The following is a 58525-nucleotide window of genomic DNA, read 5'->3' as shown; positions in this document are numbered from 1 at the left end:
TTTTTTTTTAACCCAGGACACTTCAGTAGAGAAAAGTGGCTTCCTTCTCTGTTTTCTTCTTTCTTCCTTGAATCAAGGAAACAACTTAAAATTATTAGAAAATGTTACAGTGACAGTTTTTATTTGTTTTCTTTCCACTAAGACTCCGATGGCAGATTGCACTGCCACGTGTCCTTCAGTGTGACGGACAGTTAGACATGCACTAGTCTCTGTGGACTAAAATTAAAGTGCCAGTGTTCACACAACAGCCAACAGGGCAACCTTGAACCAGTGAGACAGACCTTCTTCTGCCCAGTGCCATGGTCATAAAACATTTTGTAACTGGGCAGAACGCACAAACAAAGACAACATGAAGCATGTCCGAAGAATCACAATCTGCATGGAGCAATCAGTCAATCATCCCGCTTCCTTTATCCAATCAAAGAGAACAGTGTTCAATGGAAACATGCCAGGATGCCAAATGGACTCGGACAGGAAGCCATGAAGCCATGACAGCTTGATTGAGTGAAGGTAGTGTGAGAGAGAAGTAGGGACTTATCATGGGAGTGTTTCAGGTCACCTATAAGGCAGAGACACACCCTGAGAAAAACCCTACATGTAGTTCATCTTCACCCTTCATTTTCATTTCACCAAATGGCACTGAAGCATCTCATTTATCACTTCCATTGCTGCTCTAATCCAGAGAATAACTGTAAAAGCACAGTCTTTACATTCTAAAAAGACACTCCGTAAGGAAGCGTTTAATAAATCTGTCTGAAGTATAGGTGACCTGCAACCTGCCCAGTGCAAACGGAGCATGTGCAGACTTCTGTTGTGTTGAACATGTTGGCAGTGATGAGACCCAGTGTTTTCCTCCTTTTCCACTTTTACATGAATTCATTTGATGTAATTAAAATTCATCAAGACTACCTGTGTGCGCTCTTGGTTTGTGTGTGCATGTGTATATATAGTCGGGGTACTCTGTTATGAGAGTGTAGTCTAATACAACAGCGCTGCAGTGCGAATCGTGTTGGAGTTCTATTTGAGCTACTGTTTGTGGTCCTTTCCTTTTTCAAAGGTGAAACACAGCAACTCAAATGTAGTTCTTGCAGTACTTGGTTGTTTATCTTACTGCTGAATTACTCTTGATTTCTGAGTTATTACATTTAAGCAGAATTGGTGTGTGAGTAACTTTACACAGTCAGATTTAAATACCCCAAATATGTATAAAATAGCCAGTGCAATAGCTGGTGTAGTGTAATGTTAATTTGTAACTTTAGTAGATACGCATAGTTAAAAGTTAATGCAGTCTAGTACTGAAGTGCTGCAATAAATTTTACCATCATGATGTAGGCATGAAGGGAATAATTATATAACAGACTTTGTTATAAAATATCCATTAATGGATAAAATGACGAGAAAGGAAGGGCTGCCTTTGTATAGAGGAGAGATATTAACGTCTTCACATTCAGCCAACTTCAAACCATCAAGTCAGCGATGGAATCGAACCTCATCCAGGCTCACTGATGGGAGAAGGATGACCAGGAGTCAGAGGTATGGTTCTTAAAGGCAAGTTGCGTATTTTCTGCTGCAAGCAGCAGTTAAAATGTTCTGCAGCGTGCTTGCAAATGATCCCTTCTTACTTATACTGATCATTAAAAAAAAGCCTCTAATTTCCTCTGAAAATAGAACATTGTGTTTGTCTCCCAGGGCCCATTTAACTTTAAAATATGCATGAAGACTGGACTTTGTTCCCTAATAGGCACATGGGAGGCGATGTAGGCTGAATAAAGGGATGGATGGTACAGAAATGGATGAACCAATATATTCTGTGTAATTTCATGTTACCTTTAACTACCAATAGACCTTAGAGTGGGTTGGGTAATGAACACATTTTAACCAATGTAAGTAACTTGCTTTAATCTCATTGCAGGCACAGTTTTCTCCAGTTATATATTAACATTGTTTATATTGCAAAAACTTTTACATTAACAGTAAAGCTTTGAATAAAAAAAAACACACTTTTTTTTAATGTATGTTTATTAACTGTATGGTCATGCAAAAATCCAGCATCCAATTGAAACTGACATATGTTTCCCCCCCTTTTTTTTTTCTCTTTTTTTTTTTTTATTGTAAGGTTACAATGCAATAAATTCACTTTCAAGGGGCACATAAAAGCTAAGGCTTTTGCTAATCTTTTAAGCATTTTAAAGCGATTTAACATCACTTGATTTTAACATCTCAGCCTTTTCATAACCTTGAGGATGCAAATAACATAGGTTTCCATTTCTTTATCAAGTAAACAGTGAAAAATTACCAGAAAGTAGACATGCATATTTCTTTCATTTGTAAAACTGCATATATAGTGTTGCTGTTAAAGATTGTGGTTTTTAAATTATCCTCTTTAAACATCTGTTTTAAGCCTTTCACAAATCTTTTCAGCTCCTCGGTTCACTCGGGTACACTCTTAACACATTTCACACATTTGCCAAAGTATTTGGAGAACCTGACTGCTGAACACAATAGGACTTTTAAAAGAATTCAAATGCAGGAAAGCTACTTAAAGTATAGGGAATCATTATTCTCTTATATGCATTTGGTGCTTTTTCCAAAGTTAATCTGTGCCCTAAAGTGATCAAACAGCTGATTTATCCAACAGCTGACATCAGCCAAGGAGAAATACAGATTATATGTGGTGTGACAGAAACTGGAAAACTGAGAAACCAAAACTAGATCTTCCGGTCTTTATTATTCTAGGTAAGGGTTCAAAAATTGAACAACTCACAGGTAAGTTTATACTTAACGTCGAGAAAAATATTCTTTGAAACTGCATTAATTATAAAATTTGGACCATGTTAATTAAAGTTGCTTTGTGAAAGTGGATATTTCTAAAATCATCTTACGCACTGTTTAGATCCATCGTAACTTGCTACTAGCAGTCCCTGTCTTGGCTTGTTGTTGCCATCTGCAATTAAGCAAAACATGAGAAATATCTAATTTTTAAGGTTAATTATGAGCAAAGAAAGTGGAGATGAAATTTAAAGTGTATATTTTTTCCATAATATTTTTTACTAAACACACCCAATTCAAAGTAACCAGGTAAGCATATGCACAACCCAAAATCTCATGCTCTTAGCTCTGGTTCATGTAAGTTAATATTTTATGCACAAAACTCTGGATGAGCATAGAAGCTCTAGCCATTTCCTGTTCAAACCTTCTGTTTGTGAGGGGCAGCCAATCAGGAAAAAAAGCTACCCCCTAAGACCCGAACTCTTCCACGACATGCATTTTTAATTTCTCTTTGATATTTGGGCATATTGGGGCCCGATGAATGTAAAAACAAAGAATTACCAGATTTTGTTTTTTTTTAACCTTATTTTTGTTTTTAAGAAAAGAGCAATTTTGATAGAACAGTAGCAGTATGTCCTCATAAGTGGATATCAGGCCCTTGTAGAGCAAAATTGAGTATTTTAGTCTAAATAACCCAAAATGTGTTGTCCACATATGTGGAAGCCAGGTCCTAGGAGGTTAAAGGAGGGGGACCGGACAGAATTGTTTTAAGTTGAATAATAAAGTCAGTAAAAGTCCAAGAATAAAAAAAATATGGACTTGCAACAGGATACAGATGGATCTGCACACCACCTGTGTGACTAAAGTCGTGAGCAGACTCACTGTAAGGTCACAAACGTTGACGAATCACTGTTAACGTTTAACTGAAAACTTATTTGTTAAGCCTGTGCAGCTCACATATTAACATCAATGATGGCTCACTTGCAGCCTAACAAAAGCAGACCAGAGGTGAGTGCAAGGGCCCTAAAATAGTCAAAACTTAAAGGAATTCAGCCTTTAATATTTTTGGTTTTGCCTGAGCTTTCTCGGCTACAGCATATCAAAATATTTTAGTCTAGTTTGGTTTTGTCATAATTGACCAAAAAAAAAGCTTGATGTCAACTGTCCAAATACTCTGGCAAACTCTGATAAATTCTCCTCCTTCTAAGATCGTCGTTAAAGCCTAACTGTATTTTCCCCATTCCATTTAAACATTCTCATAAGCGTGGAAACGAGTGCACACACATACATACACGCGCACACACACACAGACACACACAATGAAAGAAAAGCATCTCATCAACAAACAACTGAGCACAAATGGAACTACTGAACCATACAAAACATCACATAGTTTCAGTACTGGTTTTACAACGCTTCATTGTGGTGCAAAAAGTGGGAGGAGACACAGTTTTCATGGCATGTCAGATATGTCCACAGCACAGGCGCTTGATACAGTAGGCTGGGGCTCACATTTGATTTAAATGTATTTACTTTTTCTTTTTTCTACAGTCTGTTTACCGTGTTAGCGCACAGATATGCGATGGTCCGAAGCTTCGATGTGGTTTCTGCTCTTAGGTGACCACCAGCAACAGGACGGGTGGTGCATGAGTTACTATTAAGCGGCGCCGCACGGGACAGGACAGATAGCAAGCCTCACCCCTCCACTGGTACAAAGTCACACACTCACAAAGTTTCTACGACACAGTGCTGCAAAGTTTAACCACTGAAACACAGATATGGTTTTTTTTTTTTTTGTCCTCCTAAAAGGCAGAATCTTTGATCTCATGTGCTTTCATGATGTGAGTTCCAAAAATATTTAACAAGAAGAAATCTTTATCCCAACATTTCAGCATTCGGTGTGTGCAGTGATCTGTGTGTGAGGGGATGAATCTCCATTCAATTCAAACCCTTAATATTTTTAACCTCTGCATAAAACAAATGGAAAATATCAAAGATTAGATCAAAACACTAACAGCTACAACATTTACAACAGAATCTGACAAAAAAACAAAACTAAATGGGGCCAAATTCACTGACTGCAGTTGATCAGCGAAGGTCCCAGAGCCCTCTAGCCAGTGTAGCCCTCTTCCCATCGTGCCTTTTTTAAAATTTCCTCCTGTCCATTCCCTCGGCTGCATTCCTTTTTAAACATGCTTTTTTTTTTTTTTATTAAATAATGCCAGGACTTCACACAGAAGTACAGCAAGCCAAGACTGACAATATACAAATTATTTCAAGAACACAATCAGAACAAGAGACAGGCATAAGGGTGACATCATCATCATCACACGTCGTGGTGCTACTAAGATGGTAGTACGAACTGGTTAGCGAAGGTCACGACAAATGTGGAGATTGTAAAAGGGAAGGAATGATGAAAGTAGAGTGGCAGAGGTAGGGTGAGGGGGAAGGATTTTGGCAAGCATAACCTGAAGTTGCAGAAAGGTTCACTCCCTCAGAAGAGCGACCACAACAGCATCGAGTCTTAAGTGTCTGTGCAAAAACAGTACAGGCCATCAGAGAGTTAAGATAAATCATGCTTCACATCAAATACACACACACACACATACACACAGACACAAACAAAACGAAACTAAAGAGTTAGATTGAGAGCATCCATGCTTTCAGACCAGGTAGTTTAGAGACGTGAGGAGCTTTAGACTTTGACCAATGGCGCTGCCTAGTGTTCCAATGCACACAGTGCAGGGCAGACAGATGGAGGCCTTCTGCAACTTCAGGATGAGCTGGCCTGCATGCCGTGTCTAAAGCTCAGGAGAGGCTCCACCTCAAAGGCTGGAGCACAGGGACTTTGTGTGTGTGTGTGTGTGTGCATGCATGTTGCATGTGAATATGTTTGTATTTACAACACGGGACCAAATAAAACGAGAAAAAAAAAGCCGAAAACACCATCACACTCATCTTCAGCTCCCCTACCTACACCTCAGAAGTAAATCATGCCTCCCTCCACCCCCTTTTGTCCTATATAAATATCCATTTATACACAATTCTGTTAAATAAAACCCCTCTTGATTAAAAATGATTATTTTTTCCAACACAAAATACTTTAAAACAGTATCCCTCATTCAGGAGATGAAACGTTTTTCAGAATACATATTACAAAAAGACAAAATAAAAATAAAGGTCCCTTCAGTAACACCTGAACCCCCTTAAAACATCGTGTGCAGATACTCAAATCTGACGCTTAAATCTGGTGTTAAATTCTAATATTAGTTGCTCCCGTTCCCATAAACCCCACCCACAAATACCTTACAACTCTAAAACGACTGGATTCAAACAGACGCTCTGAACAGAAATCACTTTTTCCCCAGACATCCTTGCTGCCCCGGTCTCTGTGCGAAGTGTACTTATTTTTCATTTGTTATACATAATTTTGAACATGTTAATACTTTTCCACGTGGCAGACGAACAAAGAGTGGGGAAATGAAGGCCATGGGAGAAAAGGATCGGGACAGCATCACCCCTGTGTTGCCACCAGAAGCATGCACCATCTGCAAAAAGGGGCTGACATCAGCTGGGCCCCAACATCATCTAGCTAGGGTTGGACTGGATTGGTGTTGGTCGGTGTGGTCGGTCATTCAGTCGAGCTTTTAAGATATGCTTTTTTTTTTTCTTTTAATTTTTATTGTTTTTTGGTTTGTGGCTTTTTTCTTTTTCTTTTTAAATTGTAAGGTATGTTTCCCACATTGGTGTTTTCCAAGCAGCCTCTTCCTGGGCAGGATCCAGACACCGCTCCGACCACGGAGAATAAATGCTCCCAATAGCTTTAGACTTCAGGCAAAGCTGGAAAAAGGAGAGCACTGCGGTTAGTGAGTAAGTTGTCTCAGGGTTGAGGATGAGAACTAAAGGACACAGAGCTTATGCTTTCCCACTGAGCCTGAGATCTGTGGACTCTTTTAAAAAGCAGATTAAAAACTAATCTTTTTAAACTATATTTTCTATCTCCTTGTCTTTGTTTTTAGCTATTTTCTGTGATAGTTATCTTGAAAAGCGCCACATAAATACACTAAGAATATTTTACTGTGTTATGGATTCTTCTCAGTTTCCACAGCTGGTGGACTGAATGCAGTGGGGAACACAGGGCATCCCTGTAAAAAGCCCCTTAATTTTTCTATTAAACTGACTTGTTTTCACTATTGTCTAAATACAGTAAAAGGAATATCACTCTTCTTTTACTTATACATATTACAGGGATAACTCAGTAGGTAGAGTGGTCGGCTTCCAATCCACTGACTGGCTACCCTGAGGTACCCCCGAGCAAGGTACACTGGCTGCCACTGCTTCACTGAGTGAATGGGTTAAATGCAGAGAGGAATTTCCCCACAGGGATCAATAAAGTATTATCATTATTATTATATTGATGGACAACATGCTTCATATTGTATGCGACTCAGCTCTTTGCCTAATAACACTGAGTTTACTCAACAACTCTTAATATCTCTGATTACAATGAGTACCTTTAAACTCTGATGGATATCATTAAACTGTCGCACAGGCCTGCTTCTCTAATGTGCCACTAGAGTTTTAGGTGATCTAGCTTTAGCCGATGCTGTTGAAATTTTATACACAAAAACCAAAATAATGGAGTATCAGTTGTAGAAGTTGCCTAGTGACAGAAATAAAGTAGTTTGAATTAAAGTTGAATGCTAAAGTGTTTGATAATGTAGATGGGAGATGGACAAAAAGATTTCAGTGCTCTAAGTATTAAAAATTGCAATTTAGATTGATGCTGCACACCAAAAATCATTAAAGAACCCAATAACCTGTGCGAAGACATTTTGCAGTCCACATTAATGCTTTTATGCGGCATTGAACTGTTATTGCACCTTTCAGGCTGTCGTATTGAGGTGGTGGCATCACCTTACCTGGGCCTGAGTTCTCAGTTCACTGCAGGGGTGCCGCTGGCGCCCCTGAGCAGTGGAAGTGCACATTGAGCCATTTGGCGTCACGGCGATGCCACACACGAGTCTCCTCAGACTGGCAGGAACGCGGCCGTCCCTGACCGTCGATGTACTGCGTCAGACGAATGTAGGCGATGCAGGCGGCATCCTCGCCGATCAGATGGACGTGGGGGTTGAGGATGGTGGTGTGCACCGGTTTGCTGTTTTTACTCAGAACTATGATGGAAAAATGCAAAATGCATTAACTTAATTTGTAAAGGTAGAATTGACACATTGTAGTGTTTATGGCTTTAATGTCCCAGCTGCATTTATTCCATATATTTTTATTAATTTAATATTTTCTTTAATTCATTGGATTCACCACTTCAAAACACTGATGATCTGCTAGATTTTAGATTGTAAATTGGACAAATGTTGTTAATTAAAAGAAAAGAGAAAAAGAGGAAGCAAAGCTTGCAGATTCTGCAACTTTAAACATTTATTGCAGTCTTAAATTAGAGGGTAGAGAGATCCAACATGTTTGGTTACATTTGACCATTAAATGAAAACTTTAGTAAATGAACATATCACTGTAGGCTAAACTCTTGTTAGCAAATGCCAACTATATTGCCCCTGTGGATTCAAAGGGCTCAAGAACTGAAGGAAAAATCCACTAAATCAAGTAACTTACGATTCTCAAAGTAGAACTTGTGAAAGTCCATTCCCTCGACCAAGTTTCCGAGGGCCTCCGGTTCAAAAGAAGTAAGTCCTGGATCACAGATTCTCCTGTGAGGAAAAATCAATCAAGAGAATCCTCACGTGAACAATGACAAAGAGTAAAATCTGCAAATGTGACCAAAAAATAAAAGGAGAAATTCATAGTAATCTACAGCACTGTGGAAAAAGTCCTGAGCTGTCTTTAATTTCTTGCTAGGAAAATGGGCTCAATCTTTTACATGTTTAAACATGTACAAAAATGCAGCGTATAAGGCAGAAACAGAGTTTGTATAAGCTTGAACAACCTAAAGTCAATATTTGGTATGACCACCTTTACTCTTTAACATAGCCTGAACCTTAATGCAAGCTTTCTTGCAATTTCTCCTGGAATAGTTCTCCAGGCATCTTGAAGGAAACTTAAGGCTCTTCTTTGGATGTTGGCTGCCTTTTGTACCTTTCTCTGACAAGGTGATCCCAAACTGCTTCAGTGATGTTGAGGTCCAGGCTCTGGGGAGGCCAATCCATGGCTGAAAGTGCTCCATAATGTGTTTTCTATTCAGGTATGCTTTTACTGCACTGACAGTGCAAATGAAGCTGTTGCCAATCAGATACTTTCCCGATGGAAATACATGGTAGATCAGACTCTGATGGCCTCACTATTGAACCTCTTTCCTAACCTCCTCCATTCATTCTGATGACAAGTTGAACCAAAAATGTCAAATTTGGATTCATAGTAAAGATGAGGCATCTCTCAGGTTCTGTGTCAGGTCTATCAAATACTGTTCATCTCTTGTAGATACATTTTTAAGTTTGCCACTTCTTGTTTTTGTCCAACACTTATCAATCTTTTATGGACACACTGCACACCCTTCTGAGATGCAACACATTTGCAGCTAATAGCTCTTTGTGCTTATAACTATGTTATTGATGGTATTTTCCTTAAATTCAACACAAGAAATGGGAACAAGCTGTATTTTTGTCACCTGCTGCTAGAAACAAAGTGCCTAAAGATAAAATTTTCAGTTGGTTCTCTGCTAAGTTGTCTGTGTAGACACTTCATATGTGAATGATTCACAAGTGAGTGTTAAGTGGCTTAATACAGCAAGGAAACCTCCCCCCCCCAAAAAAACAAACAAACAAACATCCCTTTCAAAACGGTCGCATACTGGACTGAAAAAAGCATCTAAGCTTTGAAAGACCTCGAGACAGCCTGGAGAACTATTGCTCAATTAGTGGTACTAGCTCAAAACTTTAGCACAGAGCTGTAAGAGCACTTGAACACTGATGACACACAAAATACTATTGATTTATATATAAAAACTTACGTGTAAGCCTCAAAATCGCCATTGTTGATGGCTTCAATCAGTTGTTCAGTCATCTTTATTATCTCCTGTTTACGAGCTGCAAGCAGAGAGTGGAGGAGGTGGTGGGAAGAGGAGGGCGGGCACACAAGAGGTCACAGATTGTCAGGGATCATTTGGAGGCTGAACATGCACATCCACGTCGCATGCTTTCCCTCAACTTACTGCCTGACATTTGAAATAAGCTCTACACACGGGAACACCGCCTCTGGTATAAATGACAGTGACATTTAAGGTCACCCAAACACATCACATACTTCAATACTGAACACAGAATCAAGAGTATTTGAAGCTGTATGCAATGTTCAACAGGCCACTGAACCCTGAAATCTCTAAAATAAACAACTAAGCTAACTTCTCTCGACTGAAGGAATTCCAAAAATATTTCACAAACAAAACTGATCATTTACTACAGTTTTTGAATTTGAGAGCACCAAAAAATACTGCAGGAGGTTAATCATCATCAAAAACACCAGTTATTAAACTGAATCTGTAGCAGAGATGATCACAAAGCCACTAACTCCATGTACGCACTCACAGCGTAATCAGCAGAGATTTTCACACACCAGACTTTATGGATTCTCATGTTGTAAATGACATCAGCTAACATGCAGCAGCTAAGCCAGAACGTCCAGCAAAACTCAGACCTGCATGTCCATAAAGTCTTCTGTCAACAAATGACGCACAGTTTGAACAAAAGGCTTTCGGAGCCTTTGCACAAACACACCAAAACCTGCCTGTCACTTACTCTGCTGCAGGTTGCTGCTGCCTGTGGGGGGTGAAAGAGTGAACTCTGGTGCAGGACACGAGCTCTGAGCTGGGCTGCGCTGAGCTACAGGAACACTGGGGCTGCTAACAGCCTCCTGCAGGGGACCAGCTGCAGGTAGATACAGTCATCCCGGTAAAATAAGGTTATATACATGACTTTGCAATATATGAAATAGTGGGTTGAAGAAGTTGGATACAGATATAGTACAGAAGGGAAGCAGTAAACTGTAGTTATATTAGAGCGCCAGTAGATGGCAGCACAGTAGGGCTGGAAATGGTGCAAGCGCCGGTGATGGCTCGAAGAGCTAATATTCCTATTCATGTGTCGCTGTTTTACCGCCATAATGTCTTGTGTTGCTTGTTTTATTTTGGTCTTGAAATATTGTTGTCTGGTGCGACAGGAAAAGGCCAGAAAGGTCAGAGCTGAGAGGCGAATCAGGTGAACTGCAGCTGACTTACAGGTGAGCGGTGGGCACTGAGGAGACGGGGTCTGCGCCTGCTCCTCAATAGTGCTGGACTGTGTTAACCCTGCACTGTCTGTACTGGTAGAGTCACTGGTGGCCGCTGCTCTCATCACAGGACACACATACAAACAAACATACAGAAACATGCTGATTGGCAGGCCACAGGGTGTTCCTAAAATCTGAGAGGAACTCATCATTTGTCCATCCATTAATCCACCTTAAACTCACTGGCTGCCAGTGTCAATCACATCTTTGAAAGGTATGCAATTTTAAGCCTCACGTAAACCAAAGGAAATCAGCAAATCATCAAGTTTATTGAATGCTATACTGCAAAATGACTTCTCTATTAGCTGGCTAAATGTTTTGGCACTACAAGCTATTGCTGCGCGTATTATCACACAACGCAAGATAAAAAGAGTGACACAAAGAGCTGATCTGCAACATAGAAACCAGCTGCACAAACCAGAAACTACAAAGAAACACAAGCTGGACATGACAAACGCGCTACACTTGTGCTCTGAAGTGAGCGCGCTTTCAGCATTAAGACACAGCAGCCTGATGTCTAATTTCAGAGATTAATTTTGAAATGAGAAAGATCACACACAACACAACCTTCAACAACGGAATTTATTACTGGCCTCAAATGTGCAGCAAATACCAGGACAAAATGGCATACGATTCTGCAGCAACGGTTTAATTACAGTTGGTTTTAGGAGACTGCAGCACAACTAAGTTTAAAGTGAAGAGTTTTAGTTCATCGTGTTGCAGAAGATTGGAAATCTGAACACAATCTGCTTGATATATCTTATTTGTTCTTTATCTTTAAGGCCTTTCCTGTTTTCTTCTTGTGTTTTGTGTTAGACACAAGCTCTTCTTACTGTTCACTTGAAGCACTTAAAACCACAAGTCAATTTTACCATAGTCACACATCACTTTATTCTACGTATTTACGCATTTCTATCTATACTCTATTCACAACTGCAGCCAATTTAATATGCATGTCTTTGTCCGGATTACCAGATGGAAACACAGCAAGAGCCCGGAGATTCAACCCCAGAATGTTCTTGCTGTGAAGGGATGGTGCAAACCACTGCGCACAACCTGAAGATTTAACATCCAGCCTTGTAGACAAAAGAGCTAACACTAATCAAGCAGATTCTTTCATCCAACAAATTATAAAAGCATTCAAACTCAGAGATAGACAATAGAGACACGATAAACAAAGGCATTTTGATTGCATGTTAGTGATGCTTTTTAAGATCAAGTGGTAGTAAATCCATGAACATCGCCTTAAGTAACAGGATTAACTCCTTTCTGGTAAGCTGCAGGTAGCTCTGTGCTACTTCTTTCAACTGAGAAACCTTAAAAGGTCATCCCTGAGGCTGAAGATAGCTTAATTAAAGGCTTAAGTGGTGTTTGATGGCAGCATACACACACTTACGCAAACAACAATCGAAATGAGGCAAAGATACCGTCACGTGGAACACACAACAGTGAGCTTTGGAGGTGTCATTACCAAGGGATCCTTTGTTTGGACTTATTCAGATGATGATGTAATTACTGTAAGAGCAGAATACTCCCGTTCTCTACACACAGCAGTGTTTACTCTCAGTCATTCTTTCTAATCCCTGCCGCAGATCCATGAGGTACTGCTCACCAAAGCCATGGCTTTCACTTTCTAATACAACTGTGATTAAAAGTCACAACGGGCAGAACTTTAAAGTGATTACAGCATCTTTCAAAACATTTGCAGATAATCCTCCAGAAAAGACAAAAAAATTACTTTGAAGTAATTAACGTTTGTTTCATTTGTTGTTTGTAGAACAATCTATCCCAAATAAATGGTAGGACTGCAAACCTTCATCCTGCTTTGATATTTAACTTTCTTATAGCTCAGTCACTTAAGTAAAAATACGAACCTTGCAACTAAGAAGAAGAAAAAAAAAGATGGTTCATTGCACTGAATTTTATGATTACCCGTATGATTGCACAGGTCACCTGGTGGGATGCTTCTGACTCAGACCGACTGCAATCCTTCTCAGGACAGATTAGTAAATGTTTGTATATAATTTCCATCTGATTCACAAACAAACATTGTCATCAATCTGAGTCAGTCAGCATCAATGACCACAACTCATCTGCGGCATGGCTTTTTACAGCAAGGACCCAAATCAACTGGTTGCCAAATGGTTGTATTCTGGTTATAATGCTTTATAAAAGCAAGGTTGCAGTTAAATATCTGTCCTGGAGCAATACATCTCTCTTTATGGAGAAATCTTCTGAGTATAAGTAGTTAATGTGAATTTCTGTGTGTAGGAAGCAGCAGATTCGTGCCGACTTGTCACCGTTAACTCCCATACCATCACAAGCAGACTGCATTTAATTGCCAACCTGACATTATTCAATCAGGACTGACTCCTTTGTCATTTCATTGCCGTTCTGATGCACCAAAGTTTCTTTGACGACTGCAACTGACTAGTCACACACCTGGACCCCGTCTTATAGCATCTATTTCAACACCAACAAGCTCACAAGTTCACATGCTTGCAATATTTTTGGTTATTTTCCTTAGCGTGAGTGCAGCATTGAGGACAAGGCTCGCCCATTAGGCCCTCCTACAGGAATTAGTCGAGACAACAGAAAAAGCATATTATCTGGCATAGCAGTACTGTTTAAGTCAGTCAACATGCACAGCACAGCGTTCAGACGTAGCGTTTCTTTCCTGCAATGCTCCTCCAACTCCAAAACGTACTGACTATCCCAGCCTGAAGTGCTCTGACGGAAGCTTTTTGTAGTGGAAAAGCAGAGTTGGCAGATTCCTGAAAGCTCTACCTAGAGGACATGCATCACCTTAACATAAAGCGAGGAAATAAATATTTTGTCTTTTTTTTTTTTTTTAATCTATCTGATCTGGATTGGATGCAAAGTGAACCAATGCATGCAGAGTAGGTGAAAGTTGGACAAGTACCTTTCCTACCTTTCATCTCCTCCTCTTCAATGTTATTACAGCTCTCAGTGGAGCCCTGTCAAACACAAAGGGGTGAGACAAAAAGAGAGGTGGATGGAGAGAGGAGGAGTGGGTGGAAGAGGAAAAAGTTGGATAAGGGAGAGGTGGACAATCATCTTTTAATTTGTAGCTGAGACAGGTTTGGGATGCTTTAGACGCCTATAAAAACACAGAGACAACCTGATGGACAGATGGACGGGTACATGACTCCCTCCCAGGAGCACAAACCAGCCAGAACAGCAGCGAAGAGAAGCGCAGAGAGCCACACATTACGGCAACGTGTGGGAGCAGTTTAAAATGAATTTTTAACAGGAAGGCGTGTGTAAGAGAAGATTAGTGCAGAACCGCTTCTCGAGAGGAAACATGCCCATGTGGCAATGTGAGAAAAGTTTCAGTGTACAGGAAATAGTGCAACACCATCAGCATTTGAATATGTAGTGACACTGGTATTTAACAAACGTGTGTGCACCAACACAACAGTGAAAGCTGTGCGGCACTTGGTTCCTGTTTTAGTAAAGAGTCTGTTTGTGCGTGTAGGATTTTCTCTTTCACATAAGGAGTAGTAGTAGGGTACCATGAGTATTTGCAAGTTTGGAAAAGGCAATGGAAAGTTTGTAGTCTGTCAATATCAGGTGCTCTGAGGGGAAAAAAACTGAGGATCAACTAAACCATCTCAAAGGGAAGCAGATTGAAAATAATAATAAAAAAACCCCCTGAAAATATCAAAGGTTGTATTCCTGTGTTCTTACATAAGCAGATTATCACCTTAAACATGAAGTGTATAATTATTTTAATGGTGGTGTATGCAGAAATATTAGAGAAAATCCTCCACGAGTGTTAGTAGTAGTGGCTGGTGGCTTGAGGCTGGAGTAGAAGCAGCTTACCTTGGTGCCGTCTGCTGGGTTGTGTACAACAGTTGTCTGGGCTTCCTGGGGGGAGGTAGGAGACACTTTACCATGCAGGGAGTGTATGATAGGGAGGGGGTGGGCACCAGCAAAAGATGCCAGGGAATATCATGACGACAGACGCATGAGGGCACACCAAAACAAAGCACAGTGCAGAGGCTGTGGAACATTTATGGTAATAAAAATCCATGATTGTTGATGTCAAGGCGCTCAGTATCAGTCTGTTTCCCCATTCACCAGCACTGTGGCCTACAGGACTGTTTTAGAACCTCCGAAATGGATGAAAACAGCCATGAACACAGCTATACACATATCCACCACCAGCCAAGGCCATGACTGAGGAGGAGGGGTTTGCAATTTGTAAACCATATTACAAAAACCTACACATAGCTATAGTGACTTTAAAGCTAAGCTAGTAAATGGATAAATACTAGATAATATTTCACATCTCAACCCTCCATCCCATGTGGGCTGAAGACTGGTTTAATGGTGAATTGTGTTTGTGCAACAACTCCTCATCCCCAGCCTTGACCCTGTGACATAAACATTTAGCACAAAGCAATTCAAGAGCTCAAGTACTGGACAGTGTGGAAAACAAACCCACGGTATCCTGGTTTAGTCAGTCAGGAGCACTTGCATGATCTCCACCAACCCTGGACCCAACTTTTAGAAGATGCAGCCCCTTCAGTGACGTATGGGATTATGCAGAATTTAAAGTATTACAAGTAATGGCAGCGAGACGACAGTCCCAGGTTGTAAACTCTTATGGGGACTGGTTGCTGGGAAGGCAGTCTGTGCTCTATAAGAATCAAATATTATTTATATACTTATATATATATAAATAAATACAAATGCATTCTTGCAGATTAAAATAAAAATACTGATGCTGTTATGTTTGTGTGGTAAATGTCGTATACTGTACATAAATGATGGAAGCCTTTTATAAAGCTTTAAACTGAGGATTTTGACTGTTGAGATCTGCTGTTTTGAAACTGGAGAGTGTGGGCTGGCTCTGACAAGAAAAGGCAAGCTAAGGTAAGATAAGTTTACCTTCTTTTTAACATTATTTGGGACTAAATTTAGCAAAAAAGGTCTTATTTGTTTTAATGTAATCTTTATTTTTACAAGTAATCCCACTGACATTCAGACAAGCATGACAAAATTACAACAATTAAATACCAAATCTTTTTTTTACTATGTTATATTCAATAAGACTAAAAGCTACCAATAAAGACTGGAAATATCTTGTTAAAGAAAACAAACTGTATGAAATGACATTTTGAATTTATAGAGAAAGTTAATTACTGGAAACATTCTTAAGTCTTCAAAACGCCTATTTGTGCTAGATTTTGTTACTTAGATGTTTTGGTTTAGTCTTATGCTAGGCTTAAGACATGATAGGCATGATATTTATTTATTTCCCACTAATGCAATGGACCATTTCTGATCATTTTTAAGTTTTTGTATTAATTAGAAATGAAGTACACATTCAGTGCACATTTCCTTGTCGTGTGTTATGTTGCCATCGTTTCCATTTAACCAACCTGAGACAAACATCGTACAAACTTTTGTATGTTGTGTAAATGACTCGATCCCAAAAACACAGGGGCTGCATCCTCTTGCAAAAATATGGCTTGTTTTTCATTTGTCAACTCAGGCTGCTGTTTTACCCAGAAGCCCCCATCATTTACCATTCAGAAATTGAAGAGCAATTTGTGAAAGGTCATCTTTTGATGTAGAGGCAATAACCTCCACTTCAGAGGCAAAGCATCAACAAAGCTCTGGTGACATAGTTGAACACACAAAGGAGTCACGAGGATGTGGTTGAGCAGAACTTGATTGAAGTGTCTGCTGTTGTACTGGAAAATGAAAGTCATTTGTCTACCTGTCAGGCACCGGGTAAATATATGAAGGTGTGTCCACGGAGGTATGGGTAAAACACAAGCCAGGAGAGACAAACTCAAAGGGGCAAGCCAGTCATTTAATTTTAAAGTCATCAAATTCACCGCCAAGATCACAGTTTGTGTTCGAAACGGAAGCAGAGACGCAGACAATGATCGATGAGACAGAGGACAAGGAAAAGGTTTTACTTAATATGGGAAGCGACAAAAAGATTATGAGGGGATAGAACTAAACGATAAGAAGATGGGAAACAATGAAATGATGCTATTAAAAGCAAAGAAACCAAATAGAGATGAGGTACCATTGGTGCTGAAGATGACATGCTGCTGTCTTTGGTGCTGCTGCTGCTTACTACACTGTTTTTACTGTTGTTTCCCTGCGACTGGGGCAAAGAAACACAACACAGAGTGACTCCCACTCCTCCCACTAAACCATGAACCAAGCTATGGGAATCATAGGTGGAATAAAGGAGCCATTACACGGACTATACGCTGCACAGTCAGGGCAAGAGCTGTATGTGCAGATGTTAAACTTACTTTATTTATCTGCACCTTCCTATCTTTGCATTTTAAAGGGCAGGTGCAATCATCAGTATTTCTGCTCTGCATGTAGTTTTAACGTTTCTTTTCATGATCATAGAACTCATAGATACAAAGTAACCAAAACAAAATATTTTTATGCCTTTAATAAAATTGTGAATTGTTAACAGAAAAGTGCATTTTAACAATAAGCATATATTAAGGGCGAATGACTTATTTTCTTCCCCAGCACTTAAAAAAATGTGAATCATTTGCTGAGATAGAAAGAGAAATCAGTCTGTATCTAAAGCGAGCTCAGCAGTCCAGGTCTGTGCATGCAGTGAAAGGCCTTGGGTAGCAGGTTTTTCTCTATTGTGTGAACACATGCAACAGATATGTGGCTTAAGCCGTTTTTCCCCTTCATTAGCTCACGCAAAGATAACACTAAAGCCTATTTTACACACAAAACTACTTAAAGGATCATCTTGAACAGATCCTATTTATGGCTTTGAGTTTTAAAAAGTGAAATCTGTCTAAACCTTTTTCAAATGTTGGCTGCTAATTTAAAAAACACTCACAGCAACATTTACATTTTAATTTTAAAGAAAACAAAATACAGCGGCCAACGATACCCCCTCAGCCTCCTAGTGGATACACGTGTTGTATCAATTTGAAAATCATACATTGCCTTGTTCTCAAGTTATTACATGGCATTAAGGTCGAGGTCACAACTTTTTTTAGTAAATACACCTACGGTGGAATTTAAGCTCCTGTGTTTTTTCATTCTGGAGTTATTGCATTCAGGAACTTTGGTCCTGCCCGCACGGCAGGATGACGATAATACAACATCAGCCTTTTACAGCTGAAGTAAGGTTTAATTTTAAAAAATATGTTCTGAATTCATATTTCTGTTTAGCTATGATATAGGTAGTACAAAATGTAATTAAAATGACATTGGCTGCACTCTTGGAGAATCTACTAATATAATTAAAGTCATGAAGTGCAATCCAAGGTAGAAGACACATTTACAATGCGTTTCTTACTTCACTGTGGTGATTTGTGCAAGCCATAAAGAAACGTTCTGCAAAACTCGCCAAAAACTAGCTTTTGTAAGCAAAAACAAAACAAAAAACAAAACAACCAGGTACAGTAAAAAATTATTCAGCAGGCAGAGAGGGTATGACAAAAAGATGGTGTTGATTGCATTATGGAAAATGTAGGATCTGTGTTTAGAGAGCTTAAAAACCATAAGGACTACACGTTTGGATATTTCTGTCCTTTTAAGCATATTTCTGTCTTGCTTATGAGTTAACATAATTTTTCACTCGCTTGCTCCTAAAAGCTGTAGTAATGTTTCCGCTGGATGACTAAGATATAGGTTATGTTACAGCTGCAGACTGAGGCTGGAATGTATGATGTGAACAAGAGAACACTGTTTCAGCTGGACTCTCCTTTTGGCCTCGAGCTAACTGGAAGGAAAGGGGAATACAAATATTCCCACAGGAAAGTTGAGAGGTGTGGACGAATGGATTACGTCAGTGAAAGATTAAGGCCAAAGTCCTGGGAGTTTTTAGCTGTTTTTCTGCAACTCTCAGAAGAGCAAATTACCCCAGTGTGACTTTAAACAGTATTTTGGCAGTCTCTGAGGCCTACTAGGAACAACTTCTAACAGAATAACTAATGTGCAATGCTGACACCATCAACAAGGCAGATTACAGATTTGACATCTTTTACTGCATTTCAGGGCTGGAGGAGAAACATTTCTCATGAATAAGAAACATTTAACTTTCAAGAAGTTCAAATATAAAAAATATACCTGCAATCATGACAGCATTGTGGAGCCACTTTGTTTGGACCTAACTGATCAAGGTCATGAGCCGACATGTAGCCTTGTTCCTCTTTCTTAAAAAACCCCATATCTGTTAACTTGGTGAATCTGAGCACTTCAGTGCTATTAAAACAACTTGCAGCAGAATTTGGAATAGAAAAGCACAGAAACACAAACATGAGGTCCTTTTAAGATTATTCCCCCCCAAGCCTCCTCAAAAAGGCTGTTTACCAGAATCAAAATATTCAGAACAGCATGTTATTAATGTCTGAAAATGCTAATTAGGCCTCAAACCGAGATATTTCTTAGTACAACCTGCAATCTTGAACCTCAGTTTCCATCTACAAAAATAAACAAAACTGTGTAGTACTTTTCTTTTAATAAAGTTTTATGTTCTTTTGAAAGGGTAACGTCTTTTGGGAGAGATGAGGATAAACTGGACTTTGTATTTAAAGCAGCTAAAGCAATTATTTTGTTATGTTTTCCACAGATATGCAAACCTACCACTAATAAATGTACACTATTAACTAGTTTTGTATCACTTTTACTTTGGAAAATAATGTAGTGAGGGGAAAATGTAGCCATCCAAACAGATCAACAGACCTGAAAAATAAGAAAACAATCTTTTTACTTGATTATTTTATATTCAGAATTTAGAAGCTCACACTTTCTCTAGCTCATATCGGAGAATTTATCTGCAGGTGACAAAGACAGCTGTTTTATTTACGGTAAAAAGGGGAAAGAAGAATTCACTTAAATGAAACATAATGAGGGTACGATAAACATGCAACAACTGAAAAAAAGAAAAATGGTGGTATCTTGAGATTAGCAGGGATTCAGTTGTCCCACGGTGATGGTCAGGTATGAAGCGAAAATGCAGATCCATGGGTCAATGAGTCGCACATCAGAAGGGGGTAACTGGATAGTGAAGAGCGTGTGTGTGTGTGTATTATTCTTTAAATGGTTTTGGTGGCGCTTCCAGAGGAAGGGAATGCAGGGATGTTGTATGAATTTGGAAAAATCCAACAAAAATTGCCATAAACGACCCCTAAAGCATCTCTGCACAAAAGGAAAAAAAATGAAACAGAGAGGGTAAAGGGAGAGCTGGACGGGCAAAGACTCGCAAAGAAGACGGACAAAAAAAAGTTTAAAAAAAAAAATGAACAAAAACGACAGAGCCGATCTCACCATCAAACAAACACTTGAGCTGGACTTCCTTTTCTGACAGACAGCAATGGAAAAGAGGAGGGAAAAAAATAAGGATTCATCGGGAACTAATCAAAAAAGACAAAAAGGTGAAGCTGCCAGATTGATCCCAGAAAGATAGTAAAAAACAAAACAGCTGCACAAGCTTACACAGGAATAAAGATGAGATAAAGGGATTCAGAAAAATCTGAATCAGCTGCAAATAAAAAGGGGGGTTAAAAAATAGAAAAAATATTGGAAATTATTTTATTGGTGTTCAATAACTGGTTGTGCATTTTCTAATGTTTAAGGGTTTAGTTACTGTTTAAGTTACTGTATGTAATGGGAGTTTTGTTTTGCCCTTGGTGAGTACGGCAGTTCATTGCATGCACTGACGCTGACTGTTGATCAAAACAAAAATCGCTGTGAGTCAAAGAAAAGCGGCTGGTTAAAAACACCATTTTAAAAGCTTTTTAATCTTTAGGTAAGCTCGTTAGATCTACTTTAATCTCAATGTGAGTTAACTGAGTTCTTATGAACATAATCAAGTACCTAGTTCATTTCTAAAATAAATCCTATCCCCCTAAGTCACAAAAATCTTTAAAATATATTAAACAGACTTTAGAAAAAAGACCATGTTGCACCAGAGCACAGAGGTGATCTAATTGATCTTGTTCCATCATATCACAGTTAAAAATGGTCTCAGACAGTAATTAGGGGGACAGACCAAAAAGGAGATAAAGATAAGGAGAGTAAGTTAAGTACATAAGTCACATCAAGAAAACCCTCATGGGTCAGAGAGCTTACCTTCACACCGTCCGACTTTTTGTTTAGTAAGGTTTTACACGCTGAAAGAAAGTGAGAAAAGATGATGAGGACGCAGTTTAAGGGGGACAGCTGTCCAATCAACAGAAGAGCTGAAATCACTCAGTCAGCACGACAAAAGACGGCCTAAGACTTTATCAGGTTTCACAAAACTGACTTCACATTGATATTTCTAACAGCAGAGCTGTTGTATGATGGACGATCCCATCAAAAAGTTTACTTTATGAACCACTGTGGATAAACAGGGAATTAAAGAGACTTCAGTAGTGATGATACAGACAAAGCAAAATGATAACGTGAAAATCAAAAACATAACTTGTTGGCAAAATTGAAATCACTGTATAAAAACAGACACATCGACGTAGCCCCATTCATAATTATTTTCCATTATAATGTACACTACACTGACTATGCAGATTGTTTTGCCCAGTAACGTGGAAGTTCCGCATTTTATTTCCACTGCATTGTTACAGTTTTTACACCAAGACTGTAAAAATTATTTAGTTAAAAAATTAAATGTCAGTAATTCACAACTATTGCATGGAGAATCCAAATTCTAAAACAGTAAAATCATTAAAAAATTAATACAGGGAAACAATTAAAAAATTCAAAAAGGTGATTCTGATTGTGAGAGCAGGTCAGCATTACGAGTTCCTAGTAAAACCACATGTTAATTTTCTGAGCTTTAAAGCTCATTTTAAAGTTGGTTTCATTTGTTTATGGTACTGTGTGGATTTCTGGCTCAACCATAATTTTGGGTCCAATAATCCTCTAAACTGTCAAAATGTTAAACAAACACTTTTTGTTCACTTTCCATAATGATAACATCAGTTTCAGCTCAGTTCATAACACTTCTAATATTTCATATATCCTGCTCTAGTGTTTGATTTTATTTGTCTGCTTTCAGGGGGCAAATGAGAATTAATACATGACTAAGCTTATGAATGAGTAAAAGAGCTTTTTTTTTTTTAAAATCTTAACTTGTTTTTTGTTAAAACAAGGAAAATATACTTTTATGTTTAATGTCAATTACAGAACTGTTGATAATTTATTTAATAAGATCGCTTTGGCCACGTCAAACGCCACCTTCATCCCTATAATCTAGTTTATGTTAGGAGGCATGTATGTGAACTTGAAAACCTGACCAGACAGTTTTAACAACACACAAATGACACCACTCCACCTGACAAAAAGGAAATGTAATAAAACACATGCATTAACACACAAACACTCACTAAAAATAAACATTTTACCAACAATCATTTGTATTTGAGCCATGTTCCAATGATTCACCCTTACCTTCCATTCAAAAAGAAGGAAGGATGGCAATGAAAAAGGTAAGAGAACAGTAATGTATTTAATATCTGCATCTTAACATCTGAACTGAAAGGTGACAACTGCAGGCAACACCTGTCAGGCTGCTACTGCGCGTTAAAAGGCATTCTTTAATCATTTTCACGGAGGTGATGGTTCATGCAGTCATCAAAATGTCTGGCATGCAACATCAACTTCAAAGTCTTCCTCATAAAAGGAGCCGAGTGGTGCTTTCTCAGCAGAAACCTTTAACTTCAGGATGTCATCTGTACAAATTCAAGTCTGATTTCTTCACTGTAACACTGTATGTGACAACAGTGAGTCTTGTTAAGTGAAGAAATTTGACAGTTGGAATTGAGCAAAAAAAGGGAAAGTCATTAACATTTTATCGGCAAAGCATCCTCTTGTTAATCAGACTGTTTTTTCCTGTATGACCAGCCTTTAAAGGGGACCCATTACACTTTTCCTTATTTTCTGTTACTTACATAATGTTGCAAGGGTTCTTATGAAACGTGGCACATCACTTGTATCATCAGCGAATGTACAAGTGAGCTCTAAGCACTTTAAATTTGGTTTTGCATGATCTCAAAGAGTGTGGATATTCCTATTACAGTAATCTCTACTTTTGAATATAGCAGCCCCGCCTACCTGCTGTTCAAACTGCTTTTTGTGAGGTGCAACCAATCAGAGGAAAGCAGTGTTAAAGCTGCTAGCTTCAGTCAAATGATGAACTAAGTGTCCTCTGTATAAGATTAAGGAACTTTTAACTATGAATTCCAAAAATAAAAATATACAGCTGAAAGAAAAGCTTAATAAGTCCTCTTTAAGCAAGCAGCCAGCGCTGTCATATGACCCACACGTGTTAAAGGTTCAGTATGCTTCAAACAAACTAATTAGTTTGAGCATGCCTGAAAACAAAGCTGTCCTGAATCATCACCCTCAGAGGTAGAGCTAAAGGTTTGCCACTGGAGAACAAGATGTAATCTCTTAAGTAACGTAAAGGTTTATTGGGAGTTAAGGGAGATTTTAACTAAATGAAAAATCATTAGCTGCAAATGTGATCTGTCTTAGTTAAAAAATATCAGTAATGCGAAACCACAAACCAAAGGCATCCACGTGCTGATACCCCACTAAGCAATATCGCTGTGTTTGTGTTAATATATATCTGCATAATGATGACCTGATAACGGCATAAGCACTTTGTTTGAAGCAAACTGTTTTTTTTCCTTTTTAGTTGTATTTGCTCAAACAAAAACAAGAGCAGGCAGGAGAGAGGAGACAAAGAAAATAGTTAACACAGGACACTTTGCATTCTGTTTATCCAGCTTCCCATGCAGGTTGGCAAACTGCACTGTACGCTCATAAACATGCTTGGCTGGCTGTTGGCGCCAGAGCCATGCCAAGGGAAGGTTGCAGCGAGCACAGGCAGGCATCGACTGGGCATCAGTACTGTGGATCCAGATCAATTTGAAGAAGGCAAAGCTGCAAGAGTTCCGAGTTAAATACTGGAATTTCTGTTCATATTGGTAATATAAATGGCGATGCAGCAGAGAAAAACAACCTGTGATATTTGTGCTAATGCAAAGATATATAACCTGAGCTTTGCTTGGTGACAGCTGGGGTAGTTGGAAGAAGGTCAGAGGGTCATGCTGGGTGTCATTTAAATGGCTGTTGTGTTCGACACAGGAAATTAAATATCCAGTCCTTGAGAGGAGGTCTGTTTATTAGACCATTAGGAAGCCCAGGAGTACTGAAAGGTCAGTAGCTGAGCTTCATCTGTGGCTTTTATTTATATGTTTGTCTGTGACTGTAAGATGCCCCAGTGCAGTGATGACCACATAAACGTGATCCATCAGTGTGCAGGCAGCAGGTGGTTGTGGTGGTGGGGGGAGGGGAGGGTTCAAGCAGCCCAGGCCACATGCCAAAAACCTCAGCACGAAGCTGGCAGTGCCCGACTCCAACACCCCCTCTAGCAAACGTACCTTCCTGAGCCATTGCGGCTGTGCTGGTGGTAGCGGCAGGACTGGTGTGCTGCCGTCCCACTATTAGACAAAGAGGAATTCAGTGCGCTACTGGGAGAGAGACCCACTAAACCATGAAAATCTCCTTCTTTTTTCTTTAATAACTTTTTGTACTTCCAAGAGACCTGCTTACTGTTTTTGACATTTTAATTTAATCAATAAAATGATGTAATACCAAACTTCATTTTTATTAGGATGAAGTGAAGCAACAGATGGGAAAATCTTGTCAGAAATAAAATGTCTGAGCCCCAACTTACTGATTTTACTTCTTTGTTTATTCTACAGTGAATAAACAAGCCTAGGCTTACGAACAAAGCATTTCAGAGGTCTGGCTGGTCTGCTTACTTCAGTCTGGATCAGTCTTAGCCTTTACAAAGTAGATGGACATAATCCAATGGAGCTGCTTTGCTTACATGAAGGCATATAAACACAGGGCCGATAGCATTAGTGCATTAGCTTGCTAGTCCATTGTCCAGCCCGCAAATAGGTTGTTCAATCAAAAGTGCACTGTGATCAAACTGCTTATGAGGATGAAATCCAAGCCAAACCCCTGAAGTGCAAAATCAAATCCAATCGGTGTGGCTAAGGGAAGAAGATGGTAGACTGGAGATACAGTAGCAGAACAACAGTGACATGTATCACTTGGTTTCTATGAGAGATAGGATCCGGAAAGAAGTGCGCTCCTACTGAGTGTTGACAATTTTAAACTAACTACACTCACCTGAAAAGTTCCTGGACACGAGCATCGTAGTGAGGATAGCTCCCTAGAGTAAAGGCAAATAATATACAAGATTATAAGCACAAGCTAGTGAGTTATGTGTATGTTTAACTGTGTTCGTGCTTACTTTAAGCTTCCTTCTGGCATTGAACTTGCGCAGACATTCCACAGTCTCTTGACGGTGCATCATGGAGGCCACAGTGGATCGTTGCTTTAAGTAAAGAGGAAATGGCAACATTAAGTATATCACTGTTACACCGTTATTGCCACTTTTTTAATAACTTGTCCATTTTTATACTGGTAAGACCTAAAGTTAGGGGTGCAGCCATATTGGACAGACAGGTATTCTTACACAGGCAGATGTACCCAGTCACTGTCTGCTAGGCCTCACCGGTGCTATTCTGAACAAGACCTTTTAATTATATCTGTGCTTTTGGAATATTTTACCGTTTATCGCATAGTTATCACCTGGTAACCACCGGTTATCAGATAAAAATGTGTATTACCAGTTGGCAGTTGGTTGTGGGAGGCTGCTTGCTATCTTTTTAAAGAAACCGGTGGCAAAGTGAGTCACAAAGAGGGTGCTGCACTAATAATCTCCTTGTGATAGCTTTGGTCACTAGCAGATTTCCATGGTCACCCAGCAGAGGATGCCTGCTTGTCTGCAAACACATGCCAACTATTCTGTAATGAAACTGGAAATGGGGACAGTTTCCCAACAAAGTAAAAGCCGCACCTTTTAAAACATAATGGTTTCAGCAGTAAGGCACAACATTTACTCTGAAGGCAAATGTTCTCCATTTTCAGTATGCGTAGCAATTTAAGTTTCACTACCAAGTCAGTTGTTGAGTGTTTGCGTACAAGTCGGCAACTTCCACGCAAACTACTGGTGACTTTGAAAATCCACCTGCGAGAAAAGCAATTACAAGAAGGTTTTTAATGAAGCACCCTCTTTGCCAGCAACCATTTGCCAATCAGTAGGGAAATGCACACTTTTCCTTAGCGACTGGTCTCTAGGTCTCTGTGACTGAGGCCAAACCAATCTTAGCTGGTAACTTAGCACTCCACCCTCTTGTCTAAATATAGTGAATATAGAAGAGGTGGTGGTGGTGGTCACATACACCACCTCTTCTATAGCACTGACACTGAAGCATCTATGTGTAAGCATCCATCTTCTTTATAGAGCCTGTATATGTATCGTTGACTTGAGATTGAACTCACAGATATGTGATGGGCCGAGATGAAGAACTGCTTTAGAAAATCTCTTTGAAAAGATAAAAACCCATGAACATTAAAATACAAGAGGAAGGGACCGTGACTCCAAAGGTGCATTCTGGTAAGAAACATTTAATCACCATTTTGAGGCTATGACAATAATGGCATTGTGTACAACTGCAACAATGAATTCTTTGTAATGCTCTACAGCTCTGATATGCTCCCCTGAGTAGCTTTTCATCAACAGGCAGGAGCAGCTCATGTGTATTCCAACTCCTCTGTGATACCAAACAGAATGAAAAAGTCTGCTTTGTCAGGGACTTATAAATGAAAACTTTTAGAAGTGGGAGCTGTAAGATAAGCCTACGGGGCTCTTACATTATCTGGGCGACTCCTTACTCAAGTCCTTAACAATAAAAATGGAAATTATTGTCCTTGTGCTTTATCTGATAACAAACTACATTTATGCTGTTAAATTGTTATTGGTGTTAAAATTATGACTTATGACTTTACAGGTCTTTTCTGAGTTCCTTAAATGTGCGTCTTGTCCAAATGTGAGACAAATAAACCCAAACTTTTATGTCTCAACCTACAAAAAGCTACAAATTCTGCTCTAGTATATAATGTCATTCTGTGCATGTTTTTAAAACTAGCCATTTGGATCAAAGATGTGCTGTTATTCTGAATAGCTGTGTTAGAAATGAAATACAATGTAAGACAGGTGTTCCTGGGCTGTGCTGATGTAAGAGTGCTTAAGAAAGAAAAACTGTGACATGATTTGTTTAAAGCTGGCAAGAAAAACTACATAAAAAACAAAGATAAAGACAAGTGTGACTTACGCAGACCCAGGGATGCTTGAGGGCCTGGTCGGCAGTGATTCTTTTGGCGGGGTTAATCGTTAACATCTGATTGATCAAATTCTTGGCCTCAGGGGTCACTGTGTCCCACTCAGGAGAAGGAAACTGAAGGAAGGCGAAGAGGAGGAAGAAACATATCACTGAAAAACTGGTAAAACAAAAACTGATGTTTCCAAGCCATGATTAACTTGCTGTTGTTTAGCATTGATTAGACATTTCTATATTTAGCACTTATTTAAAATTTTAACACTGGCATTCCAGCACAACTGAGCAATAAAAATAAAAAAACATAGTTTGTAGAGCCTGAAGAATGCTTACTCAGATACAAGATCCAAAAAAGATGGTAGTAAAAGCTTTTCTTTTAATTGACTGTGATATTTAAATGACTAAACCAGATTTCCTACAGTGTTTGCACCTGTATTTACCCAACATGTAACAGATTAGAGTTGCAAACTGTATGATCATTTAGAAGGTGCAGCTCTCTCCTCATTGTGCATGCATTCAAAGGAGGGTAGGGAAAATTTCCAGCAAAAGGCAGGTTGAGTGAATTAAGGTTGTGCAACTTGCAACTTTTAACTCTGTAGGGCAAATATCCACACCTCTCAAGACCAGGAACAAACACAAGTCATAAGCGAGGTTGTAGCAATGTAAAGTAATACTCTAAATGCAGATTTACAGACAGCTCTTATCCATTAATAAATATAACTTTGTTTGTGCTAATCAATCGTGTCCATAAATTTTTACAGGCTATGAGCAGCTGATCAATGTTACCTCATAATAACATCTACGGCATGTGAGTAATTTGTTTATCTTTAATTTGTCATATTAAAACACTATCACAACACCCCCATGAACAGATTAGGTTAAATTGGCCTTTGTTTTCTCTCTGAGGATTAATTTGTCTTGGACACAGTTGAAGGAGCAGCACACATGTACAAACAAACAACAGTTAGCACCAGAACATACGCACATAGACAGGAAACACAATACTGTACACAAAAGTGTTGTGCAGATACCCTGCAACAACAAACGGCACATACCTTTCCAATAAGATATACATGTGCACACTCCTGTGGGGAACGGTTATTTCCCTCTTATGTCTGTATATATCATTGTAGGGTCTTTACCTTATAAACAACATACAACACCTTTAGGTGACTGTTTTTGTGATTTTAAAAAAGTATATTTTGCTTGTTTCTCTTTAAAACATATTTGACTTCATTTGTTTTGGAACAGGCTTAATATGTGAAGTTGAGCAACGATTTGTCTGTCTTTGATGGGCAATTTCAGTGGTATAACAAAAGGGTGGAGTCAGCAGACATGTTTACTGCTAAAAGTCAAAGCAAGCTTTCAACAGACTTTTACTTCAAACATATCAGATGTCAGTTACCGATGAAAGAAAAAAGCAGAAATTCAAGGTATCTGTGTGACAGTGATGATAACCAAGAAGTGCACATTATTATAAGTGCTCGTCAGTCACTTCATATTATTGTTCATATTATGCACATTCATTAGATGTGGTTGCTTCCAATTATGTAAATTAATATGGGTAATAAATTCCTATCTCCCAGAGGACAATGACGAGAGCTGATGAATAAGCCCATTGCTCTCCCATAGTGTATCAGTTATTTTTTCTGCAGCAAGATGAAAGTTATACAATGCCGAGTAGCAAGCCATTAAAAACGAAAATTAAATTTCTAAATTACTTGCATGACAGAATTTAGAGCATGTTATTTGACAACACTTGAAGTGATGGTGTCCTGCAGAGCTCATCTCGATGCTCCGGCCTTGTAGTTACGAATACACATGAACTAATTTGGAAACGGGAAATGATCAGAGTATCACAATTAAAGTTTCATGAATTCAGGTCGAATTCCCTCACAGATGTCATGAAACTTAACTCTCATTTCCATAGATGCAGGTACAAAAACAACGCAAAACGCCTGCTCTAACCCTGAATACGCCCAAAACTATGTGTTCCATTAAAGACCAAAGTGCTTATTGAAGCTCTAGCTAATAAGGTTTTTGTAATATTCTGAATCAAATGTAAATTCTTAAACAGTAGTTTTAAAGTAAAGACCCCCTTTTGCCTTCAGAACTGCCTTAATTCTTTATGGCATAGATTCAACAAGGTGCTGGAAACAGTTTGAGAGATTTTGATCCATACTGATGTGACATTTCATTTCAAAGTTGCTGCAGATTTGTCGGCCGCACGTCCATGACGAATGATCCCAAAGATGCTCTATTGGATTAAGATCTGTGGAGGCCATCTGAGTACAATGAACTTATTGTCGTGTTGGAAAAATGTTTGAGATGATCTTTGTGTGCATTTTTCAACTGGAAGCAGCCATCAGTAGACACTGCGGTCATAGAGGGATGGACATGGTCGGTAACAATACTCAGGAAGGTTGTGCTCAACTGATACTAAAGTGGGCTAAAGTGTGCCAAGTATATATAACCCCTTCCCCCATATCATTACACTTTCATCAGCAGCCTGAACAGTCGAACTTTCATGTTGTTACACCAGATCCCAACATTACCATCAGAATGTTGCAGCACAAATTGAGAGTCATCACATCATGCCACACTTTTACAATCAGTCATTGGGCAATGTTGATGAGCCTTTTTCAGTTCCAGCTTCAGTCCCTCGTTCTCAGCTGACAGGAGTGGGAACCAGTGTGGTCTCCTGCTGCTGTAGCACATGTGCTTTATGGTTCAACAGGTTTTCTGTTCAGAGATGGTCTTCTGATGGTCTACTTTGGTTATAATGAGTGGTTATTTGTTACTTCCCATCAACCTGAAGCTGCATTTCAGTCATCATGTAACATAGAACTGGTGCTCATTGGATATTTTTCTCTTTTTCAGACCGTTATCTGTAAACCACACAGATGACTGTAAAATCCTAATAGATCAGCAGTATCTGAAAAACTTACACCAGCCCATATTCTGATGCTCAGTTTGAACTTCAGCAGGTCGTCTTGACCATGTCTACACATCTGAATGAGTTGCTGCCATATGACGGGATAATTAATTACTCACTTTAACAAGCTGTTAAACAGCCGTACTTAATAAAGTTGCCAACAAGTGCATGTTACAGGGATATGCCTTACATAAAACAGTGGAGAATGAAATGGCTAATTCAGCTAGGAGCAGAGCTGAGTCTTTGACAGTAAAACCAAGAAAGAATCCCAACCCCAAGTTTCTGATGCTCCAGATGGAAAATAAACTTGTTCAAAAGAAGGATTACAGTATAAGACAGGAGAAGAGGTCCCAGATTATGATTTTTTCCAAATTGGGAGATTTGATCAGATTTCAAGTATCATTTTGCACGTGGATTGGGTCAGATCCTGTAACCGGATCATCCTACAAAATTACCACACACCCTGATAATAATTGCTGTGCTATGATTTGAGCTTTTTTTTTTTAGGAGTAAAATGATCAATTATAGAGAAATATAGAAGCAAAAAAGTACCTTTGTCAATGTTTTTCTACTTTATTTATCCCAATAAAAGTTGCTGAATCTAGCAACAAAGTAATCTGAAGTTTGATGAGAAAGTGCTGTAGAAATGCATATCATACCGAATTTTTACCATATGCAGGTTGCAGGTAATTCCACCCCCAGTGTGTCTGTTTGCACAGCCTTTATTAGTGAGCGTCATTTGTTTGTCTCTGCTGACAGTGCCTCTGGCTCTTATTTGCACACTCACTTATAATTTAAATACAGGTTTTACAAGCATTATGGTCTGATTACTAAGGAACTGTCACTTGAAAAATTATACTAACAAACCTTCAGGCATCTACCTATAGTTTAGCATAGCAAAAGCATGGATGTGCATGGAAAAAGCACTAAAAAGAGAATATCAGTTTAACTCACCAAGCGGTTGACTCTTATATAAAATACAATATTTAGGCCAAGATTGTCCCGTGTATGCTGCATCTGTTTGTTTTAAATCAGCTCTAATATGTCATAATTGTAAACGCTGTGTCTCCAGCCTGATGTTGCACTCTGGGAGGAGTTAAAAACTTAACTTGTGTTCACACAACTAGTATTTCAGTATATATTTACAAACCATATTCAAGTTTAGCCACCATCAAGGTTAAAAAATGTAACTCTGATGGCTCAGAATCCTCCAAACACGACACCAACAATCCAAAGCAGACACAGAGAGTCATAGGGATTTGTCCCTCCCTAGGAAATGTAAACATTACAAAGTCTTGTGTTGTTTGTGTAGCTGGCTGTGTCTGCAGTACACAGAAAATAAACACACATCAAAGTGATATTCTCCGTCCACTGACAATGCCATGCTGGAATTCAGATCTGCACAGTGCAATCATTATTCTGCATCATAACTGTCTGCACATATGACAATACAGTTCAAAAGGAGAGGGTGGTTAATACAAGAATGTGAGTACTTACATCATAAGCACCGGCCTTAATTTGTTGGTAGAGTTTGTGTTGGTCCTCATCCCAGAATGGAGGGTAGCCCACCAGCAAGATATACAGGATCACACCTGACACACACAAATGTAAAAAATACTGTACATACACAGTTAAAAAGAAAAAAATGTTTATTTGGGCTTATAGCAGAGTTAAGGGCATTTATCACTTAAAATGATGTGGGCTGCTGTTTATGAATCTGGCTGGTTGTGTTTCGGCCGAATATATCAAATATTTAACTAAAACTTACTGCAGGGAAATGACTGTTACAGGAACGTTTCATGAAGTTGTTGCTTAAAGATTGCAAAGTCACATGAGTTGTGAAAGACATGGTAATGCTGTAGTGAACCCATATCTAACAAAAATGGAGAAAACGGGTCTGCTAGGAAATGACTGTGCCTACAGTCTGAAAACTTTAGGACTGACCACATGCCCATATGTCCACTGGCTTGCCATATGGGTCCTTTCTCAACACCTCTGGGGACAGATACCCCGGAGTTCCTGCAAAACCTGCAAATATAGAAAAATACAAGCATGTTATACCTATATACAGTACACAGTGTGACTTCTGATTACTACTACTACATTATGACAGGTTTCATACATCTTTCTGTGCTTTGTGCCAGCGCTGTGTTTTAAACAAATTAGCAAGCTGAGATGATCTAAACATTCAGTCTTCATCTCTTTGTGCTACTTACTCCAGCAGAACTGTGCATAAGTCTTGAGCTTCTTCTCATTTCTTTATATTCTCCTTCCAAGAAGACCATCCTTCTTGTATTTTTTTTAAAGTGGACTTGAGCAATAGCTATCCAAGTTCTTCTTTGGAGATTGTCTTCTTTTTCACTCATTTTCAGTACATTCTTTGCATTAAAGCATTCCCAAATAGTGACAGTGGAAGGCTATCAGTCATTGATTGGCCTTCCCAAAATTATCGAAACAGCGTGAGATCATCTTGACAGAGAGAATGGAACAAAAGGCAGCCAACAGCCAAAGAAGGGCTTTGCATGTCCTTCAAGGAGCCTGGACTGAAAAAGGTAAATAACTTACAAGAAAGCGTGCGTAAGAAATTTCAGACTATGTTGAAGAATAAGGGTGGTAATGCAAAGTTTGTTAGAATTTTGTAAACTTTGTTTTGGCATTAAATACTGTATTTCCATGTATGTTTACACATTTCAATAAATTCCAATTGTCCCAGCAAATGATAAAGATGTGAGGGCTGCCCTGAGACTTTTGCACAGCACTGTATATCACTTTAAGCCTATCCTGTTTGCTGCAGTTTTAAATGTAAACCTCAAATTTATGATGTTACATGAACATCAACAGCACATCATTTGAAATGCTACAGATTAAGTTTAATAAATGATCTTTCTTACCAAACCACGCCTGCTGGTCCCCTTGAACCTCAATAGCGAGGCCAAAATCTGCAAGCTTCACCGCCGCTCCCTTCATCTTACTGGCCAGGAGCAAATTTTCTGGCTGCAATACAGAGACAAATAATTCTTCAGAATGAAGAATAGCTTCACCCTAGTGACTGATTTTATTATTATTATTTTTGTCAGACAAATCTCAAGTTAGAAAGAAGTTATAAACTGTAATTCTTATTAAATAAAGGACAAACAAATGCTCACCTTTTGGTAACCTTTGATAAATTATTTCTATTCCCCGATAGAATAAAAATAATGAATATAATAGCAGATTGGTACACTTGTACTTAAACAAACTTGTTTTATGTGATAAACATACACTTGATTAGAGGCAACAGAGATGAGCATGTGCATGACTTAGAGAAATGTCCTTTCTGTCTGGATGACTGAATGGGCCGCAGGAGCATTATGACATCTACAGTAGTAATGAGCCATGATGCTGTCAAGTTGGCTACAATGGTTTTCCCCAAAGCAAAGACCTTTTCAATCAGCTGTCACAGGATTTAACACAGCATTCTTACTCGGTCCCTCTGATGATACTATTGTGCAAAAGGTCAAGACTTGGCAAGCATAAGGATGCATCAAGTGTGTTTTAACTCATTTCCTCTTTTGCCTCTTTCCCCTATGTCACAGCTTTTTTTTTTTTTTTAAATAGATTAATCGTGTTACTTGATTATGAGTAGCAGTGTTTTATTTCAACTTGTTTCAGGTTTTTCATTCTCAACACCAGGTAAACATAATTTACAGGTTGTCTCTGTCCAAGTGGCAGTATCTACTTTTAGCCCTCTCAGACTTTAACTGGGACCAGCTTAGAGCAGTAGCTCTGCATTACTTAAAGTTAAAATACCCTCATTACTCTTGCACTGGGCCTTGATGGAGCACATTAGTTCATCCTGTGTTTGAAAAACACCATTTAAACACACCATTTCCTTCTTTTAAATCAACTTTATTCTGATGGCTGCACCTTATAATCAGATCATAGATCAGCAGGCCTGTGTGGCTTCTTACAGTTAGATGTTTAACCTCCATGGCCATATTTCATTATCCTTTATTTATCCAGGTAAAAAGTCTCATTGAGATTAAAATCTATTTTTCAAGAGAGACCTGGCCAATATTAAGGATAGCCCATGTCTTAAACAGAGCATTTAGAGGAGTCTGTAGCCTGAAATTATGACTCACAGGGGTTACTTTCACATATACTGACCCCATTATTCGAAATAATAATTATGTTTAATATATATTTGAAAATGAACTGATCCTGCTTAAGCAACATTGCATGCTTGATCATGTTACTAATACTGCTCTAAGTATGAGGAATATCATCTTAACTGAAGACATGGTTCACTTCATCCTGTTAGCAATTTCTGGTTTCATGTTTCTGACATTTTAGAGTTACACCTTAATTCTCCATAGCAGCTATTCAAAATCAGAGGGGTAAACAAAGTGCACTGAAGTCTCACATTAGGCTGGTGCAGAGTGTAGTTAGTTAGAATGCAATGGAAACTGCAACGTCACATCCAGCCAGCATTCTGATCTCAACCACGTGTGAAACAAGTCCGTACAGTCTAACCTTGTTCTTCAGAAACCTGATTCATCATTTCAAGTTAAAACAACAGTTAAAATTGTCCAGGTAAAGCTTTCCCCAATTTTCCTAATTACTTCTCCAATTCAGGGTTGGATGGAGCTGGAAGCCTATCCCCACTCACACTGGGCAAAAACGTGGGGTCAACACCGCAAAGGCTGCAAGTCAGTCATAGTGACATGTACAACTGCATCCTCAAACACACACATACATGCCTTTTGACTGTGGCGGAAAGTTGTACCCACGCAGGTGCAGAGAGAACATGCAAACTCCATGTGGAAACGCCTCAGAACCTTCTTGCTTTGAGGCAACAGCAGTAACCACTGCACCACGATGCCACTGCTAAAAGCTTAACCTCCCAGATGTAGCAATGCCTGTGATCAGATCCAGATAGTGTCAACTTAATCCCAGGTGTTACTGGGGTCTAATGGTGAACCTGAGCAAGGTAAATGGTGCGGCTCTGCACTCAAGACTACAAGTCCCAAGTGTCAGGCCTGACGTGTCTATGTTTGTGTGTGTGTCTGTGTTGAGGGCAGAAGTCTTTGTAGTTGTTAGCAGTCCTCAGTGCCTCATAACTGGACAGATGGATGGATGGGTGGATGTCAGAAGCTTGTACCAGCAGTTGCTGGGCTCTTAGTCCGTTTCTTCTCATCTGTCAGTCTATCCCTCCCTGTGTAGTTTTCCACCCCTCCCCTCCTGCTACCCCCACCCCACAACCCACCCAACAGGGCAGAGCTGAAATAATGGGGAAAAGAGACCAAAAAGAGGGCAAGTAAAAGCAACAGAAGAACAGAGGGACAGACAGATAGAGATAGATAAATGGGGGGTGGCATAATCAGTCCCTACTCTGGTGCTGCAGCAACCGGGTGACCTCACCCTATAGTTACCATGACAACCCAGCCTGCCACCAGCTGACAGCACTCAACTCTTTCTCTCGAATTCTTGTTTTCCCTTGAGCGAGTGGCCCTTCCAGGATGACAGAGAGGCGAAAAATATGACATGCGTCTGCGAGTGAGGTCACACCTCTCCGTGGCCCACTTCAATGCCATTATTGGTATTTTTATGGCTTTAATGCAGGTACTGCATTCAGCAGCTCTATCCCCTGGATGCTCTTGTGGGTAAAAAACAAAACAAAAATAAACAAAATCAGAGTATTTCCTATGTGATGAAATCAGGGATTCTAATGCTTTTAAGACCCTCTTCATTGAAAAACAAATGCATAGACAGATAAAATACTTTAGCAAGTTGCAGATGGCAAATGTGTTGTAAAAAGTTACTTGTTTGTGCATTAAGCAAATGCAGAGTGACACTGGAGTTTTTGATTCTGGTATTCACTCTGCGTTGTTAAATACATGACTACACTAGTCACTAAGATAGTGCATAGCAATTAGTCACTGATAGTATAAAGATTACCAGATCAGTAGTTTGACAGCTGCTAAAAATATATCTATATATTTATAATAACAATGTGTCAAATCAAAGTGAAACTGTGTCACTATGAAAGGGTCCCTTTAATCGTGATGAACACATTTTTAGTTTCCACAGTGTCTGGTTCTCTCTCTCACCTCAGCTAGCCTCAACACTTGTTCTGCACAACCAACCCGGATAAAAGAGACGCAATAAGAAACTTGCTGATAGAAAATGTGTGATAGTAGAGACCAAAACCGAGCTAAGAGATAGTGAATAATAGCCTTACACTCATCAACACTAAAATAACTCTGGATGAGTCATCGTGCTGCTCTGTAATCACTGGCAGGTGGAAAATAACAATTATTTACGAATAAATTCACTACATCAGTATGCAAGTTACACGCTTTAGCCCTAATGGCAAAAATCTCGACTTCTACAGGTTCACAGTTGGCTAAAACTCTTTTTTAAGCACTCTGCCAGACCGTTCCAGTATTTTCCCTGACTCAGTTTTTTCCAGCTCATCATTTAAGCAACTATGATGATAATGCACTTACTGTAAATTGCTTTGGGCAAATGCATGCCAAATGCATATAATGTGATATATAATGAAGTCTGTACTATATAAAATATCCAAGACTTCAAGTTTTGATAGTGTTTATTCTATTAAACAGACATATTTCAATTAGTTATTTGCAAATTCAGCCTGATATGTTTAGGATTTTGGAACAATATCCAAACATTAAAGAATGGGTTTAAAATAGCTGCCCCACCAGCAGGTCGTCGGAGTGTATAATTGTATGCTAGTGTACCATTTGAGAAGACTATAATAGTGCAGCATGAAAGCAGTTATGAAACATGAAAAGGGAGTTGTACATTAACAACTAATCTAATACATTGCTGTCCATAGCCCTCATCATCTATCATCATTATCATCTTTCTAAACCTCTTCCCTCTCCAAGTGCATTTGATACTGACATCCACTGGCAAGCTAAAAAAAATAAATAAATAAAATAAAAATAAAAAAATCAATGAGAAGTAACACAAGTCCATTTACACCACTCGGATAAAAAACGATTGTGCATCGTCCAATTATGTTCGTCTATTTACCCTCAGAGTAATGGCTTAATTTTACACTGTCACATAAAAGTAGACAGACAGTTAAGTAACCTTAAAAGTTTAGGGCTCTGAACTTAGTACTGGTACAATTATCCAGGTGTTTAGATCTCAGATTAGTCTTGTCTTTATTTAATATTATTGTATTAACGTTAAAATTAACGAAATTTGAAAGCGCACAGCTGCAGAGTGGTTTTGGTTTCTGCCAGGGGTGCACAGACTTGCTGCAAGGGAAATCGTCACTGGCCGTCATCTCACCCACCGACCCGCTATTAATAGCAGCTGGTTTGCTTTCGTCACTCCTCAGCAGTGCAGGAGGGAGAGGGGGAGGAGGGCAGAGAGCAATAGAGAGGAAGGAGGGAGACGGATAAAAGGGAGGAGGGGTGTAGGCAGAGGATTGGGAATGCAGAAGAAAGCCGGTGAGCAGAAGGATGACGCTCATCCCTTAAGTTGGTCTAAACGTCACTGCGTGACGTCTGTGCGTGTGTGCAAGAGCGCTCAGACATGATGTGAATTTCCACACGTCTTTAATCTTCATTTACAACAAAGTGCTAGTCACTATTCAAGTGATTTATATAGTATACAAGGTACTTCGATATTCACCAGAGGTGTGTGATCACTCACCTTGAGGTCCCTGTGGACAATATCGTGCTGGTGGATGTGGCTGACGCTCTCCAGGATCTGATTAATGCAGTGGCTGGAAGAGACAGAGAAGGATGAGGAGCACAAGACAGACACATTCGTCAATCCACAGGAGATCACAAATGCAGACTGAAGCAGAAGTTTTAAAAAAGAAGAAGAAGAAGAAGAAACTAGTTTAGGGTGGAATTCATATTACGTGACAGTTAAAGTACACGACGAGGATATGGTTGAACAGGTTTCTGTTGTTCACACTGTATAGTGTCACAGTATTAAAGTAAATTGGTAGACAGCTCTTCCACTGGGCACATAACAAAATTACGAAGCGCTTTAAGCTTTGCCATTATTATATGCAACCAAAAACACCCAGAGCCTTGACGTAACCCTGCATTAAGAGCCAGGTTATGGCCTCAGTCATCCCAAGTGGCCCATGGATGACACGATGAAAAAGAAAGCAGGGTACAGAAAATACAGCAACCCATTTCCAGACACTCTTTCTAAAGAGACAATGCAACCTGTTACAAGAACGGAGGGCTACAAAGAGGAATACAATGCTCTGCTCTCCCACTGCTTCCTTAGTTCTGCTCAGCTGGCCAATCACAAAGTGGCTACAAATGTCAGATCATTAGTGGCTGTGGGTCCGTGGTAACAGACACCCACAATGCAACACAGGAAGGGTGTAGGGGTGTGTGTGTGAGTGAGTGTTTCAGACGCTAAACTGGCATTCACATCCCCTTCACACCAGCAGTGTAGAGGTGAGAAAAGAGCTGCTCTCTAGTTATGGTTGCTGTGTGACTACTTCAGCAAGAGAAGCACTATCAATGTCTTGAAGGAGACCCTTTCAGAAAATGTGCCCGTAAATCACATTTACCTCGCCCTTACAGAAGAATTTTGTCTAACTTTTTTTTTTTGGCTGATCGACTAAATCCTTGCAACCAGGGTCTTTTTCATCAAATTTGCAACATTCTAGTGGTTGATGGGCAACACAAAATCATTTCCTGTTGCTCATTTTGACACTGAGGCTGTAGTCTCAGTCATATGCCGCAAGGCTGAATGCAGTAGTTTGATTCTGACCAGTGGCTTTTTGCTGCATGTCTTCCTCTTTCTCCCTGCCTTCCGGTCTCTCTTTACTGTGCTATCTAACAAAGGCGCAAAAACCCAAGTCAATAAAAAATTATTATTATTTGGATATACAAGGGTATACTCTCGAGGAGAAAAGTGCAGCATTGACAGTTTTTGGCCTGATTCATTATTTTCGATAGCTGAGGAAAAGACTCCAAATGAAAAACACCTGCCTGTTCACATGACTGTAGATGCCCAATCCTATGAGCGACTAACAGCTTAAAATGTTTGCATTTACTGAGGTTTTTCCTGTGAGACGATGATGAACGCAAAACTATAAAGCACTTAACTAGCAGCAAGGTAAGGTTTTAGGCTTTCTGTATGTGTGAACACATCGAAACTGTTGTTTGGTCTTGTTACTATTTTAAAAAGTAAACTGTATCCAGCCATGATGTCAATAGTTCATCCAAGGGTCTAAACTCTCCAATCTAAATGGAAAAAATGGCTCAGAGTCTGTGGTTATATTTGCTTAAAATAACACTGTTTAAATGATTTTATATTCTAGCTTTTTATATTTCTTTATAATTAGATCAGGCTAAAAAGGCTAGAAGGTAGAGTGTACTCAACACATTGTGACAGATAGTCAAACTAGAGATTAAGTGCATAATCAAACCTACCCCAGCAACAGATCAACTGATTAGAAGGTAACAGTTCAGTCAACCAACAATTTGGCTGACTAAAGCCCCACATTACACTAAGCTAAACACCTGATTTATTTATGAACCCCCCCATGAGCCATGTAAGATTTATAAATGTACCTGCAATCTTTGAGCAACATTCCCGTGTGCTTGGAGCAGAGGATAAGTGGTGCAAGAAGAAGTATGTGGTGCATTTTTTAAGTAAATGAACGTGACGAAAGAAATGTGGGCAGGGTGTGAGGGGGGAGTCTTATGTAAGCTTGTCCTCAGCATGCATATCTACAATTCTTTCGGCTCAGTTAAAGTTGCTATTATTTCTCTTAAAATAAATTGAGCTTGGCATTTAGTAAAGGTGAAGTAAGGGACAACAGCGGGAGGGGGCGCAGAGACAGATTTAGGGAGTATTGTCGTCTCTCTGCGAGAGAGAATCAAGAGTGTCCAAATTAGAGCACAACAGGACTTGAAATTTATCCCGCCATTTATTCTGTCCCTACCCAGCTTCCTCATACACATATATGACATTTATTATTTTTCATGTGTTACTGAGCCTATTTTATCTTCAGCCTAATCTAGTATAATGCCTATTGTACTATTTTCCTCTCGTACTTACCTTAACTCTATTGATTGCCTTTCGCATTCTCTATTGCAAGTTTTGACATATTTTTTTAATTCTGCTATTTAAGTCATTATCTAACTGATTAAAAGCTTTTACATCATGGTTAAGCGCTTAGGCATGTAGGTAATGCAAAAAAACAAACCTCAACTTCGGACAACAAACTAAAAATAAGTTTTAAACTCAGAGGACAGCTTTGTCATTGTTTATTAATGAAATTTAAAAGCACTGAGTCACTTGGTCCAAAATAAAGTGTATACAGGTTGTGCCAGAAAGCCCTGGTTCTGCTGCTGCAGCACAAAGTACATTAACACAGATTCAAATCGCAAAACATTTTATGAGAGTTCACAGCAACCAAAAACAAAAAGGCACAAAAATCAATTTTGTGCTAACTTAGTGTACCTGGCATCTGCTTCACTGTAGTACTCTCTGGCGACAATGTCCTCAAACAGCTCGCCTCCAGTGACTCTGCGGAAACATACATGAAAAATAGAAACTTTGTATTTTGTGTTTATTTCTGAGTGAAGATCCCCAGCACAGATGGAAAACAAGCATACTGCAGACAATATCACCAAAACATGCTTTTTAAAGATCAGTTTGTCTTTTTTTTCCATTTTTACCCCAATTAACTGCTATTTGTGGACTAACACATGAGAAAAAGTGAGTTCTTTTTGTAAAGTTGGAGTCATTACCTCTAGACAATAAACAAAAATTGATCAACAGAGGAAGAAAGGCCTGAACTGGTAATGTGTGTGTTTGTACTGTGATTCACTCACAGGTCAAAGACAAGGTAATGGAAGCCTTCCTCTGCGATGCTGTCATGCAGTCGTACTAGTGAGGGAGAGAAACACAGAAAGAAACAGAAAGAGCCATCAAATAAAAATCTGCAAATCAACTTTAGGTGTTTAGGTTGGAGGTTGCGTGCAGTCACTTCAGGCTTGTTAGTTGATCACAGCCATTGACATGTCGAAGAGGTTAACACGTGAGGAGCGGATCGAAATCGTGTTGATATCTGGTGAACGCAGTAACCGGGTCATTGCAGCAGATTTCAATGCAAGACACCCTACGAGACCACCCATCTCCCATGCTACAGTCAGCAAACTGTTTCATGAAACTGGTTCAGTGTTGGATTTGCCAAAATGTGGACGCAAGAAAACTCACTAATGAAGAAACATCAGTGGCTGTCCTAGCTTCATTCAGCAAGAGTCCACAGCGTAGCACTCGCCGCATGTCACTGGAGAGTGGCATTAGTCGAACATCCCTTCGGCAGATATTAGCTACTCACAAAGGCAAACATTTATGTGAATGGTGACGTTAACAAACAAAACTACCTGTCTTGGTCTGACACTAACCCACATTGGATGGATCCCTCCAGGACTGTTGGACCAACAAAAGTGATGGTTTGGTGTGGTATATGGGGTACAACGATAATGGGTCCATTCTTCATCAATGGAAATCTCAAGGCCACTGGATATTTGAAATTGCTACATGATGATGTGTTTCCCTCTTTATGCACTGAAGCTGGCACGTTCCCTGAGTTTTTCCAGCAAGATGGTGCACCACCACATTATGGGTGCCAGGTCCGAGCATTCCTAGATGAACAGTTTCCTGGAAAGTGGATTGGTCGTCGTGGGCCAGTTGAACGGCCCCCAAGGTCTCCCGATCTGACCCCCTTAGACTTTTATCTTTGGGCTCATCTGAAGGCAATTGTCTATGGTGTGAAGATACGAGATGTGCAGCACCTGAAACTACGGATACTGGATGCCTGTGCTGGCATTTCTCCTGCGGTGTTGCTATCAGTGTGTGAAGAGTGGGAGAAGAGGGTTGCATTGATAATCCAACACAATGGGCAGCACATTGAACACATTCTATAAGCGGTCAGAAACCTGTAAATAACTCATGAAAGAATAAAGTTGCATTGAAAACAAGCACATCGTTGTTTTTCTTGTGACATTACCAATAAGTTTGATGTGTCACATGGCCCTCTTCCTATTGACAAAACAAAAGTTGTATCCAAGATGGCCGACTTCTGAATGGCCACCATGGTCACCACCCATCTTGAGGAGTTTGCCCCCTCACATATACTAATGTGCCACAAACAGGACTTTAATATCACCAACCATTTCCATGTTATTACGGTGTATCCATATAAATGGCCCACCCTGTATAACAACTATAAGCCGAGTCAAAAAGGTCTAGAAACCAGTTTGTGACCCTCTGGTCAAAAATGTGATTCCCAATGCTAAACACCTAGTGGACAAAAACATGAATTTCAGTCATTTACCAGTTCCTGAAGTTTATAATGATTTTGGCTTGCCACAAATCACTTACTGGTGTAGGCCTGTGTAAATGGAGATTAAAGTAAATTAAAAGAGGGTGCCCTGTAGACCTGGGTATGCAGATGTAGGTTTGTAAAGAGGTAGGCTAATCTACAAAAATTCTCGATGTCTTTAGGAAATTTTGGTTCTAGAAACTGAGTAGTAGATCGTTATTTCATAATGTCCTTAATCAACTAAACTTGGCTCAGAAAGCCTCTACACATCACTGAGACTCTATAGAAGATAGTAAAAACTGTATTAGACGAAGAATAAAAAAAAAAGGTTGGGGCCTCATTATGCCAAAGATACAGGTACTGCAGCACCATGCAGTAACACCTGTAGTAATATGAGCCACCATGATCAGTTTCATAAGTCAGGTAAGTCAGCAGAAGGTGCCATTTTTCATACTGACAGGCTAAAAGGCCTGTTACCCAACAAGTCTTCACCTGAGTCAATGATGCCTGTTTTACAACTTTTTCCATCAGCAGTGGGTCAAAGTAGAAACTGCTCAGGGACTCATGCATGGCTAAACAGACATGCTCATATATTTAAATAAATCCCAAGGAAAGCATTCAAATCCTGACAAGACAGTCAGCAAACTTCTTTTATTTTTTTATTTTGTTTAATAAAAATGATAATAATGAAAGTTATTAATTGCTAGCTTGGGAACAAAGCCAGGAGAACATACACAGTGAAATGACAATATTATTATGGCTTTGCAAACACACACAAGGTCAGTGATAGAAGGTGTCTCAGTCTTCCTGGAGCACCGGGCGCCTATCTGAAATGATGAGACTGTACAGTATGTAGTCACAGTGCTGCCTGGCGGATTGGCGACAAATAAACAGCCTTTTGGATACAAACACTAAGAGACCTGCTCCCTGTTTTCATTATTTATAATTAGTTTGATACTACTATATCCCTTTATTTGGCTGATTACTGTACCGTATGCAGATTGGCTAAACTTCTTTCTTCAGAAACGAGGATGTTTTACCAAAAGCACAACTTTGATACCGCACCAAGACCATCAAGCTTGCAAATTAAGTAGTAATACAGTTTTGTTTTTTTTGGAAGCTTCAGCGTAAGGATCAAATAAAGAACTATTTTTAGTGTCTTTGCTCTCTGTTTACTTGGTGGTAATTTTGAGGGAAATATCTAGTGGCCATTAACTATTCAGTGTCACATACACAAAACAATGATGCACAGTACACAAAGTAAACAGCGCTGATCGCATTAGTGCGACCAGCTGACTGAGCATGTGTTGGCGTTCAGACTCACTTTGTCTTGTTGGCTGCTGGCCAGTTGCACCATGCAAATATCCCACACAGCGACAGGCCAGGTAACTGGCTGATTTGCATATCACCTGGGGCCATTTGCTTCAAAGTTATTATTAAACTGAACAACACTGAAATGAAACCCAACTTTGGTGCAGTTGTTGTTGCTGTTTTGGTTCTATATAAAAACAAAACAAAAAACTGGGCAACCACAAGGTTTCAGCTTTCAGGGAAACTGTTGGTTTTCACATTCATATTGGCCAAATCTGATCTGTAAGCAACTGAGCATGTTTCACGTGATGAAGTATAGGTATAAAGCAAAAAGCCCCTGAAAAACCAGAAGTGAATATGGCTGTAACACGTTTTCTGTTCTTAAGCCCATCCTCCCTGATAGGAATGGCTTGAATATGATTATCAAAACACATGTTCACAAACTGAAGCTTCTAAGATGTTAATGAAGGTGAACTGAGAACTGTTTCTAGAACTATTTATCCAAAAGTGCTCACGACAAGATCTGAAAGCCAGAATTTATTACAGGGCTGTTGCATTAAGGTCCATTATTTGTATCTGACTGTACCCATTTAACCGTTACTCAAATAAACATTGAGACACCGACAGCTGCTAAAGGGTGCTAATATTCAGTTCAATCCAATTCAACTATATTTATGTAACACCAAATCACAACAAAAGTTACCTCAAGGTGCTAATTTATGAGCACCAAAAACACAAACATGATGAAGAGGTCCAGTTAACAGCCTCAAATTAGCTGAGGTGATGCCTAACAATCAAAGCAGTTAAGTATTTACTCACACGTAACTTTTACAGCACACATACAGTTATTCTTAAGGGCAAAATCTCTGTAGCAAATGACAATGTACGGCCTATTTAAGTAACACACTGTATTAAATACAACAGCATTAAATGTTGATCTACTCTGATCTCTGGTCTGAATAAAACTGAAACAAAAAAAACAAAAAAAAAAGCTGTAGCTTTTGTTTTGTTCAAATTTCTACAGATGTTTTCATGAAACATCTGCATTATCACAGCTGTGTCACTAATCATTTAATCTCTTGGCTCCCAAAGGTCACTCACCTATGTTCGGATGTTTCAGCAGGCGACAGATCCTCGCCTCCCGCTCCAATTTCTGGTGATCTGAGGATAGAAAAGAGCAGAGAGGAAATGGTAAACACTCAGTAATAGTACCAGGAGGAGAAGTCACTTTGTTTTTGTCCAGCATGCAGAACAGACCCCTTTCTCAAAATCCACTGAGTAAGTGGACACAGAACGGCGTAATGCTGAAGTACACAAAAAAAGAGGAGCCATAACATTCACTCAACTGACTGCAGGCCGTGTTCAACATCACTTCTCCAAAAGCACGCTTTGAAAACAGCTTTTTCTGCAGAACTTTTTAACATGTGTTCAACAATTTAAGTGCTAATAAATGATTTATTTCTTTTTCTAAACAACAGATTTTCGCAAACATTAAAAGTTGATATCTTGTTTGGTAGGACTTCAGAACTGCCTGCACCAGCGACTTCGCAACTTGATTAAAAATGTTCTTTCAACTCTGAACTGGTTACACACAAACATATAAACATACTTCATTTTTTTTCTCTCCAATCTCTCCTGCTCCTCCCACTCACCTGAGAACAATCATTTTTCTTCATCTAAACTTGACCAAAATCAATCAACTTGAACTGGAGACGACAGCAAAACACATCATAGTAGCAGAGCCCGATGATGTAAGAGGCCAAAACAGAGACCGTAAACTAATGCATGATTACACAAGCAGACAAACAGCTGTATAGTGTACACACACAGAGACATACACAAAATAAGCACAAGCTTTTTGCACTTAGTGAAATTAGTCTTGTGGGTCTGCCCTTAATACAATCAGTGTCCAGATAATGATTCTAATGGCAAGGGGAGGTTGTCCATGCATGTGTGTGTATGCAGCTGCATGTTTCAGGCAGATTGGTTGCACGGATACAGTAGATACAATGGATGGCATGTCCTGTTGCGGGGTCTAAGAGGTCAGGTTTATGTTGGGCTTTCCTGCCACCAACCAGCTGCTGGTCTCAGTGGACAGATGGAGTTCTTACGTGGGTGCACAGACCTCTGTATGTGCGCCTATGTGTTTCGGTTCGAGTTCGCGACAGAGGGTTGGAGACACTGGACATCCCTAATCCCAAAAATATTAGTCTGACCATCATTTTGTAATTGCTTAATAGATTATCTTCTTGATATATCTTTATATTGTCTGACAATATCTTTTTTTCACTGAAGCTGAAAATCACAGTCACCAATTCCTTACTGCTTTTTTTGTAAACCTTTTGAAAACCTTTGAATTTAGTATCGGGGGGAAACTAACATTGTACTATACACGCTACATAAACACATCAAATAAACCCAATTGGAAACAAAAGTGTGTTATTTGTTTTCTATCATAAAAGCTACAGATATGTACAACTCTAAGCAGAAGTATGGCTCCTGTTGTGAACACCACTTGTTCTGCCCAACTTATATGGCTATCAATATACATTCACCAGGCACTTCACTGTAAACATCTGTTCAACAACTTAATGCATTTAGGAGGGCAAGCACGGTCCATACAACCGGCTGAAATTTAAGTCGAACATAAAAACAAAAATCAACCAAAAGCAAGTTTAAAAATATGAGTTTTAAGCTGTTTTTTTTTTATGTGTGTGTATGCAGCTGCATTTTTCAGGCAGACTGGTTGCACAGATACAGTAGATACAATTTAGGTGTCTTTAAACATGACATTGTTGTTTTGCCAGAAAGATAGGTCTGAGTGTTTTAGAAACTACTACTACTGAGACTTTTTCACACAAAATTTCTAGGGTTTACAGAGAATGATCTGAAACTGAGAAATAGTGACAAAAATAATCACTTGTTAGAACCAAGGCATGCAGAAGAGCATCTCTGAATGAACAACACATTGAACGGTGAAGAAGGCCAGAATGGGTGCAATAGTTGAGTAATTATCCTATTTTCTGTACTCACCAATATCCAACAACATTAGATTACAAAAACACACCACTGTCACAAAGCTCAAACCATCTCAGACTTTGAACATTAATTCACTGTACTCACAAGGCGTCCACAGACTAGATCTCAATCCAATAGAGCACCTATGGAATGTAGTGCATCATGGATGTGCACCCAATCAATCTGTAGTGACGCCATCGTATCAATATGCACCAAATCTCTGGGAAATGTTTCCAGCTCCATGATGAATCTATGTTATGAAGAATTAGGGAGTACCAGGTTAGACTTCCTGAAAGCAAAAGGAAGTCTAACCCAGTACTAGCTGGATTTACTAAAAATAAAAATAAAAAATAAAATAAAAAATGAGATGGTGAGTGTAAATCTATGCACTAAATAAAGAAAAAACCTTGAGGTGACATGCTCTGGTCTACCAGCCAGTCAGTCATGGTAGACTGTCCTAATCATTGTCCAGCCAAAGCTTTGGGAGGTGTTGGAACATCTTAGGTATTTTTTAAAAATAGGAATTTTCCAGTTTTGTTATGTCTCCACAACATGAAAACACAAAAACATATCAAGGAAGTAATTAATGCCATGCTGAAGCAATACATGTGTTATAAATTAGCAGATGAAAAATCTTCACTGTGGAAAAGAGTTTTTTTTAAAGGTCATTTCCAGTTACTTAAAATGTGGTTTACCCATGAACGAAAGGCCATAATGCATCTAAAAACGCATATTTTCCAAAATACCTGTGTACATGTTGATAGAGCCTGAATGAGTAAACATACTGATATCTGCTGTAACACGCATCATTCGCAGTGGAACACGTATGCATTCACGCTGTGTCAAAGTAAATGGTTTGGTGAAAAAAATTAAGAAGCTCTCTTGTCGTCTACTATTAATGTATTTTCATCTCCCTTTATTCGACGCACATTTTTATTTTAATAAAATGAATTTTTGAATGTTAAAATGTCAAAACATATGAAAAGTCATCACATACTATAAATACTACTGATACTGATCTTAGTAACAGTCAACGTTAGTTAAAACTGTAACAGGAGATCTGTGAGTCCTTATAAAGATAAAGATTTGCAGGTGCGATACAGACTAATTACATTTCCTGCATTGCACTGCACAAAGAGCCAGTGGTTTGTTACACAACACCACTGCACCACACAGCATGATGTAGGTAGGACACAAAAGATTAAATTAAAATAAAAAACACTCTGCCTGTGCCTATTATACACAGTGGGTATGTAACTGCAAATTCAATGCTGATGTTTGTTGCATGTCATAATATAATAAAAAAAAAAATGGTACAAGCCAATCAAAGGTGACATGTTAATGTATTAAAGTCTCTAAGATTGAAAGCAGCAAAGACAGTTGTAGTTGAGGAAATAGTTGTACTGTTATGTCATGGGTAATTATCTCATGTCCTCAAATACACCATATTTTTATAAAGGTAGCTGATGGAAACAAGGACCGGCTTCCATTTTATTTAACTTACTTTTCTGCAATGAGTGACACATCTAAGATGAAAAAAGAAAGAAAAAGGGAGAAAAAGAGGAACACAACGACAGACAGGAGAAAACCTATGAAGACAACAAAAGATTCTTGTTAATACTGTCAAGAGAATATGACAAGTTCAACCCCAATTAGTGAGAAAACTGAAGCAATCATTAATATACTAGAACTATAGGTGAAAGCATAGTGTAACTTTCAGTCATTAGCAGATTTGGTGGCAAAACTGTCAATCAGCTGTGCCAGCTGGCATGTTCACGCTCAGAAATCCCCACACTTTTACCAAACAAAAAGCTGTAATCAGTGAGCTAAGCTCATAGGGTGGAGGTACCTCAGAGGTCAGAGAAGGCTTCAGTTGGATCAAATCTCATAACAGGCTGGAAAAACACTTACAGGAAAAGTGAATAGGAAATACTTCCTTCCTCCACAGCAAACACAGAGGGGACTGTAGAGTCAGTGGAAAAACAATTCAGTGGCTACCATGTAAATACATAATTTGTGGTCTTGTGTGCCTACAAAATATTATGAAATCAAATTACACTTCTATATTTGACTTGGCACTCACAGCAAGACACAAATGACAGCAGTAGTACTTCAATATCCTTGTTGAAAGCTAATATTATTTGAAATAAAACATACAACTTTTTAATTCCCTCTGAATGTTAATAACAGTGTTTAAATGTAACCCCAAGTACTGAGAAATGGGTGGCCAGATGACTCGTTCTGTACATTTTAAACAGTTCGTATTTTCAAAGTTTTTGCAGACCTATGAACATTAACTAGCTTAAATAAAAATAAAAAAGTGAGAATTGTTTCAGGATATTTGATAATTTAAAGCTGTAACCTTTGTCTCTTCTTCCTTAATTGCACACAGGTCCGAAGCTATGAATTTCCGGTGAAATCTGTTGCACTCGTCAGCAACAAGATACTACAGGAAAATACAGTAAGGGATGTAACAGTACCCTACATTTAACCCCAAAACTCTGAAACAGCAAGCCAGTCAGCTGTAGTGCTTCTCCTACATATCTCTGCACAGCATACGCAGTGTATACCTGTCCTGTTCAGTTCAATATCTATGCTTTTTGCTTAGGCTTCACAGACACAAAAGTTTTGATAAGTCCAGCATTTTCAGAGAAAAGGAAAATATCAAAGCAGTCTACAGACATTCCACAACCTTCTTCTCAAAGCCATAATGGGCTATTTTGGCTGGTTGTATTCTTAGAAGTTGGATCTGCTTGCAAAAATAGGACTATTTTTCGATCCTGGCCTGATATGACGACTTTATTACGCTTGTGATGGCAGACAAGCTTGGCACCCAGTCTGCTTAGAAACACTGCAAACTGACTGAGGAGTATCAGCAAAAAACAAAAAAATGTGAGAAGAGTTGGTGTCAAAAAGACAAATTTTATAGAAAAGAAAGTGACTGACAGAAAGGTAACTGTAGGCTTTTTCTAGAACCAACAGGACCGGCTAGTAAGTCATTAGAAATAAGACAGACGGGCTGTTATACAGGTGCTGAAAGTTGAACAACAGACCTAAAATTTAGAGAATTAACTCTCTAAATCTGGTATTTCTAAATGGGAAAAAAACATATACATAGTGTGTTTAATTCTGTGCAGTGACACACAGTTTAAGTAAAAATGGAACCATTGTCGAAGTAAGAAAATGTCTTTCAAGACATGTGCAACTACACTAATAACTAGCCAGCCTTGGAACAAAGTCTCTATCAACCGTATGTTGTGTTTTACTCCGTATGTTTGAAAGGCAATTTGCAATCGCACCAAAAAAAGTTTCCCATGAGTCTAACAAAGGCGACTCTATGAGTAGGGATACATTCAGACATGTCTGTAGCAACAACAACAACAGTTTTAAAACAGCAGAGTTACAAAAACCAGGAAGTTGAAAAATACTGGTGGCCACCAGTACTATCTCTCAGTCTCATAGCGGATTCACCTACGGTATCATTTTGAAGATCTAGGTGACACTGTTCTCAATTTATTGTGTTATAAGATTCTGAAAACTTGACCTCTACCCTTTACCTTGAGGTCAGGGTCACTGAGATTGTAAATCATCTGAGATTTTTAGTAGATGCAGCTACAGCATTGCTATCAAATTCAAAATCTTACCTCACCACATTCTTGAGTTATCTCATTCTTAAACTTGGTTGCCACGCTGTCTGCCCACCCACGCAAAGGGCTGATGGTAATATCCCATCAGCCTTTTGCAGCTCAGAGTAAAAAACTAACTTCAGAATAAATAAGAGTTGTTCAGTTTTATAGATACAATATGTTATAGAGGTTTGAATCACTTCACAGCCCATGATACGATATACTTCACTTATGATATGATATACCAACATAAACAGACAAAAATGCAGTACAGTGAAATCCATAAGAAACATAAGGTGAAAGTGACTGTTTTCCACAAGTCCCAAGCCGCCACAGACACAAAAGTTAACCAAATAAACAACTCTATATTAACAAAAGACAACAAAAACAGTTACAGTTAAGTTTTAATGATAAATGAAGCAGTCCTTGTACAGACTAGAAAGCGTTAAACAATTCTGAACACTGTTACGTTAAAAATATCAATTTTCTGCACATGCTATTTTTTCTATGAAATTAACACAAAGAGAAAAAAATACCACATTGGCACTCACTGGCACAGGCCCTAATGATGAATCATATATGGAGGAAGAAGTTGTGTGCATGTTTTGTGCATGTTTGTTCCACCATCAAGTCAAACCCCCAGAGTTTACCATCCCCACCCTCTTACATATGCAAGCCCACCCTTTCGACTGCTTCCCAGAGAGATGGTATGATATCACACTGTCTGCTCCAAAGTGAAGAGCACACAGCACTTAGCCCAATTGGACTGAGTGATGCCTGACAGTGCAGCACATCATCATATTCATTTATCCAGCCAGCCCTCTGCTTATTACTCTCTCATCTAGAAGCTCCAAACAGACAGGGGGAGTGGATGAATGGATAGACAGAATAGATGTCATCTTTCAGCATACATTAACTTCTTGAAGAACGATCCAAACCCCATGAACCATGTACATCAATTATCTTCCACTCACATGGCAGAATACAGATAATGCTTTAATAGATGCAATAATGAGAGTAAACAACATGGCTAGCCGGCAAACATTTTGATTCTGACTTTTTGTTCTATCTTCAAACTCTTAACAAATATTCCAAGTAGAAGTCCATTTATTTACAGCATGCACATCATAAGTTAAATACATAATCATAAAATATGTAAGTACTCAAGATGTCAGTTAGCAGCTCCGTCAAGGCTGTCAGGGATCCTTCATCCTCAGTCAACAATACATCACAATTGTTCTTCATCAGATGATTCGAGCAAACATGACAACCTGCTTCCTAACCACAGATATTAGTGGGATGAACCCCTGATTAGACTCTTCATGTGAAACAACTTCAGCCCAAAAAACACCCACGGGCAGGTACTATGTTTCTAAAGCTGATGCACCAAGAACCTACTGTTAGTATGTAAGACATCCAGCTTTCTATGCTTCAACATGATGAACTGTGAAAGGGAAAACAGAGACCATGAAAACAACGTTCTACCTTTGCCTTTTGTTTCTCACTGTATCCTTACACTTCCTCTAAGTAGTGTAATGTATGAGAGAGCATCTGTGTGTATGGGCTGTTGTTACACACATTTTTTGACTCGACAAAGCCATTAGACAACCTCACAATTCCATTTGAAGCCTTTAGCAAAGTTACAGTCAAGTCAATGAAAAGAGTGCTGTGAGCACAACTAAAAGCATAGCTCTCAGCCTTGTTTCCTTATTGTGCACAAACCAGCATGCAAAACAACACAGCCTAAATCCACACAGACCACTTTTGGATGCTCTAATTTTATTGTCCTGAAACAAACAACCTAAATGCCACAGGGTGTGTCCTGAATCACAGACATATTTATTCCTGTAAAGGAGTGCATGTGAAGGTGGAAGATCTTAAATCTAAAATGTTTGGCAGCATTTGGTAAGGCTCAACAGCTACATTTCATCCAATGTATGTTAACGTTGGGTCTACAAGCGATCATTCTGAAATTCAAGCATTAATAATCAAATAGAAATCAGAATATTGTCCTGTGCTCAGCCAACTGTGAAGCCGGCAAGGTTAACAGAAGCTATGACAGATATTTTGCAATCAGTCTGGATCACAATGTGTCCACCTAAGTTTCTACATATCCTTTGCCCACCTGGTATGCCTCAAGTAAAACCCTAAGGAAATATGAAGGCAGTCCCTTCAAAAAGTGAGTCAATAAACTCTCATGCTAAGTCCTAGAAAAGGACAACCTGCACGGCGTCAACGCATTAGCGCGGTTAGCTCATTAACCCGTTGACGCAGTCCAGCCCCACGCACAAGGCGATCCGCAGTAACTCGTTAACGAAGATTTGCTGCGTTAATGCAGTTATGGCGTTAACGTAATTTTAACGAGGTTAACGTTGACAGCACTAATGAAACTGTTTGTGGTACTGGTGTTTTTTTGAAGATTTTATTGCCATTATCTGACAAATGACATAGCTTGATGTGTTGTTCTTAACTTCCAAGTGCTTCGGAGTCTTGTTGAGTGAAATTATGGTATATAATTAGTCTGTTAGCATTAGTCAGCTTAATAACCAGGTATCTGTGGTTGTGGGTGGCACTATAAAGACTTTTACACACTGAACGGGTTGTGTAATTTTACAGATCTGAACTTCATGTATAACCTGTAAAAACACAGAATGTGTTGCGTTTTTGCCGAACATTTCTCCTCAAAAAATGGAATGTAGAAAAAAACAAAGCTGACATGAAGTGACGATGAGCTGATCCTGATGTTCCAAAACGACAAAAGGAAGAAACAGAGATTCTGGGTTCATCCAACTCTCACGAGAACATAGGAGCAGCAAGAATATTATGGTTTGATCTAGGAGTTAAAGCTGTATCACGGTCAATTTCGTACATATTTCAGGATGTCAGTGGGGCAGTTTTAGGTCATGTTAGCAGAGCTGGGACCACACCTGGGGAGGTAGAGAAATCATTTCAGAGAGTCGAGTTAGCTGAAGCAGTGTTTAGCTGTGTGTCTGAGGTAAAACAGTTTCATTTTACTGTTTCAGTGTCATTCCATATTCAGCACAGTTGTGGAATTTGAGCTATGAGCACACTTGTTACCAAATACAGTCAGATCTGTTTAGTCGAATCCAAAACATCCAAAAAAAATCAAACTTGGTTTGAAAAAGTAAATGCTGCAAATTCATCTAGTGAAGTTACAATAAGAATAGGTGAAAATATTTCTAATGCACGAAATATTCACACGATATTACATGTCCAGTCTGAAAGGGCCTTTCAGAGTTTATGAAATCAGTTTGTTAACCAAGCTTGCTAGTATTAGCTGACAGGACCCCACTCTACGCTCTGGTGACTTCTAGCTTGAAAAGTCTAACTAGCAGCCAAAATGCTAACACCACTGTGGTTATGTCGACACTGTTATAGAGTTATGCCTTATGTTATGCATTATATTAATCTAATATATCTAATTTATCTATTCCTGCCATGTTTTGTCAATACTGGACGCACACACCTCATTTCACGTAGCGCCCTATCTCACAGCAAATTCCTATTCACTCTGTGACATTTATGGGCTCTGGTGAGACCACAGTTTTCTAGGAAAATGAATACATCTCAGGCCTAGTCATTGAGCTGTGTCGGGGTCTTCTGCACTGCAGACGTCTTCAGCCACAGTCAGCTCTACTTGGCAGGCAGAAAGGTTGGCAGATCAAGCAGCCTTTGCATTTTTGCTCAATATGAAGAAAAAGAAAAACATCCTGGTGTCTCACAAATGTTGCTGACAATATATAAGTCTTAAGAAGTCCAGTCAAAAGAGCAGTGAATCATGCAGTCTAAACTTCTTGGCTGATCCTCCAGACTTTCTATTGCTGTTGCTGGTTATGATTTACTGTCTGCATGAATGGGACTAAATGATTTTTAAGATTTACAGTCTATAGAAACAGGACTAAATCAATGACAGAAGGAACGTGGACTTGACTCTTTAAGTTCTTATGCACAGCGAGCAGCTTCGTGTGTTCGTCTTACACAAACTATAGGATAAATGTAGTTTACTGCCTGAGTGCATTCATCTTAATACAATGATTTATTTAAGTGGCTCAGATCCAAATAAACAGTTTTAGCATTTTTTGGTAGACAAATTCAACAAAAAACAAACAAAAAATACAAAAATACAAATTTTGGGTAATTAACTCAATTATTTATCAAACAGACTGATTTAAATACCTGAATTTCTTAACTGTCAATTTGGCATTTAAAGGTTGTCTTTTTAGATTTTCTTTCTTTCTTTCTTTTTTTTTGCAAACAAGTCAATCAGCTGATCAATGAACAAAAAAAGTTTCAGCCTCTCAAAGACATTGCTGCTGTCAAAGGCACTGAGCTTGTTAAACTCTGGAAGGCATTACTTTCCTATTTTAGGGTAGACCAACTGATGATGAGCTAACTGAATGGCAGGCTGACAGAACTCAACAGGCAGAAAGAAAAGAGAGACATAGACTTTGGGTCAGTGTGGCCCAGAGCAGACAAGCCTATAAATAGATCCAATCCTCCTCCGGCTTACAGCCTTGAATCACACTGACCTGGCCCGCCCCGCATCAGCAAGCTGAGAGACAGAAATACAATGAGACAGAGAGTGAGCCAGACAGAGAAACAGAAGCGGAGCCAGACTGACAAAGATGTATAGAGAATCAAATGAAACAGAAAAGGCAGATGCAATTTTCTGACACTGATTTTAAAAGATCTCTCTTAGCTTCTTGCAACAACAGGTGACTCTAGTCAGACATCTCGTCGGTGCGAGAGTTCAGTGTTGTGTCAGTGGGCCGATACAGAGGATCAGGTTGTCTACTCAAAGCCAACAGCGGAATGATGTAAATACGATAAGAAGCCCATAATGGGCATGGAGGAAAGAAATATATTGGAGAGATAATGGTGATGCTACAAATCCATCCATCCATCCATCCATCCATCCATCCATGTCTGATCATAAAGATATGATAAATAACTTTAGTAATCTGGTAGTTTTAGTTCTCCATTCCTCTTCAGCTAAAAGGGCAGTCAGGACTGCACCCAGCCCTCAAAACCCTTCACTCTTGATTAGCCTCTTTTTTTATCCGCCTCTGCACTATGCTAATTAGGCAAAAACAGACACCATCGCTGCTCTACTGGACCCCAGAGACTGACCTAGTGCACTAAGTCAGCCAAGAGCAAAATGGAAAAAAAAAAAGCAACAAGAAACAAGCCTTAAACCATTTCCACATATAAAGCTTGTCTCACAATCCAGGCTCTGGTTGATTAGGTAACTCGCTACATTTAGGGATGCAGACATGTTCAAGATGACCTGCTGAAGAATAAATGAAACAGCCTCAGAAAGATGGTTTTGGTGACTTTTAACATGTTTAAGAAAATGTTGATCTACTGGGATTTTCCCACACAGCCATTACTAGGATTAACAGAGAATGGGTCTGAAAAAGAGAAAATATCCAGTGAGCGACAAAATGTCACAAAGCTCAGCTTGTTTCACTGTACTCAGATTGCCTCCATAGTTAACAGATCTCAAACCAATAGAGCCCCTTTGGGATGTGTTGGAACTGGAGATTTGCGTCATAGATGTACAGCCAACAAATATGCAGTAACTGTGTGACGCTGTCGAGTCAATACAGACCAAAGTATCAGTTTCCAACACCTTGCTGAATCTATGCCATAAAGAATTAAGGCAAAAGGGGGTCCTGGTCCAGTACTAGCTAGGTGTAACCAACAAAGTGGCCAGTGAGTGTATTTTACTAACAAAGACTGCTCTGAGGTTGTCCGGTAAGATAGATCTACTTAAGTCTTTTTAGACAAAGACAGAAATCCCAAAACCCTACTAGTGTTACTCCATGCATGATAAAGTGCTGCTCTTCCCATGCTGTCAAACTCCTCTAGCTTTTGGGAGTCTACACACCTTTCTGCAAGTTTCCCACAGGGGCAAGTTTAAAGGAGTTGAAGTTGTGGTCATAGTTGTTATCCCATTGGTCAAAGAGAACTTTTCTAACTAAACGCTGTATGGGGTCCTGGCACAAAGACACAGACTCCATTCACCATGGTGTGCAGCAACCTGACGTTAATGGTCTCTGCCAGCAGGTCAGCTAAAGCCTCCTTAAATTTCATAGAGCGGCTAAACGTAACACACAGTAAGCCATACACACCGACTAAACTACCTCTCAGACCCCAACATCATACACAGAAAACGCTCAGAAAATACTCCACTTCTGTTTTTTAACCCTACATCTGAGAACAGAAAAGAACAGAGTAACTCTTGCTCCCACAAATGCAAGTTTATCTTGAGCTTCAGCACATTTCAAAATATAAACATCTGATTTATGTCAAGAACATAATTTTAAATGACTGAGCAACCAGGGGGTCAGAACGACTTAAACCTGAATAATGATACTTCGCAGACCAGGCATGTGTGAGAGATTTTGCAGATGAAATAAAGAAGCGGAGCAATGCTGTAGACACTGCACTAGTTCAAAGTTAAGGCCTGACCTGCCTCATTAAATTAATGAAATACGTTACATAAAAACGGGGAGGAAGCAGTTTCATCTGAACATTTGTGACCGAGTGGAAAAATTCTTCTGTTTAGTTTTATGGGCATGGAGGATATCAGGGATCCCCATTAATATTTCCACTAAAATGGGCTGGATGAAAAATGGGCACTGAATATGTGTAGCTGGGTGTCTACCCAAACAACAACAGAGGTTTTTGGTTTTACTTTTCTCTTAAAATGCACTTTTTGAACTCAAACAAACAGAAGCATGAATGTACATAAATATGTCTCATCAGATGAATACAGTAGCTTCTCTTTCCTCTACACTAACTCAGCCAGTGGTTTCTCCCAACTTCTTTAGATCTCCCATGACATTTTATGAGAGTACATTAAAGTTACGCTCCACAAGAAATGTTTTTGTTTTCCCTCAATTTTTCCAGCAATTAAAAATGTACTTGCTCATTGCTTTGCTAACTGGACACATCCTGAACATATGTGTGACAATGAGTTCCTATCGCTCTACTTCTCAATTACTTCTGCCACTGGGATATTTAAAATCTATCAAAATAATTAACGAAAAAAGTATACCTGAGCACACAAATATTTAAATGGGTCCTAGCAACCTTGATTGGCTAGGACCCATTAAACATTTGTGTGCTCGGGAGATCAGGGCATGCTATTCAACATCTAGCTGTTTTCAGGAGTAAAGAAATATCAAGTAGCATTGAAAAAATGTGTATATTAGCATCCTGAGCCCAGAAGTGATGTGTCATGGGGCAGTTTTAATTGCACATGTAATCTAGGTTAATAAAATGCTGCTTTAATTCATGACATTTAGTTTTGTTTCACAATTTCAAAGGTCAGTAGTTGGACAGAAAAGCTTCGAAGTGGTGTTTTAGTGTTTTTGCTCCAGTGCCCACCATGTAAAAAGGGACAGCATTTCTTTTATTGTCAAGTTTCTTGAGTGTGGGTAAACAACAATATGTATGTCTAAGCCTTTGGCAATGAAAGCAGAAGACACAAATCTGATGCCAAGTGGGACTGACTGCCTGTTAACATCCTGAAATTTGACTGGCTTTTTTCCGAGTACTGCCATTTGTTTGTAGCTGCCAGAAGTTGGCGTTTCCTTAAAGAAAAGTGCCAACAGAAACAAAGCAGTTTACTTTCTATTATACAAATCTAAAAGCTTGCCTTTTGAAAATAAGTAAAGGTGGTGATTAAATGAAATGGCACATACCTGCCACAGGATGTTTAAACATCTGAAATCACAGATTTTATGTGGTAGAGTTGTAGCAGAATTGTTCTCTCCTAGCGTGCAACAAATATTTTTGGAGATTTTGTATAATGTTTTGAGGATCTTTTGGGATCCCAAATGTGTTTCTGAGAAGAGAGTGTGGGGATGAACAAAGAGTATTTTACCCGCATGACATAATCTGCAGTATGATCGTCGCTTAAATAATGTAACAGATAGCTTTAAGAAGGCCTTAAGATGTTATGCATACAGTTATCATG

At 39.1% G+C, this 58525-nt stretch overlaps 1 protein-coding gene across 1 annotated transcript; it reads right to left on the bottom strand.

The window, feature by feature from the left end:
• Window positions 1–4551: 4551 nt before the first annotated feature.
• Window positions 4552–47089, bottom strand: LOC102195292 (calcium/calmodulin-dependent protein kinase type II subunit gamma-like). The gene is made up of 22 exons (XM_005727505.1): window positions 47035–47089; window positions 44975–45034; window positions 41067–41121; window positions 40693–40758; window positions 37903–37975; window positions 33123–33225; window positions 32176–32259; window positions 31729–31823; window positions 27294–27416; window positions 25367–25450; window positions 25243–25285; window positions 24483–24542; window positions 21169–21209; window positions 17132–17212; window positions 14908–14952; window positions 13985–14039; window positions 11012–11116; window positions 10533–10661; window positions 9749–9824; window positions 8398–8492; window positions 7692–7943; window positions 4552–6609 (listed from the first exon to the last, which is right to left on the bottom strand). Exons 1-21 carry the CDS (start codon window positions 47087–47089, stop codon window positions 7711–7713), a joined length of 1761 nt encoding a protein of 586 aa, XP_005727562.1. The 3' UTR covers window positions 4552–6609; window positions 7692–7710.
• Between the last annotated feature and the right edge of the window lie 11436 nt (window positions 47090–58525).

Source organism: Pundamilia nyererei, unplaced genomic scaffold (assembly GCF_000239375.1).
Source record: "Pundamilia nyererei isolate P.nyererei 1_Seehausen unplaced genomic scaffold, PunNye1.0 scaffold00024, whole genome shotgun sequence".
Lineage (NCBI taxonomy): Eukaryota > Metazoa > Chordata > Actinopteri > Cichliformes > Cichlidae > Pundamilia > Pundamilia nyererei.
Note: the sequence above shows the minus strand (reverse complement) of the source record. Positions and strands in the feature narration are given on the sequence as shown.

Coding starts and splice junctions, on each gene's coding strand:
- LOC102195292 (XM_005727505.1), bottom strand. CDS start 47,089: ATGGCGTCACTACAGATTGATTGGGTGCACATCCATGATGCACTACAT. Junction 25,451..27,293: donor TCAAGCATCCCTGGGTCTGC/GTAAGTCACACT, acceptor CTTTACTTAAAG/CAACGATCCACTGTGGCCTC. Junction 17,213..21,168: donor AAAAGTCGGACGGTGTGAAG/GTAAGCTCTCTG, acceptor TCTTTGCCCCAG/TCGCAGGGAAACAACAGTAA.